Genomic DNA, 72,089 nt, shown 5'->3' on the forward strand with positions numbered 1-72,089 from the left:
GATTATTTACGGCGCCTAAAAACTTGCTATTCAATATTAAAATATTACATATTAGGCTAGTATTAGGGCATATCTCTCACCCATTAGGATTGGTACTCTTAGTTCTTCTAGGAATGGAGTCAGCTGTTTTAGTAAACTTAAAAGGGGGAGTACATCATTGGATTATTTTTATGGCATCCCCTTCCTTTATGCTCTACCATCTTTTCCAATTAAAAATTATGAACGATTAGTTTAGTTGGAAAAACAAAATTGGGTGGTTTTTTTTCCCTTCATTATCTTCTTATTTGTGATTCGAGTTTTAGTCATCTTTTATTTGAAACGACTATTAAATTGTAAAGAGGAAACACACAATTATATCCTCTGAAAAAATATTTACGTGCACTTCTTTTATTGGAAATCATAAAATACATGACATTATAATGTTTTTATTTTCTAACACCTAGAAATCTGATGCCGAGCAAAATCCTATCGAAGAAAAACCAGAGATAGTTGAGCACCCCGATGTGGCTAACGATGATAAGTCGGATGCCAACTTGCCTATCGAATACATTCTGGAAGAAAAATTGATCGAAAATACTCTGATACCGTGTCAGGAGATAGATAATCCTTCCGAGACCGAATTGCTGCAAGAGAGCCTAAAAGATGGCAAAATCGAGCAACATTATTACAAATCTACGCTGCAAGCCGAAATAGGCTTAGATGAAAGTAGCAGTGAAGAGGAGTAAAATATTGAATGGGGGTGAATAGAAGAAAAATAATCATTTATTTCTTATATTCGTTATAATTGATAATATATTATTTATTGTTTATGATTATTAATACCTTTCTTGCTCCCCTGAAATTATTGTATAGTTTTATATTTTTGTATTATAACAACTATTGTTTAAAATATAATGTGTCTTATTTATTCTAGTATTCTATCATAATTTTTTTAATGAGGAAAAAAAAATATTTTCAGTTTAATACCGAATGAAATGATATTAATCGAATGCAAATCGATCAAATATAAACTTGCAGTCGCATCAATGTAGATCAGACATGTGTCACATATCTGATTCATATTTTACAAAATCCTTGTATTCCTAGTTATATAAAAATGGCTCGAAAAATTTATGACTTAATTCTCTTTAAATTATATAGGATAGGATTGGAATATATTTTTCGACAAAATAAGATTTTTTTGGATTTAAGATGATTGTGCTATTTTCCAAATATTAACGCATTTTTAAACTCTAATTTTGCCGCCAAACATATTCCAGCATGTGTTAAGAAAACATAATTTAATATTCAGGAAATTTTAAGTTAAAATTTATTCAGAGATTTCTCGGCAAAAATTGTGTGAAATTAATAAGATAGGTACTAGAGCCCTCAGTCCAACCTGGTTCGAAGAAAATTTTGAGTTTTTTTATCTAGATTCGACGTCACTGTCCGAATTTCTTTTCAGCGGTCGACCATCGAGTCTGGCCCAATAGAAATGCCAAAATTACCTCCCCAAAAGCCCTCGACCGTCCGAATATTTTTTTTAAAATTAAATTATCGTAGAAAGAATTTTTAAAATGCATGAAACTTTAAGATTTTTATATTCAATTTTCATTTTTTAAAATTTACAATATTTATTATGCAAAAATGACCGTTTGGGATATTGGCTTTAACTTTCAAACTTTATTTCTATTTGAATTCCTATTTCAATTTTTCAATATTAAAAAGCAACAAAAATTTAAATTTTTCTGAATAAATCAATATAAATATTTTTTATATTCATATTTAAAAAAAATCCATTATAAAAGATAATATAAATCAATTTCTATTTTTTATTTTATTTTTTTTTCCCAATTTTATGCGTGCCCATTTCTAGCGATCGCAAAATGGCTTCATTTGAGCCGATTTTTAAAACAAGGTTTAACTCAATATTTTAGCCCAAGAAATATTATTCTACGCCTCGAGATTGGTCAAACCTTTGAGGTAGTGTTGTGTAACAAACCTCTAATTCAAGATTTTAGCCAGAAAAATATTGCTTAAGCCTCGAGATTATCCTTCTACAAACAAAATCTTCAGGCTTGCTTAATTATTATTCTAGATGAAATATTTGAGTTAGCCTTTTTCACAAATCGGCTCACGATAGAGCCGTTTAACAACACTACTTCGAGGTATATATGAACAAATTCTTCACAGGGTTTGCCTAATATTTTTCCGGATGAAATTAACCGAGTTGGCCCTTTTTAAAAAATCGGTATCTATTTCACTTCACTATACCCCTTTCCCGTTATTTCTAGAGTAATGGCTAGCTATATTTCCTTAGAATCTTGTCTTTAGTCAGTGTGCAAATAAAATTATTTTTTAAATAAAAACAATAATTATTAACGACTATAAAAAGGATGATTGATGAATTAATTTTGATTTTAGGAAAAAATTGATAAATAGAAAAACATCGAAATTTTTTATTTAGAAGAATAGACGCTACCTTGCGGATAAGATTGTATTTATTTTAAGTTTTTTAAAAAATTAAAATATTTACATTTTTTTTTAGGGCAATCAGATAGTGTAATACAAAATTATTACTAATTTAAAAATTTATAGAAGGTAACTAACCGAAAAAGATCACATAAAAGATGTTATACTTTATTTTTAAATTATCAACATATTTTATTAAAACAAATTATATTTTGAGGAAATATCAAAATCTTAACTTAAAAATCGTCTGATTTATAATATGTTTTATATTACAATTATTTATATATAACAATTATTTTTTTTTACAAAAAAGAAAAAAATTTTAAGGTTTAAACCAATGACATATAAGGTTAAACCAATGACATATGAGACTGAAGATTCATTCATTAAAAGCAAATCAGCTGGAACCGCCATTTTGGTAACACGCATAGTAATTATTCTCGTGTTAAAAACTACTATTAAATTGATAACTTGCTTCCTTATTATCTCCATGATCCGGTAATTCTTTAATAAAGTTTGCGTCAGATATAGGGAATAAATTAGGCTCTCGTTTAAAATTTTAATAATGATTAGTGTAACCAAGATGGCGTCTCCAGCTGATTTGCATTTGATGTTACACTTTTAATGAATGAATCGTCAGTCTAGTTATTATATATGTCATTGGATTTAAACATATTTTTTTTAACAAAATTTATATTCAAATAACCTTTAAAATAACAAACTTTATCATTGTAAATTAAAAGAAAATGACCTTTAATATTAAAAAATATTAATTTAATTTTTTAATATTTTAACTTAATAAAATTTTTCATCTAAGTGTTTTTATATATATAATATCAGAGTTGTTAAAAGATACTTTTTAAATGGATCTAGATACAGATACATCGTCTAAAATAATATCTAGATACCGATATTTTAATCAAAAATCTATCTAGATACAGATACCACATTTTTATATCTAGATACTTGTATCTAGATCCTTTAACAACTCTGTATAATATAAAGGATCATTCTTAAGAATTCCATCTTCATGCTTTATCTAGATTGACGATTCATTTATAATAATGCTTTATAAAGCGACCTTGAATGTAAAAAAGCTGGGGACTACGTGACACGCCATTTTGGTAACCTACATATAGGTTCAAGCATACTTTAAATTATTTTAAATTTGGTCTCAAATACATATTTTCTTGTGCAAATAGCCTTGGAATCATTGTGTGGTAGGTAGATCATTATTTTTTCTTGCTTACATTAACATTTCTGTGAATAAGAAATTCAAATATCAAAAAAAAAAATTAATTTAACAATATCTCTAAAAATTATTTATATATTTTTTTGTAAAAAAAATATCGTTAGTAATTTATACATATAAAATAGTTTTATCAAAATAAAAATGATAATATAAAATAAGTTTTTAAGAATAATCTACGCAATGTAATAAAATAATATAAAACGAGCTCAAATCATTATTCAACATTCTCCCTCTTTTAAATAAGTTTTCCCATAATTTCATGTAAGTGGTCACTGAGAGAGAGTCGTCCGAAATGGATTTTCGTTTTGGCTGTTTCTATATCGCATTTGATTTTATAAGTTGGCTTGTCTAAAACGTTAATCGTACATTGGGTTTGTCCAAATCGTAATTTTGGTTATCGTACTACGTTATTAATATTATTATCAATTTACAAAATTTTACAAAATTGTTACCATCATCAATTTAGTTGGGAATAATTAGGAATGATAATTGATCAAATTGGATATTTAGAATAATTGAATTATCGGAATAATATACTCGAAATTTCTGAATATAATAGAATTGATTGAATAATAGAAATCGGAATGATAAATCAATAAGATTATTATATAATATTTTTAACGTCTAATTTATTTTTCGTGTTTTACTTAGTGTCAATATTTGTTTTATATATCAAGTTACAATAATCCTTTTAAATAAGCAGGTTTGTGTTTAATAAGTGTTGGTCTAGAAATTGGTATTACTTTGTCTTTATTTGTGGTATTTTTATTTATGTCCTCACTTCCCTCTTTAAAAGAAATGTTAGAGTTAGTATCGTAATTTAAAAATGTATTATAACAATCTTTTTTTCCTTAATTGGTCTAAATGTCTGCTTTGTCTCCTTAATATACCTTTATCTGTCTTATGTCACTTTCTTTGTGTGTGACCATGCCTTTCCACCATTTGTCATCACCTTGTATTTTGTACCAAACAAAATCTCCTACATTAAAGGTACTATTACGTGACAATGTTATGTTAACTCTATCCTCTTTTTCTTCCAACGGTTTTAATAAGTCACATTTAATTCTAATGTCGCGATTGAACATTCTTTTAGAAGGTGCAACTCCTGTTATATCATTTTGTGTGCATCTATAATTAAATAAAAATTTATCAAATGCAGTATCTAAGTCAATCCTTATAGTTTTTTTTATATGCGTCTAAAATGTTCTCACCATACGTTCCACCTGGCCATTAGACTGCAAATGGTATTCGGATATAAGTACATGTTTAATACCTTAATCATTGTAAAATTTTTCAAAATCATTACTTGTAAAGTTGGTACCATTATCAGTGATTATAGTTTCATGTATTCCGAATAGCGAAATGGCTTTAAAAATTTCTTTTAATGTGATTTTTAGTTGTAATATTTTTGACAGGAACAATGATTGGAAATTTGCTATAGGCATTTCATTTTTTTGTGAAAGAAAAGGACCCACATAATCTATGTGAATTCTTTCATATGGTTTGGTTACCGAAACCCATGATTTTTGTATCTTTCAAATGATATATATATATATTACAGTCGTCACAACTTTTTACTTCCATCTCTATGTTATTATTCATACTAGGCCAACACATGTGATCTTTGACTGAGGATTTGATTTTTCCTGCTCCCAGATGACCTTCATATAATGCCTGCAGTACGTTCTTTCTCGTAGTAGACGGAATTATAGTCTTAATTATACCTAATTCCAATTCAATGTTTTTATAAATCTTGTTCTTTATAGGCTCATTGTTTTTAAAATATATCGATGATTTGTTTTATTCCATAATCTTTGTAAGTTTCGTCACATATTTTATTAAAGTTAATAGGTATATTCCCAAAGTCATTTGTAATTGTGATATTTTCAAAAACTTCATCGTTATTTTTTGTGATAATCTCGAGAGACTATCAGGAACAACATTGAATTTTCCGGCTTTAACTTTTTGTAGAAATCGTAACACCCTAATGCTATATTCCTTTGATGTTTTGAGGATATGGTACTGTTGTCCTTAGGTCCTTTGGTAAAAATATGGACAAGTGGTTTATGGTCATGGATTATTGTAAATTTAGGTTCATATTAAGTATTACTGGAAACTCTAAATAGCAAACATAATAGCGAGAGCCTCACGCTCGATATCGGTGTAATTCATTTCGGATTTAAATAAGGTTCTCACCGCAAAAGTTATTGGGTTTTCTCTGTCGTCTTTTCCAGTATGAAATATTACAGTTCCTAAGCCACATTTAAATGCATCAGTTCGCAATTCCGATAGGTAATTCAGGACTAAAATAAATAAAAGATGGAGGAATACTAATCGTCATCTTTTGAGCGTTAAAACGTTTTGAGTGTTCTAAGTTCCTTACCCATTTTTTCTTTGTTGACAATTTTGTATAAAGGATTAGCAATTTCTGCAAAGTTGTTTGAAAAATTTTATATAATAATAACCAGACATTCCCAGGAAAATGTTGAAAATTCCGCAGCTAGTTTTGATATTACATATTTTAAAAATCTAATTATAAAGTTCATTAATTTTTTTTAAAAATCAATCGATTTTATAAATTTCTTTTTATTTGTTTTTTTTAAGAGAAGAGAAGAGAAGAGAAGAGAAGAGAAGAGAAGAGAAGAGAAGAGAAGAAGAAGAGAAGAGAAGAGAAGAGAAGAGAAGAGAAGAGAAGAGAGAGAGAAGAGAAGAGAAGAGAAGAGAAGAGAAGAGAAGAGAGAGAGAAGAGAAGAGAGAAGAAGAGAAGAGAAGAGAAGAGAAGAGAAGAGAAGAGAAGAGAAGAGAAGAGAAGAGAAGAGAAGAGAAGAGAAGAGAAGAGAAGAGAAGAGAAGAGAAGAGAAGAGAAGAGATAAAATGAAACGATTTTTCATCGACGATCTATTTCCCATTATTTCTTAGAGTAATGGCTATATTTCGTCCAATATCCATATTTAAATTACCCATAATAATCTCGTCTTTTAGCCAATTCCTAACAGATTCATTGTTATATGGAAACAAATAAATTATGTTTTAACAGTTAATAATAACAAACTAACACATTATTGTATATCTCATATGGTATTTTAATAAAAAAAATGATGATTGATAATATTGTGCAATAAATAAAACGTGTTACTCTCGTTATTAATTAAAAAATTGCTATCGAAAGAGTAAAAGACGCCACCTTGCGGATATATATATATTTTTTAAAATATTTTAAAATATTTACTATTTCTTAGGGTCGGTCAAAGTCTACGATATGCATAATTATATTAACTTAATAAAAAAATTTCATCATTGTGTTTTACTCTTATATATATATATATTTCGTAGTTTGATCTTCGAAATAAACATTTATTCTTTTATTTTAAGAATTTTAAGAATTTTATTTATTTTATTTATTTTTGATACAGTTTTCTTCTTCTTACTGTCGCATTGTGTCCCAGTTTATGTTCATGGCGATGTAACAAAATTTAGAGGCACACTTTAAACGAGGTGACCTCGACTAATTTTTTTGTAGAATATTATATAAGGAGGGAATTTGTAATAATATTTAAAATCCAATTTAAAAATAAAAATTAAATGAGAGAAATTAAATGTCTATGAAAAATTAAGCGCGAAAAAAAAATAAATCTTCTCCTTTCTTCCTACTCGTTATTTGGCATTATTATTTATTGCCCATACTAGGGGTTCAAGGTACTCCATTGGAAATTCTTATATTTTGATATAAAATTGATTAAAAAAATAAATATTCTTAAATACATCTAAAAAAGATAAATATTAATAAAAAAATATGAAAAAATTACCAATTATTGCATTTTAAATGAATTTTGCTTCAAAAATGCTCAATTCAAAAAGAGTACAAATTAAAAAAAGTACATTGGTATAAATTGATCATAAATGCATAAAATATTACTAAATACAACTAAAAAAGATAAATATTACCTTAATTTTGCTTTAAAAATGCTTTATGCAAAGACAATTCAATAAAAGTGTACAAATTAAAAAGTTCGAAAATATCTGTACCGACTTTTTGAATTTATAGATTTTGGTTGAATTTTCATGGCATAGAGTACTTTTGAAACATAATTAGAATTAATATATAATCTTGAGCATATTTGAAGCAAAATTATATAAAATTTATCTTCTAAAATTAATAATTTTGATACTAATTTAAATTGAAAACTTAAGACCCCCAAAACGAAATTCTTTACCATTTTTCTCAAAAACCAATTGATAAAAAATTATAAAAATTAGTTAATTTATAAAGAAATATATAACTCTATCACCAATTTTCAGGGATTTTTATTTGATACTTTTTAAAATATATCCGTATAAAGACCTAAATTTTACCATTTTTGAGATTTCGAAAAGTTGTCTTTATACGGTAATATTTTTAAAACTTGACGTGTAGGAAAAATTTGAAAAACGGATTCGAACTCAGCGTCAAATTCTGCACCGAAACCTGTTTTTATTTTCTTCTCCCATTTTTCTTGTCACACAGTGTTATCTATCAATTATATAAGCAATCGAAATTAGTTTTTACCTTAACATTCCTAATTTAAAGTGGAAAATGATATGTAAAATCTTTATTTTTTGTAATTTTTTATCGTCACTGGTAAAAATTAAATTTATTGCGTGAATAAACATTATTTCTTTGTTTTAGAATTTTTACCAATGATTTATAGAATCTTACATTCCAAATATGGTTTAAAAATGTTGATGAAGGTTTCTGTAATAATAGTGTTAAGAACGGCAAACTCAATATTTTAGCCAAAGAAATATTGCCTAAGGCTCCAGATTTCGCTAAAAGATGTCAAATTTGTGCCATCTATGAGAAAAATCTTCAGGCATGGGTAATATTTTTCTGGATAAAATATTGAGTTAAACAACACTTAGTAAGAGAAGCAGCATTGAAGGATTTATTCTTTGAAGAATATTGTCTTCAGTTACCCTAATCATTAATTCTGTATGCATATTAAATTACTGTTAGTACTAGTGTCAGATTAGAATGGGCGTTATCATAACTTGAAGTTGAATCAATAAAAATAATATCTTGAGAGGTTTCCAATTAGCATTATTGGAGTTGCAATACAAAACACTCCAGGTTGACTCCTGAATTACAAACACTTTCGTGCCTTATGGCTATGTAAATTGTTTAGCATTTGAAAATTAAATACCTTTATCGGCATTAATATCAATTTTTCTCTAGTAATTTTTTTTTATTGGATCTATAATGGTTCAATAAATAGTAATCCTAAGGTTACATTATTTAGCCTAACCTATCAGTTTGATTTATAGATGAATTAATTCCAGCCTCTATTTGTTTTATCCAATCACATGGTTAGATAGTGATATCTTTCGGAATCCCTCAATGACCCGTATCAAAATAATTTTTAGAGGTGGTCTTTGTTTTTATAAAAATTATATTAAATATGATATTTATTATTTACTTTAGTATGAACCTTTAGCATTTTATATGCTTGTTGTATATTATCGATAAGATGTGTATGGACATTAGATTCTTAGATTTTGATTTATTATTAGGAATTTTTATTTAATAAATATATTAATTAAGGCCTTTACACCTTAAATCTTTATTTACCTTTTTTGAAAAAATTCTTTTGGCTGTAGTTGGCGTATTCAAGAAATATGTAAATCAATTCTGAAAAAAAAATATTAATATTTAAGATATGATATTTATTCTGGTAGATTCAATATCATCTTATTCCACAGAATAATATCTTCATAAATTTGTGATTTCAAACACTTGACTTATGATACCTTTTTAGACAATTAAAGAAATTTAAGAGCACAACTCTATACGTTAAAGGTGTAAATTATACCCTTACTAAATATTTCAACCCCGATGTCCAGCAGCTCAAAATCTAAAAAAAAAAATACGCGAAAAATGAAAATAGGAATTCATATTAAATTCTGACAAAGTGATAATAAATAAAAATTGATTAGAACCTGAATAATGACTTAGGAATATAATTCTCTAAGCAAACAAATATCAGAGCGCTTCCTTTTTAAAATCTTCACCCAATTTAACGTGGAATACTTAGCGTAGCTCTGCTTATCTTTCAACGATAGAGAGCTAAAGTGTTATAGATTTTGTTATGAAAACAATCTTGGTTATACTAAAAAAATGATTTAAAATCTATTACTCTCGTTATTAATTAATTTTGATTTTAGAAAAATTGCCAAAAAAAAGGAAGATTCCATCTCGCGGATAAGATTTTATATTCCTTTTTACTCTTTATAATTTAAAATATTTACCTTTTTGAAAGGGCAATGAGAGTCTGTAATGCATAATTATATTAACCTAATAAAATTTTTATCTATATATACATTCTTTTATATATATAAAAAATTGGAATGATGTATTTCCTTATTGTTTATCATTAAGGGTTTAAATTAATATTTAATCAACAGAATTAAAATCGTTTATCAGAATTGAAAACGCTATAATTCCTGGTATTTATAAAATTGAAAATTAATAATTTGTATCATCTTTGTATGGTATATAAAGACTAAAAAAATTTTTTATTGTAGTTTAATTTGATAATTTATACTAATATAATATTTAAGTTATAAAATTTTAATTTTATTTTTAAAAAAAATTAATGGATCTAATTCCTCCTGGAAAAATCATATTTGAAGGTTATTCTTATACCATCCATAAAAAAGATGGAGCAGCTCAAAATATTCATCTTTTAAATGCCGAGCAATACTTTCATCAACACCCGAAAATCAAATCCCGATAGTTGAAACAGCTCATAATCATCCATCAAATTTTGATGGAATAGTAGCAATGAAATCTGTTGCAAACATGAAGAAACGAGGCCGCTTTAGCAAAATCTCTTCAAATTTCTGCAGAAGAAGTTGCAAAAATTAGATCAAAGTGTTCGGTCACTATGGAGGGTACATGAGTTAATCTTTAAGTAATTGATTTGGGGCCTAAAAAAATTTATTATTAAATTATATTTCTATAATATTTTTTTTTTTCTAAGATACTAATGTCTATACCTTATTAAATCCAAATAAAAAAGATACCGATATTATTAGGTCTTAAGTTAATTCAAAAAAAAAATTTCGGGGTTTTTTTCCAGGGGGTTTTTTCCGGGATTCATGAGAATTATATAAATCTTTACAAAATAGTTTATACATTACTTCCCCAAAGTTTCTTTATACGTAGAATTACACAATGATAGTCCAAACCTTTGAGGCATATATGAGTAAAATCTTCAGGCTTGAGTATTGTATTGAGTTGGCCTTTTTTGAAATCCGGCTGAAATGTAACGATTTTGCATCACTATCCCTTTCCCATTATTTCTAGAGTAACGCTATATTTCGTAAATATCCTATTACAGATACCCATGATTTATATTATGATCTTGTCATCGGCCAATTCCAATTCCAATCAAATTAATTTGTTACGAAAAACAATAAATTATATTTTAAACAATTAATAATAACAAACTATATCGCCGGGGTGGGCTAATGGGTAAGATGTAGGCTTGGAAACACGAGTATGAACAAGGACGCTGGTTCAATCCTGGTAAGAACCATAAAAACTTTCAAGTTTTTCTTCGATGGCTGATGTGTAAAGACATATGGTATGATGAATTTCGGAGCTTAGAGATGACACCCCGGTCACCGACAGGCCTGGACAGCCGGGTGCTAAGGATAACTGTCCAATAAACAAAATGAAGGACACAAATGAAAATATGAATATGAAAGCTAGGGCGTTCCCTCCATGCGTCGTGCAGGGTGTAGACCTCCATCCTGTGAAAAATAAAGTAAATGTCAAAGCAAAGAAAACAAGATTAGCAAGTTTGAATATTGGGACGCTTAAAGGTAAGACGAGAGAATTGGCATCAATGTTGAACAAGAGAAAAGTTGATATAGCGTGCATACAAGAGACGAAATGGAAAGGACAGAAAACTTTGATGATTGGAAGATGAGAGTATAAACGGTGTCGGCATCATCCTCAGCCAAGACCTAACCTCTTCAGTAGTAGAAGTCAACAGGATCTCTGATAGACTAATGAAGATAAAACTCTGCATTGGTCAATCAATACTACACATCCTATCAGTAAATGCTCCTCAAACGGGTTGCAAGGAAGAAGAGAAAGATGACTTTAGAGCTATCCTTGATGAAGCTGTAATGGAAATCACTAAGGATGACCTAGTCATAATTGGTGGTGACTTAAATGCGCATGTGGGGAAAGCAAGAGATGCTACAAAAGGCATCATGGTGGTTTTGGATACGGAGAAAGAAATGATGAAGGAGAGCACGTACTGAAATTTGCGCAAGCCTTCGACCTTGCCTTAACCAACACCTACTATATGAAAAAAGACAGTCATTTAATAACATATGAAAGTGGTATTAGGAAAACACAGATAGATTACATGCTAATCTCTCGCAGAAGATTAAAAGATGTAATAGACTGCAAAGTCATCCCAGGAGAAGATATCGCCGCGCAACACAAGCTACTAATCATGGATTTACAAATCTCAAATAAATCCACTCAAAATAAGATAAAACTGGAACCATGCATCAAATGGGGTAGATTAAAAACAATGACAGATGCCTTTGCAATCAATGCAAACATTGAAACAATAGATTCCTCACAAGTCATAGAAAAAATGTGGACAGACTTTTCATCCGGAATAATAGACATTGCCAAATTGACACTAGGCTTGATAAGGGGAGGCAACAAATCATACAAAGAACTATGGTGGTTGAATGAAGATGTACAAACCACTATAAAGGAGAAAAAAGCTATAAAAAATGGTACAAATAAAAAACTCAGATGACAAGACAAATTACAAAAAATCCAAGAGATTAGCTACAAAGGCGGTGGCTAGGGCCAAATCTATGGCATACGATGACATGTACGAAGATCTACATACCAAAGAAGGGCAAAATAAAATATACAGATTAGCCAAACAGCGAGAAAAGAACTCTAGGGATATTGATAATAGAGGAAAAAAGAAATAATGAATAGATGGAAAGAATATTTTCAGGAGCTTCTCAACTTTAATTCCCACATATTGCATCTCGATGAACACTCCCCTTGTCAAAACCTTGTACAACCTATAACAGAACAAGAAATAATCACATGCCTCAAGCATATGAAAAAAAACAAAGCTAGGGGTCCAGACGATATTCCAATAGAAAGCCTTAAAGCACTAGGAGATGATGGAATACATCTCCTCACAAATCTGTACAATAAAATACTTGAAAATGAAGAGGTTCCCCAAAAATGGAGGCAGAGCTATCTAGTTCCTATCTTCAAAAATAAAGGGGATCCACACAATTGTCAAAATTACAGGGGCATAAAACTAATGTCACACTGTCTAAAACTATACGAAAAAATAATAGAAAAAAGATTAAGAGATATAATCGAAATAGGAGAGACACAGTTTGGCTTTATGCCTGGAAGATCAACAACCGATGCTATCCATGCAATTAGGCAAATGAGTGAAAAATAGAGGGAAAAGAACAAAATGCTATACATGGTCTTTCTCGATTTAGAAAAAGCCTTCGATAGAATCCCAAGAAAACTTATCTGGTGGGCGCTACGCCACAAAAATTCCCGAAAAATATATAAGAATAATACAGGATATGTATATGGGCCATGCAACAATGGTCCGTAGCACAACAGGTACTTCAGCAGGCTTCACAATAGCCGAAGGAGTTCATCAAGGGTCGGCTCTCAGTCTACTTCTCTACACAACACTAATAGATGTATTAGCACAGTCTATACAAACAGTCCCATGGAATATGATATTTGCAGATGATATTGTGATACTGGCCGAATCCAAAGAAGAAATGAAAGAAAGATTAGTGAGCTGGATAAATCTCCTAGAAAAACACGGACTAAAGGTAAATAGAGAAAAGACGGAGTATATGGTGATAGGAGGAGATGAAACAGAGAGCATTGATATAAATGAATGGCAGATATCGGCAATTGAAAGCTGCAAATATTTGGGCTCCCCTATACAAACAAACGGCACAATACAGAAAGAGATAGAGAGTAAACTTAATGAAGGGTGGTTAAAGTGGAGATCTTTATCTGGAGTGCTCTTTGACAAAAGGATCCCACACAAATTGAAGGGAAAAATTTACAGTACCATAGTACAACCAACTATTCTATATAGTTCGGAAACATGGCCAACCAAAGAATCAGACGAGAGAAGTCTACAAACTATGGAGATGAGAGCTGAGGATGATTGCTGGGGTAACAAGAAAGGATAAGGTGTGAAGTACAAGAATGCTAGGAAGTTTAAAGGTAGTGCTCATTAAGACTAAGATAATGGTAAACAGACTTAGGTGGTATGGGCATACAATGAGAAGGCCTATGAACTACATAGGAAATAAGGTTGAGAGTTTGAAAGTGATGGGTAAACGTAAAAGTGGAAGGCCAAAACTTCAATGGGCCATAAAGTTAGAGCCAATATGATGAAGTATAAATTAGAATAAAACATAAAGTGGAGAGAGATATTGAAGGAGCTTACCACCAGAAAAGGTAAAAGCTAAAGAGAAAAAAAAATGTAAATAGAAATAGAAATATTCAATGTAAAATTCATAAAATTAAGATATGTTAAAATAAAATTCCCAAGCCTGGCCGACCCGACCCGAATCTGATTTATTTGAAAACGGGTCGAGTACGGGCCGGTTCCATTTTTGCGGATCTCTAAATCTTACTACGTCATTATTTTATAGCCTAAAAAAAAATTTATTAACAAATGTGTATGTTGTAATTGTGTAATTTTACGTTTAAAGATAAAGCGTTAGGGAAGTAAAGTGTTAAATTATTTTCGGAGACATATATAATTCTCATAATAGGATTAATGTTCACGGAAGAAAGTGTTATGTTTATAAATTTTAATATATATATATATATGTAGTATATTTTGTTTTATGAATTTAATGTCAATCAAAATGGTTATTGATTAAAAATATATATTTAATTATATATTGATTTGATAAAAAATCATCGCGGAAGGATAAAAAAAATTGTTAAAATAGAACAAAGGAACGAATTTTGTATTAAAGATTATTATTAAAAAATTATGATATGAAAAATGGAAAATTATTTTTATAATAATAAAATATATTGAAAATGAAATTTAATATAATTGAGAGTAAAAATTTATAAATATAAAAATGGTACCGACAGACCAAGATTCGTGAACACTTATTAGGGAAAAATAAGAAAATTTAAAAAATAGTGAATATTTTGTAATAAAATTTAAGATATTATTGTTTAAATATAAAAGAAAGCATTATGGAATTCTGAAGAACGACCTTTTTTAAAAAAATATATAAAGAGTGTAAGCTTAGATGGAAATTTTTTTTAATTTAGTATGATTATGCTTTGCAGACTCTACTTCCCTAAAAAAAGGTAAATATTTTAATTATAAAAAGTCAAAAAATAAATAAAATCTTATCCGCAAGGTGGTGTCTTTTACCTTTTTTGAAAAAATTTGATTTCTATGTTTTATTTTTTCATAATCAAATTAATATTAATAACGAGAATAATTATGTTTTATTTAATGCATAATTTATCAATAATTTTTTTTGTTCCATATAAGAAATACAGTAATGTATAATTGTTATTATTATCGTTTTCGTGACAAAATCTATAACACTTTTTGGCCTCTATCTTTGAAGGAAAATCTAAGACAAGTTTGCTGAAGGTGGCAAGTGTTGTAGAAATGATTTAAATGAAACAATTGTCATTAGCAATTTCTCTGTATTTTCTAGGTTTGCTAAAGGAAATGCTATGACAAGTCTTTGTCGATGAAAAATGTATTGTCAGTCATACAAATTTCAATTCTATTATTCAATTTAATTTTTCATATAAAATAATCGAAAAATTTAATAATTAAACTCTTATTTAATATACTTTTAAGTTAACATTAATAAAATATTTTCGTATTAAAAAAATATTCCAAAAACTTTCTTGTGTTTTAAAGATATGTGAAAATCAACTAATCAAAATATACAATAATTGATTGACATTTTTTTACATATAAATATTTATTGATTCAATTGCTATCGACAATTCTAACCTACTGAATATATTTAAATAGGAATATTCCAAGTATTTATTACTAATTTCCAAATAAAATATAGGTATATATTTTTTTTTAAATGCTCTCATTGGTTAATTAATTTTAATTATTTTAATACATTAAGTGACAGCATCGATTGTAGAAGCAAAGAAGCAGTGCTTCCCTTGTAATCCTTTATAGAAAATATCTTAGGCTAAAAATAAAAATTAATATACTATTTCTTACTACGTTATTATTTTACCAGCATTAAACAAAAATTGTGTATAAATGTATTAACTAAATAAACTGTGTGTTGTATCGCGTAATTAAGGATAAAGATTAATTTTCGAAAACTTTATATATTTGTCAAATATAGGATCAATATTCACAGATACCTGTTGTAGCTATCGAAAATGTAAAAGGTCAATCAATTTAGATTTTTGCTATTTTATTTTATATATAAATTACCATCGTCTATATTTTTGGATTGTTGAAAATAAAAATTTAAGGAAAATAATTCCTAGTTAAAGAAATTGATGGTGCACATGACCAGAGGATAAGATTCTGGATTAATGTGCGATACACTTAAATAAACAGATAAATAAATAATATATTTATATATTTATTTAAAAATATATCTACAAGAAAAAAACAAAACCTTACTTTAAATCCACTGAAATACTCTAATTACAATTTAAGGGAACTATAACTCAAGACGGTTATTTTGTAACAACACGATATTTTAATTCCAATATTTTATTTAAAAAAAATTACATCAGTTTTTTACCAAAAAAAAATAAATAATCCTGGTAAAAAAAAAATATATTTTTAAAAGCCAATTTGAAATGATTGACATTTCAAATATATAAAAAAAACAATATAAATAATTTACAACATGCCACCCCTTTATGGGCCAATGGCATGCCTATATAAAAACAAAACATAACATGTACAAAAATACATCTATATATTTGTAATATGTGATGTGGTGAGAAGGAAAAAAAAATACGTTAACTTACTATAATGTCATAAAAATATCTCCACAATAATCTCCTTAGGCGGACATGGGGTTTCCCCAGAATTCGTCCGTACCAACAGGCTGAGGGACCTCGGTGGCCAAAACTTCTACAGCTCTTTGTAGCAGATCTCCTTCATTCGGACCTCCGTTCAGGGTCTGGACACGAGCGTCATAATTCCGAATAGTGGGAGGATGCCGATCAATATCCGAATCAGGCCTTAAAGGAACCGAGGTCATTGGTTGTCCCAGCTCTAGATTACGATATGTACATTTAGGTCCATCATTAGTCCTTACTCTCGGGTTTTCTGACAACACCCCCATAGGCACGCGGGCCTCCCGGGATGACCGTGAACACTGATGTCTCAAGTGGCCCACCTCCTGGCAATTGTAGCATCTCCTGCGTCGAACTTCAGGGGTCGGTGGCTGATTCTCATTAGCGGATTCTGTCCCTAATGTCATTCCATTATTTTTCTTGATCAAAGTGACTTGAAGGTAGAAATCTCCTAGATCCACTAGTCTTGACACAATTCCATTCCACAATTCAGAGGATATTGTTTGAAGGAACGTTAAGATTATTACAACAATTAAATTTTTTTTGAATTCTTATAAATATAAACTTGTCTATAAACAAAACTTGAAGAAAAAAAAAATTAATTTATATTAATTAAATTTTATAAAAATAAATTCATTTATAAACAAACTTTAAAAAAAATAAACTCATATTAATTAAATTTTATATAAAAACAAAATTTTAAATTAAAACCTCAACCAGGCATCCACTACCCTCTTTCCCTTTTCATTTTATTTTAACAACAACATTTCACATTCCCTTTTACGGCCTGGCCGAGAATACATGGACCATTATAATATAAACGAGGGGCAAAAAAATTTAAAATAAAAAATCAAACATACCGCATGTGCCAACCACAAGAAAATCATTATTTCTCATTTAATTACACATAAAAAATTACACAAAAATAACTTTTTTATCGGCCTTTTTTTACCGTTCATTCCACTTTTTCCTTTAAGTTTTATTTACGTACCACAAGCCGTAATACTTTTCTTTCCATACTACTACTACCATACATAAAACATAAACCAAAAATAAGCATGTTTTTTTGTAACCCTAATTCTCCATCACATAAATACATACAAGAAACCATTTTGTATGTATATAAAGAATGTACATTTAGATTAAAAAATTTTCAGACTCTGATGACCCTAAGAAAAGGTAAATATTTTAATTTAAAATGTTTAAAAAAATAATATTTTCTCCGCAAGGTGGCGTCCTTTTCTTTTTTTTAAAAAAAAATAAATAATGTTTATTTTTAAAATTATATTTAATCTTTTTTTTTATTAGCAATTTTTCTTGAGCATATTAATTAATGACGAGAGTAATATATTATACACAATTATCAATAATCATTTTTTTTTGATACCATATTAGATATACAATAATGTATAGTTGTTATTAACATTGTTTTCATAACAAAATCTTCAACACTCTTGCCCTCTTTGTTTGAAGGATAAGCGGAGCCTTGCTAGGTAAATGTGGGCGAAATATTTAAAAGGAGGCGTCATAATCATGGTATTCTTTTAGCTTCATATGACTTTATTCAGATTCTAATCAATATTATTTATATATATCTTTACGAGAAATTAATATAAATTCCTATTTGAGTTGCCGGATATCTTGAAATATTTAATGAGGGCACAATCTATACCTATAACGTTTACACTTACTGTCCTTAAATTTCTTTAGTTGTCAAAAAATGTTTCACAAGTCATGGCAGACTTAATATCATATGCATTTCAATAAAAATAGGTACTCGACACTCGTAAAAGTTTAATAAAGTAATTATATACGTTTATTTCTTTCCAAGCTTATAATTAGGTGTGTTGAAATCACATATTTTTAAAAAATATTACTATAATTTTTTTTTAATTTTTAATTACTAAAGATTATACCATATTGTAACTGTTGCAGTTGCAGCTGTTCAAAATTGAAAATTAAATAATTTAAATAACAATATATTATAAGGAATATCAAAATCGATTTAGATTTTTGCGATTTTATGATTTTTATTTTTTATATAAAATGATCATTGTGGATATTATAGGATTTAAGAAATACAAATTTATGTTGTAGGAAAAGAAATGAAATTGGTACTTCGTGACCAGGATCCGAAGATATTGGGTTAATGGGATTCACCTAAAGAAACCGGTAAATAAACAATATTTTTATCAAAGTGTGTACAGCCCGGGCCCGAATTTTGTTTTCAAAAATTTTTATCGGGCCGGGTTTTTGTTAAAATTAAAATACCGCCCGGTCCGGGTACACGGACTGAGCCGGGCCTCCGAGTCTCTGATTTTTATATATTAATTTTTTTTATTTAAAAAAATAAAATAGGAAACAAAGAAATTTTTAATGTTGTAATTTTAAGGATCACGATTGGCCATTGTTTATAAAAATAAGATTTGTAATTTTTAGAATAAGGCTTTTTGTAGGATAATTTTTTGTATAGGAAGATCGTTAATATTTTTAAAGTAATTATTAGGTTGGTAAATAATTTAATGAATGAAATTTTTCAAAAAATAAATGTATAAAAAGTCCGACTTTCCTAGTTAGCGAGTGAACGACTGTAAATATGAATATAATTATATTTATAAAAGATTGAAGACGCCTTATCTCTGTTTTATTTGCCTCCCAGATATCTCCACCATATAATACAATTGGAACTATCAACGAGTTGAATATCCTCAATCTAGTAAATACTGAGATTTCTCTAGCTTTCCATATTTTCCTATATCTATAGAACGCACCTCTAGCTTTTTGTATTCTCATCTTCACAACTTCCTTTATTATCTAAGATTACACCTAAGTATTTTATTTTCTCCACGAATTTTACATTCTCTCCAACTGTAAAATTTTAAATTGAAGGCGCGTTTGGGAAGGGAAGAATAACAGTTTTGTTAAAGTTGATCCTAAGTCCAACTCTATAGCTCAGTCTCAATTAGATAAAGTAGATTCTTGGTTTCTTCAATACTTTTCGAGATTACTACAATATCATCCGCATAGGATATTATCCTATTTACAAAAAAAATCTTCTCATTTGATCCCATATCAACTAGATCAGCAGCTCCCAGTACATCTTTTATTATTTTATTGATTATTATGTTAAAAAGGAGAGGTGAGAGGGTGCAGCCTTGTTCTACACCTTTTTTTATCCTGAAGAAGGGAGAGATTTTATCATTTATTTTGAAACAAGCAAATAAATTTGAATAGTGATTTTTTAAGATTCGAATTATTTGGGTTTCAATACCGCATTCTGCTAGCGTTTCCCAAAGAGCTACACAGTTAACGTTGTCAAATGCTCTACCAAAATCAATGAATGTGTAGAATGAGGGTATCTTGTATTTATGACACTTCTGCATTATTATTTTCAGAGATAATATAGGTTCCAGCATATTTTTATTTGGCCTATAAGCACAAATATGTTTAGGAAAAAGATTAGGCGTCGATTGAGCAATTTTATTTTTTATAAGTACCATAAATATTTTGGACACGCAAGATGTTAGAGCGCAGGCACGATAATCAGTAAATTTTGGGGGATTCGCAGTTTTGAGGAAATTACATAAAAAGGAAGCATTCGCACATGTAAGATTTATGAATGAAAGCGTGATTATTTTGCTCATTTTAAACACTGACCAGAAAATAGTTAATATAAATGCAAATGGATTATAAACAATGAATGATTATATTTGTAAGCGTAATAAATATATATTTATAATGTAACTTTATTAATATTTTTAGAATGCATTTTTATTATACATATAATAATATACTCTAATTTATAATTTGTTAAAAAAAAAATTAGTTAATTTCTTAACGAGCGACGAAAAATGCAAAAATTTTTAATAAATAAAACTTGGAAAAAAATTAATAAAACAAAAATAAATAACAGAAATTTATGGGAAATAATTTCCAAAATTAAATATTGTAATAATAATTAAGAAAATATAAACATGTTTTAAAAGAAAATAATAATAAAAAATATGTTTGAAAACTCGAAAACGTATTTAATGGTTAAAATAAAATCATAAATTTATAAAATAAGAACAATAAGTATGTACACAATTTAAAAGATTCAAAATAATAATTCAGGAATAGGATTATATCTGAAAAGTGGAAATCTTAGACGTTACTATAAAAATTATAAAGAAGTCTAAATAAAATTATAAAAAGTAAAAAGAGATGCCACATATATTTGAAAACATTATTGATACAGTAAAATAGAATCAAATGAGTTTAGCTACAAGAGCAAGATAAAAAAAAAATTTTCTGGAACATTATTCCTTCGTATAATTTTTAATTATAACAGACAAATAACAATTTAGTATTTAATAAAAATAATAGATGTATCTACATTTAGAATGCTATTAATTTTTAGAACCTTACTGTTAAAAAATTATAATTTTTTATACAGGTATATATTGAGGGCTTTATATATTTAATATATCCGTTTATTACTATTATAAGTTGTAACAGACTCATACAATCACATCCATTATCTTTATTCATATTATAAACACAAATACAATGACACTTAATAAAAAATATATATAGTCAACCATTATCAAATCCTCATGAGAATAGATGATCCCCCACTTTCCCCATCGGTGGAACTAACTCACTATGAAAGCCAACATGCAGAAACAAAGCACCTATGATCAAATTCCATTTAGTTAGAAAAAAAATTGATCAGTTATCAACCTGATTTCATTAACGAGGAACCAACCTTTAAAAGTTACATACAAACTTGATCAAGTTGTTTTGGTATATTACTCCAAACTATTAATGGATTAATATTGATGTACATTTATTTTGTGAAAACAGAGTTAAAAAAGCATTCAATATCTATTTTTTTAATCTAAAAAGGAAGATGTATCCTAATGCATTAGGAGTAATGTAATATTACTGTCTTAATAAATGGCAAAATAGTCATACATGTGAGAATAAGCAAAAATAATAAATTAAAAACCCTTTAATTAATTAAATAGAAGTTTGCTAGTGAAAATTGCATTATTTTATAATATCAAAAATAAAGTAGTAGAAAGCACAGTAAAAAAAAATATTTTATTTTATTTTATTAATATCGTATATTTTTTGTATTTTTATCGATTATATCATTTATATTTAGCAATTCCTTCTCTAGATTGCGCATATTTTGTAGTTTGAGCATCTGTGAATCCAAAATTATCCGTCCTCTGTATTATAATAAAATATTTAATTGATAAATATAATCATCCAACAAATTATTTTTTCACACAATCTTATCCACAGCGTCTACATGACAGGATTTTCACTGGCAAAGCCCCTTCTAAAACCTGTGCCTACTCCCCTAAAAATTCCCGCCGTCTCTCTATTATTATTTTCACCTTTTTAATTTTATGATACACTTTTCAGAGAATTAATAAAGGATAACTTAAATTAATCTATCTCTACTACCAACTATCGATATTTTATGAATATAAAGAATTTATTTTTTAGATAATAAATTCAATTAAAACCTACATTATTTACAATGAATTAATTATTATGGCATTATGAGCTTGCTAAAATATCCAAACCTTTTAAATTACATTACAAAGGATAGCATAAAGTTTTATTTGGAAAACAATGTGTATGATTGTTTGCAATATATAGATTTGTTCGATGAATTGTATTATAATAATTCTATAATAAAAGTATTAATTTTTACAGCAATAAATTTTGTCCTATTTCATCTCAAAATTAAATATATAAACCCCCCCCCCAAAAAAAAAAATATTACCCCCATTAAAGCAGCCTACCCCCTCGAAAAAATAGGATGCAAACTGTTCCTACCCCTCCCGCTCATGTAGACGCTGCTTATCCATAACCGCCTTCTATATATTGGTGCCCTATTAATTCCCTGTAATTTATTTTAAAATAGCGATTCAAAATCTGATATTAGGGTGTAGCCTAACCCATCCAAAAAAATATCTTGCAACTAAACTCACACAAAGACTGATTGGACGATCATGGAAGAATTAAATGACCATTTCAATTTATTTTTGCAAATTAAAAATATAAATTAAAATCAGCCATTATTTTATTGTGGTAAATAATGTGGTTTAATTATATGTATTTTTTAATCTATAAAACAACAATACATAATATTATCAAAACAAATCTCATAATAATTGTAAATTTAATTAGTTGAATCGTGTAGTTAGTTAGAATATTGGCGGAAGTCAATATGTAGAATATCTCGGTAGATTTGATATCTCCTTTTTGAGAACCATTTTGGGTCTCATTATTGTAAATGTCTAAAGAAACTATTAATAATTTCTAATTATTTTCATATTTTAGTGATAATTATATGTTAAGAGTTTATAAGTCCTTAAGTTATTTTACATTTACTTTTTTTTGTAGCTATAAACCTTTTTTGGACCTAGGGGTAAAAAGTACAAGATTATAAATACGGCTTACTCTGTATCCATACGTCGAGGCAATTAAAGGTTTCGTTGTATAAATATTTGTTCTCGAAGCGTCTTGGGTTTTAGCGATATGATTTCTGAAAGTTTCTTTGATATATTCGGCAGCCTAAAAGGTGTTAAAAAAGGAGAGATTTGAAAAAGATCGTAATATTTTAATAAATCTAAATTTTTAGAGGGGAAAACATAGGTAGCTTAGCGGAGGAGAAGGGAATTTTCGAGCAAGCCTAAAATATTAATCTACGCGTGTGTTTATATCAAAATCCTAAAACATATGATCAAGCGTGACGGCGCAAGAAAAAATCCCCAGTACTGTTTAATAATTAATATACGCGCAAAACAAATTATGTTAAACTTGATATTTTTCTGACAGGTCCTCGGGTGGTGATTCATATCCATCGTTCCCAAATTTATTGAAGGTGAGCATCAAAAGTCCGTTCAAAAGTCCGTTCAAAAGTCCGTATAAATACCATATTTTGGGGTTGTCAGAAAGCTGTCATTTCAAAATGAGGATTAATAAAGAAAAATCTGCGAGTTTAATTATGATGCACATTTTTAAAGTTTCATATAATTCTTACCCTTTAGAAGTGAAGTGCTAATAATTATTTGATAGCCCTCTAATGACTCAAAGCCCTGTTATGGGCCAAAAAAGAAAATGAACTATGGGGCAGGTTTCAATTACAATTGGCTGGCTGGGCCAAATATATGTATTTTTTTTAGACTGCAAGCTCATGGGCCTGGGCCGCATATGAATATAAAAATTTCGGCCCATGTAGGTCTGTGATATGCATAACTCACTTTTAGTAACCGAATTCACTTTTGTGTTAATTTTATATCATTCACAACTATGACAAACCTTATTGGTTTCCCGTTCGAACAGAGTCTTTAATTTGCGTTTCATAGATTGGAATTGAGCGATACATGCAGGTTTAATTAAGGAGGAACCACCATCATCAGGGGAGTTACGCTCTTTATTGCTATAGGTTGACATAGCTAATTCCTTGACTAGAATATGTAAAGTTCGAGGAAATAATCTCAAGACGGTTAAACTTTGACCTTTGAATCTGTTGTAAGATGTTGGCGAACCATCTTATAATAAAAATAATTGCAAGGTTATTAAGGCCCGAAAATTCTAAATTTTTCAAGAATGGGAAATATTTATACTCCTCTTTAAATGAATTCGGTTGAAATTATCGGCGCATAAAATCTCCCAGGACTAACAGTAAGCATAAATATATAGAATAGATAATCAGATTTTTGTGCCTGAACTATTTTTCAAGATAAGGCCTGATTCCGATTTACTTTTTCAAAAAAAAAGTCAGACAAAATATTATTTTAGTTTAGAATCAGATCGGTGGGGGGGGGGGGGAGAATTTGAGAATATTGGGCCGAAAAAAAAAATAATTTTGAAGTGCCAAGAGAACAATATTTTAAAAATTGGTGTTATTTGTGTGAAGAATTTCTATAGAAGTAAAAAAATTAGAATTTTAACTGAGGACCGTGTCCGATTGAAAATGTTTATCCAGCTCCAACTGACCTAAGTCCGAGTTGGGCGGATCAGACAATTCCGTTAGTTCAATTTAAAGTGGTGCCGATCTAAAGTTTTTAACCGACCCGATAATCGGTTAGATATTTTAGATTAATATTCTTTTATTAACTAACTACCTTTTGAATCGATGTCATGATCATGATTTGTCGTTTAAAATTATGTAAAAAATGTAAATTGATTATAATGATAATTGAGGGATTTTTTTTAGTACGCAAATTTTAATTGGTCAAAATTAACATAAATAGTAATATTAAAAATGTAATTATTTAATTATTAAAGTTTTGTTTTATTTGGTGTTTAAAAAATAAAAATTTATTTAATTTTTTGTAATTCGCTATTCTTTGGGATAATTATATTTAAATTAATTTTAAAAAATTTAAGTGTTATATAAAATTAAAAGTTAATTCAAATTATTAGTATTGTCAAATTACCTACTATCTCTATTGTGCTTTAGTAAAGCTCTTAGACCCTAAAAAAAATAGAATTTAGCTTCTAAGCTGAGTCTCAACTTGAATATTGATTAGAATATTTCTGGATAAAGATATGGGTCACGCTGTTTTATAGTTGACTAAAGATAGATAGTTTAGCGACACTAGCAAATTATTTTATATACAATTCCTTAAAATTCTTATTTGATAACCCGTGTCTTGTCGCTACGGCAAAAAATAAAATTAACATTTTTTTTATTCAAACAAAAAAAAAATCTTCAAAGTTTTTGAGGGGATATTTGAAAATCGAAAAATTGAAATCCTTTTGTTTAAAAAAAAATATTGTGATTTCATTGATAAGATCTAACATTGTAAGCTCTATTATCGCTCATCACTATGCAAAGAATTCAAATACTCTTAATTTAATACTCAGCCCCCCCCCCACTACAACATATTAATTCAATTCAATTTTACCATTGTCAAAAGCCTTGTTGACGTCAAATACGAACTCTTCCACACTACCGTTATTATCAGCTACACCCTCGTGACCCCATAAAATATCTAGCAGGCTATTCAAACACCATATCATTTCTTCGCAATCTAAACGCCTGGTGGCCACGTAGAGTAAGTTCTCCCATATTTGCCAAGAACGGTGATAATTGTATTTCAAGGATTCCTATATATATTAACACACGCACACCAAAAATAAATGTGAGCTTGTTGAAAATATATATTAAAGAAAGGAAGGGTAAAAGCAAATACGAATTCAAGTACATTTGGATTAAAAATTTTACAAAATATGAGGAGAATGTCAAGTCATTATCAATACATCAATCAAGAATATTTAAAATAACGATAAGCTGTCCTTTATCTGTTATTTTCTAACTTTTAGGGTAGCGCATGTGCCGACAAAATTCTCGGATTTTATTTGCAGTGAGGCCAAATTGTTCCATGCTTTAAAATTGTCGGGCTCTAAGATGAGACTCCTTTTAAAACAATTGGCGAAAGCTCGATTATCAGCGTCACCTATCACGTCTTTCGATTCCTTGTCGTTATTCGCCTTGAGCAACTTTATTAGCGAACAAAAGTTTCAAAAAACAGTCAATAATTTGAGAAAATGATTATCATAATTTTTATAAGGAATGATTTTTCTGTACCTAATTTATTAATCTTTCGAATTATAAAAAATTTTCTATTAACTCTTGTCATTCTATTACGCCTTTGATACCGGAGACTCGTAAATTTTCCCGGTGGGTTTCGAGAGTTGGGTCGGGTTTGGCGGACCTGATAAATAAATCGTCATAACCGATCGGGATCTTAATAAGCGATACTTATTTTTAAGTTTCGCTCTATTCAAAAACCTTTTTCCTTTTAATATGCAAACGTAAACAAGAAAAAAAAAATGTTATTTAAAAATAGCACATTTTTTTGGTTATCCCGGTTATAAAATTTTATGTCGCTTTGACAGAAATCGAGTCGGGTTTTCTTCCACAGTTTCTTGTTGGGATCCTTGATATCCTCCATAAGCTTGTAAAAACTGCCATTTTCGATGTTCGACGCATCGGCATTTCTTTTCAGGATCCAATCTAGGATAGTTTTTTCGGCCTACAAAAAAAAATTTAAGTTTGTAAATAAAAATCCTATTTTTTTAACTTTGAAAAATGACCATAAAATCTTAGTCTACCTTCATCAATGACACATAACAATACCTAGAGACCTGATAATGCACTTGAAAGGCGTCGTTGAATGCAAAATCAGCTGGACCCGCCATTTTGGTCACCCATATAGTAATTATTCTCATTTTAAAAACTACCATTAAATCGATAACTCGCTTTCCTTATGATCTCGATGATCAGGCGATTTTTTAACAAAGAATGCGTCAGACGTAGGAACAAAGTGGCCCTTTCGTTTTAAAATTTTTAACAATGATATGGGTAACAAAAATGGCGTTCCCAGCTGTTTTTCGTTGACGTATACTGCTAATGAATGCATCGTCAGTCTAGGTATTATCATATGACTTTGACCTTAAGTTTTTATATGCGGGGGATGGGTTAAAAGAAGAACTTTTACTCTAACCAAAATTTGACGAAAATCTGAGACCCGCATCGCCGCCCCCCCTTCCGCCCCTAAAATAGAAATGATTTTTAAAATACGTTTTCCAGGCTTAAAAATTTCGAATAAATCAAAAAAATCCGAGTTGAACCAAATTTAATTCGAAATTAATTTTACAATTTACATCTATTAATCCGTTGGGAAAATTGTAAAATGGAGCGTGTGATAGGCTTTAAATTAAAATACCCGGCCGGGCCGGGTTTGAAAATTTGTTCAAATCCGGGCCGGATAAACTTTTAGCTTCTAATAAGTCTTTGACCATGCGCTAATGAAAATTGGGGGGAAACTAAATAAAGAATGAAAATTTTTTTGTTTCTTTCCAATTTTACCGTGTCCATTCTCCCCAGAGCCATGTAGCAAGAGATCTTGTCTGCTGTCATATTCAACGATTCGAAGATATCTAGGCCTGAACTAACGCAGCCCAATTTTAGGAGTATACGAGCTAAAAATTTCTTATTGAACAAAAAATAATAATTTTTGATATGGAAATCTTCAAGCTTTATATATGTTAGCGTTAATGTCCTTTTTTCTCGGCAATGTGTTATTTTTTCAACTTTAAGATCATTTTTTGAGAGCCTTTTTTTTAAATTTAAAAATCACCTGATTTTACCGGAAATGAATTCCATCGTTGTTTGGAATCACCTACCCTACGAATTTCAAACAAATTTTTCCACGAACTTTTAAAAAACTTAATTACAATTTATAATTGAAATTTTTCCGTATAAATTTTAATTGACTCAAAAGGTTAACGGCTAAATTGTCTTCAATTCATAAGGTAGGTATTCGAAAGGTGATAAAATATATTTTCGGTTATAAAATCCGATATTTAATTTCAACTAAAATGACATCTCAAGATTTCAAATTCGTAAACACGACGCTGACATATACGAATATATAAAATTTTCAACACCACTGACTGACTAACTCTTTTTTTTCTATATTCATCTATCCAAATTAAAATTCATCAAATTAAAAAAATATATATCAACATTCTATTTAAAATAACCGTCATTTTGGATGAACTAAATATTTAATCGTACTTTTTACTCGCCGAAGTTATTCGAAATAAAAACGGCTAATTCAATATTATAACCAGAACAATATTATGCGAGCCCAGAAGATTTTGGCCACAGATGGCATACAAAGGTTTGGGACATCTGATAGCGAAATCTCGAGGTTCAGGCAATATTTTTTGCCGGCTAAAATATCGGTTTAAACCGTATTTAAAAACCGGTCCAAACCGAGTCGTTTAACAACTCTAATCGAAATGAATAAATTTTTTCTAGGGGTTTGCTCAATCAACTAAGATTACGTAAAAATTTTAAGGGCTCATATTTCAGAGGGTCATGATTCAAACTAAAAACAATTCAACTATATCTCCGCACCCAAGTACCTGCAATTTGTAGTAAGATGGCGGAGGTCCTGAGGCGTAAAACATGTTCATCCTATTTTCGTTCGGTATTATAGGATGTTTATCAATTTTTCCGTCACCTTCTAAGTTGTCGACTAATTCTTCCACTTGAGTCAAGGCACTCTCGATCTTGCGTTTGTTTTCCACTTCGCACAGGCACCGTTGGTAAAGTGTAGAAAATTTGATGCTCCATGTTATACGGGATTTAGACTGAAGAGTTGGGGCAAGTATTAGCTTTTTTTTTAAAAAAATATATATATATATTTAATTTTTTTTATTAAAATATTCTAGTTTGACGAGTAGTTCGTCGAAAAAAATAATAAAATAAAAAAGAGGCGTTTAGAGTGGCCAGCGTTATTGAACAAGTATAGCAATCAGGGAAAGTATCTATAATTGAATTTTGGATTTGATCTTCACAGCAGTATCGCACCTTAAAACGCTCTTGCAGTAAAATACCGATTACGATTTTGAACGACGCTTATTATATTTAACGTGTGGATAGAAAGATCATCCGCCATTAAATTTCGAGTCCTACAAATTCAAATTCTAACCCGCCCACGCCACCCCCCTGAATTTTACTTTTTTTTCAGGCCCAAACCTGATTTAGCACTATGTGAAAAATATAAGTGAAATGTATATCTAATTTTTATCAAGTTAAATAAATTTTAAAATCATTAACAGCTTAGTAATCCTGGAGAAACTCTAATCATTAGTCTTGCTTTTAAAATATTTCTTTCAAGTCAGAGCTCGGACCGGTATTCAAGACCGAACTCCGACATGAATGATTTCTGACCGGGGCCGACTTGGCTCTAGCCTAACTTGTAAAATTTTGACTTTAAATTTTAAAAACTAAATAAAGGAGAAGGAAAGATAAGATGAGTAATCGCAAGGAAGGAAAAAAGATAACAAAGATATATTAGAATTAGAATTTGACCGGACCTAAAGAAGGGTCGGGCTGGGTCATTCCATGTCAAATCAATCACTTTACAACCCGACCATCTCAGATTTTGTTAAAATTTGGTATTTAAGTTAGTAAAGTATTGTAAGTGACGAATCCAAAATATTAGACTCTTAACTCTATTAGAACCGGAGATATAAGGCTTCAAAGTGGCTCAGCTTGGTCATTTTTTGAAAAAAATGAATTTTTAAAATTGGGATAACTTTTATACTAGATGCACTATGTAAATCTATTATGGCTCATTTTATAGCCCTAAGTAAACTCTTGAACGTATGTTAAATAAAATTAATTTTTAGTTTATATATTTTTTTTAAATTGCAGTTAAAAATTTGTGATTAATTTTTTAAAATGTTAGACTAAAATTTTTTTTCCAAATTTCAGATATTTTGTAAAGATTACCAAGAACTGTTCATATAAAAAATTTCAGAGTGGGCCTAAAAAAATTAATTAGAGAAAATCTCATTTTTAAAAAATCCGCTAGATGGCGTAAGTAATTTAAAATATTAATTTTAACAATATAAGTCAAATTTTTTTTATTCCATAATAAACTATATATCGAATAATTAATAATAGTAACCTTAAAATAATTTTAATTAAATTTCTTTAAATTTAATTTATATATTGCCAAGTTAGATTCATCATTAGTTAAAGTGTATGTTCTTCCGGTGGCTGTCAAGGGGTTGACAATTGTGAGAATATCATATATCGGAATAATTAGAATATCTGGTATTGATGGATAATTAAAGGATTGAGAAGGTCCTTTTGGATGTAAAAAAATTACCTTTATTTCAGCATTGCTAATAATATCTTGAATGTATGCTACCCACCATTCATTATCATATAAACATGTAACATACCCTTTAATATCTTTAGTTGATATTTCGCTTATTATATTTTGTATTTTTTCTAATTTCGCTTCAATAGCACTGGAATATTTTTTTGTATTTATTTGTGATAAATTAACAGGATAGACTGCATGAATTTTTTGAGTACCAGGAATTGAAAGAGCTCTTGCAAATCGTTCCGCTAAAAATTCTTGCTCATCTTGGTATTCTTTATGGGTTGTATAGGAAAAATAAATATTTTATATATTTTCCTCAACAAATTTAAAGAATTCATAGGGAGATTTTATTTGATTATCATAAGGACGTTGTAAACTGGCCCGCGCAGCCAAGCGTTTAACGGTTCCCCCTATTCCATCGCAAACATTTTTCCCATGGGCAGTAGAAAAAAATGCCATTCTGCTGGGATGGCGAAGTCTACTTGATGATAACACAAATTTATAAAATTTTTTCTATTTTTATATTGAGCCGCGGACCCATCGGAATAATAAAAAATGTATTTTGGATCGGATAAAAAGTAATTTTTTAGTAAATTTATCAATTTTTTTTGGAATAAATAAAATAAACAAGTGTTATGTTCCAGCGATTCAGATATGGCCACATAACTTATATGATTTAATACATTATTTACTTTATAATATATACCAAATGGATGTAGAGTAACCTGGGAAGTGGCCCAGTGATAACTTTGGACTTCATCTTGAAGTATAAATGAGTAATTTTCAGAAAAATCACAGATAATCAAATAATGATTATGCTCTAAATTATTTTTAAGATTCTGATGGAATCTGTTTTGTTGTTCAGTAATAAAAGCATGGCGAATCAAAATAAATATTTTTTCAAATAAGTAATTAAGAAATTCGTCAGCTGTTTGCGTTAGGGTTTCTAGACTGGTTCTATCTACAGATATCCATTGCTTGAACGTTATCCTGTATATATCATGTGCAATTAATAAATTTTCTAATTTAGCCCTTAATTCTTGGTCCCCCGGACATTCATGACATTCGCCAAAATAACAGGCTGGTAGGGGAGATTTTTGGAATTATGTCTTTGTAAGTCTTTATCTCAAAATCCCTATTTTTTGTTAAAGTTGCTAAATTGCTACCTATTATTAGCAACTTAACATTCTGATGGATTAGGCAGACACAAACCGAGTGAGTGCCACTTGAACCTGGCATTATGCAATTTTTAGGGCGCAATGAGGCGAATTTTGAAAATCCGATTTTAAGAGAAGGGTAGATAGTTTTGAAATTTATATAGATTTCTTTTAAATTATTAAGAATTAACCTTTTTTGAACGTTAATCCTTTCATCATTTTCAATTATAGAAACGCAATCTTTTTTTCCGGGTAATAATCTACTATATTCGTCATTTAAATAGAAACTTTTTACAGTGTCAACTGTGCCCTGATTTATGGTTTTACCTGCTTTCGGATTGGGGGTTGAAAGAATACCCTTTTGACCAAGAATAAATTTTGAATTACGGATCAACAATAATGGATAATTATTTTTCATATGAGTTATTAAATCTTCGCTACCATTTGTATTCGTTTTGGGTTGAAGAATTTTGGCAATCGCGGTTGAAATTCTGCCAAGTTTTTTCTTGGGATATCCTTTCTCTCTTAGTCTCTTTTTTTTTATTGGTGAATGCCACATTTGATCTAAAGTAGAATTTAAAGATTCTAAAAAAATTGTAGGGATTTGCGCATTATCATTATTATTTGGATAATTATTTTCTATATGGATGGAGTTTAGGAAATTATTTGAGGTTGTAGCTATGTTACTATCCTCTAAAATTGAAACATCTTTCTTCTTTTTATATAAAGATTTGCGACATTTAGGACAAATATAATCTCCTTTGTTAATTTTATAATACATTGTCATCCAAATACTGACTTTACGAAGTCCTTTTTTGGAATAATGATTTGGCAGATTTAATGGATTTGTACAAAACATTTTAATAAAATATTAATAAATTAATTAATTTTAAAAATTATAAATTTTAGGAAAAATAACAGACGATAAATTATTGAAAAATTTTTTCGAAAAATCGATAATTTAATTAAAATTATTTTAAGCTTACTATTATTAATTATTCGATATATATTTTATTATGGAATAAAAAAAATTTGACTTATATTGTTAAAATTAATATTTTAAATTACTTACGCCATCTAGCGGATTTTTCAAAAATGAGATTTTTTCTAATTAATATTTTTGGGCCCACTCTGAAATTTTTTATATGAACAGTTCTTGGTAATCTTTACAAATTGTCTGAAATTTGGAAAAAAATTTTTAGTCTAACATTTTAAAAAATTAATCACAAATTTTTAACCGCAATTTAAGAAAAATATATAAACTAAAAATTAATTTTATTTAACATACGTTCAAGAGTTTACTTAGGGTTATAAAATGAGCCATAATAGATATACATAGTGCATCTAGTATAAAAGTTATCCCAATTTTAAAAATTCATTTTTTTCAAAAAATGACCAAGCTGAGCCACTTTGAAGCCCTATATCTCCGGTTCTAATAGAGTTAAGAGTCTAATATTTTGGATTCGTCACTTACAATACTTTAGTAACTTAAATAACCAAATTTTAACAAAATCTGAGATGGTCGGGTTGTAAAGTGATTGATTTGACATGGAATGACCCGGCTATAGTTTCTAGACCGGGGTAAGAGTGTCACAAATCCTGGGGCTAAATGTGATAACTTATTTCGGCTGAAGGTCATCTTTGTAATAATTGTTGTAATATGTAAGTTACTTTGAAATAAAATAGAGGAAAAAGAAGTTATATTCAAATCGATTGTTACAGAAAAACGTAACGAATTATTAGATTTTTTGAATAAAAACGATGTAAATGAATAGGCAAAGAAAGTATATAAAATCGGGAATATTTTACTTAAAAAGAAGGATCATGATTTTACGAACTTAAATTTTTAATCTTTTAATTTCAATTTTTTTTTATTATTTTAATTTCTTATTTTAGTTATGATTATGTAATTAGTATTTATATTAATTAATAAAGTATTAGTAGTTAATTTATTTACACTATTTATTTTATTCTCTAAATTCTCTCAACCACTACATTTGTTGGCCGAAACATTATGTTCTATGGACACATTCAGTCTAATTAACCTTTCTTTATTTGACAACGGTTCTAAGTTCCCGAATAAATTCAACCTAACTTTGACAATAATAATATTTTTTTACATCCAAATAGGGTTGAATTTGTTCAAACAGTAAAGGGTCGTTGGGGTAAAGCAAATTTATGTGCCTGACGGTGGCGAGTAAAATTAATCTTTCCATATTAGTTATGACTAGGATACTCGAATCGATCAAATCGTTCCCCGCATTCTCGGGACTCTGATCCAGGTTAGGGTTGGGTTCCGGATGAGCGCCGGTTGCTGAATAGGCTATCTTATCTAGTAACGTATCATCGTCGAGAAAAATATCCTGGAGAAAAAAAAAATCGAAATATCATTATTTATATAAATCATTCAAATTTTCGAATGCTTCGTGTACGCGCATCACATTCTATTTCAATTCTCGAGGGAAAATAAAATGAAAACTTGCTCACGTGACCTACAAGCGGAGCTTCATTTTTTCCGCCAATGACTCGATATAACTTACAATCAGGGTTACCACCATCCTATTTACGTACTTTAGGTAACATTTTGTTATTGGAATCTTCCGTATCGGAGTCGAAATATTTGTGCGAGTCAAGGGTACCCTTTCTTTTGACGCGCAATAACAATTGGGCAATGTCGTGCTTTTGAAACTTTGTCCTTTTACCCAACGCGCCTAAAGCGAATAAAAAAAAGCATTTCTATTGGGCAATAGCATAATAACTTATGATTGACGTTTTGTTTTTACTTTACCCCCCACCCCTCAACACTCTTTTCTTTATTATTATACATTTTTGACATACTCACCCATCAAGATAGGGTCAAATAAATGCTTGGTCAACGATCTTAGCCTATTAATGATGTTTTGGGAAAGATTGATATCTCCGATCAAGCAACTCATACAATGAGCTTCTATCAAGAAGAGCGCTAAACAATCAATGTTACGGTCACCATTTCAGTGATCGGCATTCAAATCGCTTTCGCTTTCAAAATTATCCCCACCGAGCGGCGACATAATTGCGTTATCGGCGGTGAGCGAATCCCAGCCATTTTGAAGACTAATATCTTCCAAGATGCCTTCGAATACAGGTTTGAGATCTTGGCTTCTTTCATCTACGAGAGAACTCTGGTACAGTAACAAAAATCTTAGCTACCAAAATCGAAAGCCCTGTTATAAATATCATCAGTAAACTAATTGTTCATGAGAAACCAAAAAAAAGTAATTATTTATTTTTTTAAAACATTATAATTTATATTTACCATTTTCAGATGAAATACTTCTATTACACTCCGATAATTTAAGCAAAAAAAATATGAACTCAAGTTATCAGTATTCTAGTGATATCTATAAAATCCTTAGGTGTGTTAAAGTTTATACTATTTATACTAATTGGAACTGTTTTTTCTTCTTCTTCTATTATTATCTCAGATCTTAAGCAAGTTTTCATAAAATTTATGTTAGAATATTCAAAAATTTCGTTAATTTTAGGTTCGGCTTTTATTTTATTAGCTATGCATTTAAAAGAACGTAACAATTTGAAAGTGGAGTCTGCCAGATCCCACCCGTGTGTTTAAGCCATTTTCGTTTTCTCACGTATACTCAAGAGTTGTACAAGATGAGATCGTTGTTCTCGAATAACGTCTCCCAGCTTAGCCGGTGGGTGATTGGGGAGATTCCACTACGAGTTTTGATCTGGGTTCGATCCCAAGTGGAACTGATTTCCAGAAACTAATCAAAGAGGTTGTGCGCCACTGTGTACGATATATTGACCGGGGCATGATTCCGTCAATCTTATTAATTAGAAGAAAAAAGGCCCACCATTGCATTTTAATAAAAAAAATTCGTTGTTTGCAAAGATCTAGGCGTCCATTTTTTCTGGCTAGTTCCTTTTAAAAAAAAACCGCCCCACGAGTCGCTTAACAACACTAAATCTTACTTAGAATACTGAGGATGGTAACGAATCTGTCGTCCCTCTAATTCTAGTATTCTTTAGTTTTTAGAAGACCTTTAATTCGGGCTTTTTTTTTTATATGAAGATATAAAAATGGGTAAATTAATTAAACTTTCAATTTTGCAAATTATTTGGGCCCATAATAACTATTTGGAATCAATGTGTTACTAAATGGTTTCGAAGATATATAACTTCAAAGGTTATTAAGTTTCCATTACAGCTCTAAATTGACCTGCCATCTGGTTCAAAGTCGTACTTAGATGGGGCTGGACCTATTTTTTAAAATGTTAAATTCTAAACTAGATTGGGGAGCGCCTAATTTTAAAATTTCGATTCTTGGCCAGGTCAGGCTCAGAGACCTGCAGAAGTACCATTTGGCCGGCCCGTGTAATCTGGGCAGGCATGCAGGTCTCATGTCAGGCTAAACAAAGAAATTTAATATTAATATGAGCAATATTTGTAAATTTCTTGCAAATTGCTTACTATTTTTATTTTTCTTTGTAAATTTTCAAATTTTAAATATCGTTTATATATGTAGTAATTCTCAAGTTCCAATTTTCAGGATCAAGCTGATTCCAGACAGATTTCTTTATACATTTATAATGGTTATACTGATAAAATGATTAGAAGATTCTATTTAGCTATAAGAAATGTCACTGATCTTCATCTAATGAATTGCTTTTAAATTTTCTAACTATCAACAATATGCATTTTTGTTATTTTAAGATAAAAAAAGAGGTTTTGTAGCATCTTTGGCTAATTAAAATTTCTCGCATATTTTTTACATTTGTGTTATGAAAAATTTGGAGACCTAATTTTAAAATTCTTATATTTAGGCTATATTAGATAGGTCTCAATGAAAAAAATTTGGCACACTTATCAGACTTATAGCTGAAGATTCAATTTCCTTTGAAAAGACTTACAAAAAGAGGTCCAATGACTCTCTCTTGTCTTTAAAGATGGTTAATCGTGATAAAATTACAAATATATAATTTCTCTTATAAAACCTATTTAAAAAAATGTCAGTTAAAAGATCTTGCCTATGATAAGTATTCAAATAATTTTTGCATTCTTGTTTCATTCAGGCTAAAAAAAAATATTATCCATTCCATTCCACATTTTGGAAAACTTTCCTGATGGAAATATTTAATTTTATTCCTATATGAAATATATAAATTTTATTATCGATCAATTATCATCAAAATATTTATTAGGCATTCTCTAAAGATCATCATTTATATGTATATGCCATATATACATATACAAATTATAATTACCCCATAAAAACTCATAACTTTGATTATTTAATATTAATATAACTTTAAAATATTTTAAATTTGATTTTTAAAAAAAATTTATTTAATACTAAAAAAATGTTAATAAAATTATGTGAAGTTAACTAGAACTAAAGAAAGAAAGCACATTTTCTGAATAAGCCATTTAAAAAAATTATATGTGTAAAATTAATGTAGCAAATCAAAAATTTTCATTAATTTTTAGAACATTCTTCAACTGTAGTGGAAATATAGTAATCCTATTCCAAACTTGTTCCATAACTTTCCCTAAGTTCCAATCCCAAAATGTTTTATTTATTGACCCTGATTTAAACTTATAAACATTTTTATATATAATTAAGCTTAATCATTAATTTTCAAATAAAAGTATATGAAATATTAGTTATTAATCCTATAATGAAAAAAAAATGTGTTAATTAAATATGGATATCATTACTGGGATAGACAAAAATTTATTCTGAAAGTCTGTAAATACTAATTTTGAGATGTATAGTAGCACTAAATTTTTATATAATGTGTCTATGACATTGGTTCCATCATTTTTCAGAAAAATATTTATCAATCTATGAAATGCCATTAGAAAATATGTGATTTAAAATATAAAACATTAGTAGATATAATATAGCCATCTAAATCATCCCCTAAATTTATTTTCCACCAATTAATTTGAATGTATATATTCATCAAAGATACTGCAAGATATATTATATTTTTCTTTTTACTAATAAATTCATATCAAATGTGATAATAAAAATGATATATACACCTTTGTAAGTCATCATCTAAGAATATATATTCTTTTACACCATTAATAATCATTAGGGATAAATCCTGGTGTTTTTCAGAAAACCTAAGGAATTCAAACATACTGAGATGTTTAATAACTTTATTTATTTCATATAAATATAAGAGAGAATCATCGCTATAGGAAGTATCTTAAGTGCATATAAATTAATTACATATTATTTTATTTATACTGTACCATGTTTACAATTTAATGATCTTTCATATAAAGTTAACAATTCAAGCATTTAAAAAAAATAAATTTAGTGACTTTATAACCGAACTGCTGTAATGTTAACGTCTCGCTACACGGCTTACCTTTTTAAGGAAATAGAAGGTCATTCGTAACTTGTTTCAGAAGGTAACGAGCAACTAGTTTCTGTTTTTTTGAGTAACGATAACATAAAACGTTACTCGTTACTATTACAAATAGCGAGGAAATATATATAACCACTTTAAAAAAAATAATATAAAATCAATTATTTAATAGTTAAAATGAAGATAAATTAATTTTGATTGTGTGTTTAAAAAAATGTTGTATGAAAATAAAAAAGTGTATAATAACAAAGAAATTTGTAATCAATTCGTCCCTTGTTTTTTTGTAAATTTTCAAATTTTGGGCCCCCCCCCCCCTTTCTCCAGTGAAGCTATTGTAATTGTGTTGAATCGATCAAGGTATGTTAATTCATATTCTTTAAAATAAAAGAAAGAAAGGATATATTATTTTTTAAATAATATATGTCAATAGTTTTCTTCAGGTGAAAAAGAAGTAAATTTCTTCGGGTGATAATATTTAACTCTGCTCTGTCCCCTGTATGAAACATTTTTACTCAAATAAGGAAGTGGTTATTTTTGTAATTTGCAATTTGTTTTATTTTTAGTTGAAATTTCAACCATTTTAACTGATTTTTTTTTAGTTATCATTTTTTTTTATCGTTTTTTTTAATGATTTTTAATGATCATTAATTTTTTTATACTAATATATATAAAATCATTTTTTGATTATTAATTTTATGCGTAAATTTATTAAATACCATTCTTTGATGATCAATTTTTGTTATTAAATTTTGAAAATTTATTAATTTTATGATAAGAAAAATATATATGTAATTTGTACGATTACTGCTGTTCTGATAATTTTGTGTTTAAGAAAGTTATATATTGATCATTGTAAGTCTTATATTGTTTGTAGGATCTTATTTTTTGGTAAATTCCCTCATTTTCGGGTTCTTTCGATTTATTGATTTTCAGTAAGTTTTTTTTTTTTATTTTATATCTTGACCAGTTTTTTTAAGCTTTATTTTGATAGTTATCAGCTAAGCCTACAAATTGTAAAATTTGATTTTTCCCGAATTCAAATATTTTAACCTCGATGTCCTGCAGCTCAAATCTAAATTAGCATATAAAAGTAAATAATAAGAATCAGATTTTAAATTCTGATAAAGATATTTTAAAAAAATGTTAATGAAGATCTGATTCTGTGATTATTATTGCTAAATGGCTATAGTTAGCCAATTTTAAATTCCTCGAGATTTTGATAATATTCCTAAAGCTAAACTCCTCTACTATCCATAAGAAAACCATTTAGGTTTGAGTAAATTTTTATGGCTAAAAATCGGGTTAGTCGTTTTTTAAAAGTTTAACAGTTTAACAGGAACTTGTAAAGAAAAAAAAATTTATTTTGTTATAAATTCGTATACGATTTTTTTGAAAATGAAGATATCCTTCTTTCTATATTTTTAATAGATTTTCCAAAAATTTAAAAATTTTATTTATTTAAATATAAATACCCACCTCACTCCCACATCCTCTGTGCCAGTTGTTTGTTTGGAGAGAAAGCTGTATTGGGTACTATGTGCTTATTTTTTTCACCTGATCAAAGTTATGATAATCAATTGTTATGAAAAATTATTTAAAAAAAGATCTATTCCTATAAAATATTATTTTTTTGCATATTTTTATTTTAATTATCTATGTGGAAATGAATAAACAAAATGAAAATTTATATACAACATTTAATATTTTTCAAGTAACGAGCAGTGCATTACATTTTTTAGAATATCGAGTAAAACGTTCCTTATTTCATAATGTAACTATAATGAGTTCCTTTTTTTCAAAAGTAACGAAAACGTATATTTTAAGTAAGGTTTTGGTAATAACTCATTTTTTTCCTATTAATAGATATTTACTTTATACATAAAAGCGGATATGGCACGGAAATGGGAACTATCAAATATTTTAGGATATTATAACGTATAATTGTGTTTATAAAAGGTTTTTAAATATGTATTACGTTAAGACGAAGCATATATTTACCAGGACTGGTCAAACCATACAAAAATTTGAGATTTTATTAATTCAAGTAAAATTTCAATTGATATTTTGAGCAATCGTAATTCATCATATTTCTAATTTAATTTTCGTCAAATATTTTTAATTGAATCATCTATATCAAATGAGCTGTTGATTCTGAATTGGTGATGAAAAAATTTATTTTTTAATCAGTACTATTTATAGGAGTTTCATATGGGTAATAATGTATAGTGTTGAACGTTTTTATCTGTTTTATTAAAATATTAGATAGCGTCACAATTATATCCTTAATACAAGAAAATTTGTTGTCTGCGCTGCGAGTAGCGTCAGTGACTACATGTATCACTAAACCAATATTTCTGGGTTTGAATTCAGCAGGTACCAAAATTTATCCTAAAATTAAAGTTCAGTGTGACGGGGAATGATAAACCGAACGGAGGCGATTGGAATTAGAAAATTACATTCATGGGGTAACTCATATTAATCGATTGAAAAATTGAATGCAAAGTATTGATTTCTCATATCTTATTTCATGTTTTTACTGGTTTTTGATATCCGTTTTCGCTAATCAAAATCTTCACTTCATAACTTATTGTTATATTTTTGATAAATTTCTAACAACACAATTGGAATTATCAGAGATTTTAAATTTAATTATTGTATTTAAAAAAAAAATGAAAAAAAATTTCCCATTATTTATTTAAAAATAAGCATTTTTTATTATTTCCCAAATGTTTATTTTTCTAAACGTTTAAATTACACAATAGAACATAATTGCAATTATTAGACATTTTAAATTTAATTTTTATATTATATTATATTAACATTTTTTTTTATTTACATCTCCAACGCCTGACACTTATTTTTTTAGACATAAAATTACACTACAACTCGATTGTAATTATTAGATATTTAAAATAAATTGTTTTTACGTGATTAAGTGATTTATAATACTTTTGCCCTCTATCCTCGAAGGTTAAGCAGGGCTACGCTACGTATTCCTCATTTCCAACTAACGAGAATAAAATTAAGTTAGGTGAAAAATTAAAAAGTAGGATCACTTCTACAAGTTTGGTGGGTAAGTCGCAGGTACTTGTACCCATAACAGTGAGAAGATTGCCTATTAGCTGAATATAATTATTTCTAAGACTTCTTGTGTTACAGGAAGAAGAAAGAAACTGCAAAAAGCATGGCCGACAAGATAAATCTTTCGGCATCAAGCTGTTTACATAATTATTTTTAGATCTAGAAGATCCAATTGAGCGCCCTTCGAGAAATATAAATGGCCTGAAACAGATATTTCACCTGAAGCTTGATATATTATTAGGATAAAACTTTCGATATTTTTTTATACATAGAATGTATTCAATAAATTATTTATCGAAAGATGGCTTTATATTTGCACTACCTCGACCGAAAGGATTAAACGTCCATGATAGATAAAAATAGTTGGGGCTACAGCATATACTAATAGAGAATTTGGCATATACTTAACTACTTTTTTTTGGGGGGGGGGGGGTGGCTGATTACAATTTTTTAAACTGTTAAATAAGAAAATTCTGTCGGTGTTTGATATTAGTAATTGAAGGTCTTTGTCGTCGTGTTGACCATCTAAAACATATATATATATTTTTTTGAAAAAAATTGATAACTGTTTAATCTTGCTATTTCATTGAAATTCCGAATTCATCGTCGATAACAATGCGTATTTTTTTTCCCTTTTTGGAGTTTTAAAAATCAATTTTAAAAAGATAAATAGTTTTTTAAATATTTTATCTGCATACTCAAAAATCATTTTTTTAAACGTAAAATTACCCTTTGCAATGGCATGTTTTTTGCTTCCTACATGTGATGTATATATATTTTTTTAACATATTTAAAAATAATATACTAAATAATTTAAAAGTAGTAAAATAATGAGTAAAATTTATCAATCTCGTTATTAATTAATTTGATATTATGAAAAAAAATTGCTAATAGAAAACCAACTGAAAATTAAATTATTTAGAAAAGACGCCACCCTGCGGACGGATAATATAATTTTTTTCGAGTTTTGAAGATGATATATTTACCCTTTTTTTTAAAAAGGGGAATCAAGTCAGTAATGCATAATTATAATAACTTAATAAAAATTTTTATCTGAGTTGTTCAATACTTTTATATGTAAAATAAAAGTCATTCCCTTCCATATTTCAATGCTTATTTTTCTGTTTAGTAGAAGACAAATTAACTTAAGATAACTAGTGTAGATCTCCGTTTTGACCACTAGAATTTCTCAGTTTTGACCACTAGATTCTATCAATAATAAATTTCCCCAGAGATTTATCTTATCACTGGTTCTTAAATTTTTTTCATTCTTTCTTTTTTTATTGAAAAATTTTACGTTTCGTACGTTTTTGTTAGAATAAAATTCATCCAAGTTGTTCACATTTTTTATATAAATAAAAGAACCATTCCTAAGAATTTCCTACTCAATGCTTGATTTTGAGAGAGTAGTTCTTTTAAATTGGTACATTTTATAATCCAAGTCTTTAGAGGCGTTTTATTTAAAAGAATCTCTTGATATTTCAAATGTTTTTAAAGATGAGCTTATAAATAAGGTAACGAGTTTTTTATAATAAATATTTGTATTTTCAATATGACCCCTGCAACATATTCATCCCATTGGTTGAAACTATTTGTTCTTTCAAAAAAATGTGGCTAAATCTCTCTTTAAATTTTTCTTAATCTAAGGAGCTATAAATCCAGAATCTAAAAGGCATTTTTATTTAAACAAAATAATAAAAATAAAATATTTAGTAATCCATTATAATTCAGATTCCTGATCTTTGATATCGTGCATTTCTACCATGGTGGGGGGGGGGGGAGCAAGATTGTCATTGATACCTAAAATGGGGTGCAGAAGATAAGTTGTTTTTGTAGTGTTGTATCGTAGTTAGTAGCGCCGTTACTCTTTTCGAAAGGTCCATCATAACGAAATTATTTAATTTATATTTTATAAAGAATATATGAATAGTACCTATTTTTACAAACGTGGATGATTTAACCATTTGACTTATGGAACATTTTTAGCTATAAAGAAAATAGGTGTAGATTGTTCCCAAATTAAATATTTCAGCCCCGATGTCCAGCAGCTCAAATTATAAAAAAAAATGCGAAAATATAAATAGGAATTCATATTTAACTCTGATAAAGATATATAATAAAAAATTGATTAGAATCTGTTTAAAGAGCTATGAGGATGATTCTATAAGAAAATAAATATCAGAACTCCTTCTTCTTAAAGTTTAACCCAACTTAATGAGGAATACCTAGCATAGCTCTGTTTATAATTCAAAGATAGAGGGCAAGTGTTATAGATTTTGTTATGAATACAATAATAATAATAACAACTATACATTATTGTATATCTTATTTTGTATCAAAAAAATGATGATTGATAATTGTGCATTGAATAAAATCACTCATTTATTAATTTAATTTGTTTTTAGAAAAATTGCTAATAGAAAAACATAGAAATTAAATTTAAAAAAAATAATTTATTTTATAAAAAAGGAAAAAGACTTCACATTTATTCTATTTGACTTTTTAAAATTAAAATATTTACCTTTTTTTAGGGCATCTGTAATGCATAATTATACTAATTTAATAAAATTTTCGTGCCATTTTTAAGAATTCCATTTTCAATGCTTATTTTATATGAACTTTGATCCTAAACATGAGAATTGTATATATCTTCGAAAAATAGTTTTTTACATTACTTCCTCAACATTTAAATTTAAACATAAAATTACACAAAACTTGTGGTATTAGATATTTCTGATAGTTGATGTAAATTTTTTTTTATGTATTAAATTTATATTTTTTCGAATAAAATAAAATATTTCAAATCACTTATAATATCACAAATAATAAGCGACTTATGAAAGATAATATCGGTAAATTATCACAATTGTAATGTAAATGTAAGCATAATTTAACTATTGAAATTAAATATATCATTTTTTTTTTCTTTTTAGCTTTCACCTTTTTCTGGTTAAAGTTCCTTCAATATCTCTCTCTCCACATTATTACTCATGCTTCTAATTTATATTTCTGATATCCCCCACCGGAGTTTCTTATTGATTCCATTTGTATCGAGGCCATTGTATCTTGATCTGACACCGAAGTATCAATATCGACAGATATCCCACCGAGTATCGTTATCAAGTCCATTGTAGATTGGTAGACATTGTGCTTGAACGGCCCCCGTGGTCACAGTTATCCTAGAGTTGGCCAGAAATCGCTAGCATACTTGAATGGCCAACGAGGTCAGCTGGCCATCTTTCATTTTTGGGTTATTGGACAAGTATCCTAGCACCCGGTTGTCCAAGCCTGTCGGTGACCGGGGTGGTATTACTCAGTTCAGGAATTCATCCCATCATATATCTTTACACACCAGTATCGAAAAAACCTGAAAATTTTTGCGTTCCTTACCAGTATTTGAATCTGGGACCTTCTCTTTACAAATATACATCATAAACCCACTAGACCACCCCTGCGACTGAAATTAAATATATATGTATATAAAAAATAAAAAACTTTTAAAAAACCATGACATATTAGCGCCATCTTTCAATTTTTTTTGAATTTTTTCTTCCATAAAATTTTCCCCAAAACAAAATCTCATATTTGTACATTCATTACTTTTGAACATGAAATGCAAATATGGTTCAATTTATAAATATCCTTAAATTCATTGATAACATATAATAATTATAAAGAATTAATATCTTAAGGCGGGGAATCCAAATATTATTAAAGAATAAATTCCTTCATACAATTTTATTAAATGATAATAAGAATTTGGATAAACTTTCAAATATTTCTTTCGAATTAGCAATAGTCAATGTTGCGTTATTCTAATTTCTTAATCTTATTATATATTTTTATAATCTAATTTTTATTTGTTATAATCTAATTTTATTTTATAAACGGCGTAACCTTACTTTTTTAATATTATTTTACTTTTTTGTATTTCGTTTTATATTCTAATTTATATTTTTGAAAAGGTATTTATACCTTAAGAAAAGAAAAAAGAAGTTAGTTAATAAAATATATTTTTACTGACTCGAACCTCGCGCAATATCGTTAGTCTCCATATTCTTTGCATGGTGCCCTTTGGGTGGTGGACTAGAAAAAGATGACTACCTAATCTGCTGAGATGACCATCTAATCTATGAACCATTGTTTAATCCATTGAGATGACTCTATTTATATGACTACCTATTGACTACCTATTGTGTTGAATGCTTAACCTATGGAGATGACTACCTATTATGACTCTACCTTGTGCTTAACCTATGGAGATGACTACCTATTATGACTACCTTATCTATTGTGACTACCTAATCTACTGAGATGACTATCTAACCTATGGAGACTGCTTAACCTATGGAGATGACTACCTATTATGACTACCTTATCTATTGTGACTACCTAATCTACTGAGATGACCAAGAATCAAACCTTAGTACGTTCTTTCATGCAAAAAGCTTCTTTCTTTATGGTGTCCCGGCTCTGGATGTTGGACTGGAATATAATAGCCAGCACCTAACCTAATGTGACAACCTAGGAAGAACTGATATGGAAGTTGAACGATAGGTTATGAATTCTATTTTGTGAGACCAATGATGGTTACTTATTATTCTAATCCACGTAAGAAGTATTATAAATTAAAATTTTATGCCAGGATAAAGGCATGTTATAAATTTTTAAAATTACTAAAATGTAAAATCATAATGGATAATATTGATATTTTTTGATTTCTTGAATGATGACCAATTGTTGTAAATTAACAAAACCTAAAGATGAATTCTTAAATATAATTAAAATTAAACCATTAAAAATCCTAAACAAGAAGATAAAACTTAATTTTAAATATGTTAAAATGTAATTTTTAAATCACATGATTGATTCAAATAACCCTTATAAGTAATACTTAATATGATAAAAAGTTTTTGAAATTAAAAGCTTTGAAGACAAAGTTATGTAAAAACTTAATATTTAAATTATGTGGTCATGATCATTTTCTAAACTATCTTATGAAGAATTTTTTTGAATTAAAATTAGGGTGTTAAATTTAAATTTTTTATTTAAAGAGAGGGAAATGTGAATAATATTTTATTTGCATATTTTAACCTCGGAGATTGAAAATAAACAAAAATAAATTAAATACTAAAACGCAAAAATTAATTAAACGCTAAAACGCGAAAAAATAAAATTTATTAAAATGCGAAAAATTAAAACGCTAAAAATATAACAATCTTATTGATTTATCATTCTTCACTTATTTTAATATTTTGATGAACTATTAATTCTTATTATTCGCGACTTACTGATGATTATGACGATTTTAAAAAAATTGCGATTTAAACGAACTAACGTGCAAAATCGAATTGATCAAACCAACGATTGGGCAAGCCAACGTTATGATGATTTATGATACAACTTGATTACCAAAATGGTTAACCACTTGGACAACAAACTCTCTGTGTCTTCTCCGATGAAATTATCAGAAGAGGGAGAATGTTGCGTTATTCTAATTTCTTAATCTTATTATATATTTTTATAATCTAATTTTTTGTTATTTGTTATAATCTAATTTTATTTTATAAACGGCGTAACCTTACTTTTTTAATATTATTTTACTTTTTTGTATTTCGTTTTATATTCTAATTTATATTTTTGAAAAGGTATTTATACCTTAAGAAAAGAAAAAAGAAGTTAGTTAATAAAATATATTTTTACTGACTCGAACCTCGCGCAATATCGTCACCAACCTTATTCTTTGCAGTCAAAATATGATCATATTCAAAAGTGTCTAAATTTATATAATGATAAAAAAGTAGTGTAAAACTTATATGATTTGGAACAATAATAACACTTGTCTAATATGTCGAATCGAGTGCCAAGTGCTTTATTAAAACATAAAAATTTGTTTCTAAAACCCTATGTATCAAATTCAACCATCTGATACCATTCACACAATCATAAAGAAGATCAACAACAAAATCTACAAATTCAAATTGGCAATGCTAAAAAAAAATGAATATATTTACCCCCCAACCTTACAGAAATTATCCACTAACATCATTAATAAACTGAAAGATGAAAGTTAATTAACTCATGTTCTATTCATTCAACAAAATATCCGATTATAATATCATAATACAAACGAATTTTTTCAACATAATTTTATTATAATATTTTTTAAACAAGAAAGTTCTAGACAATTCTTGCATCAATATATGAAATTATATCTAATTATATCAACAATATGAATCATTATATTATAATTATTATGTTAATATGTGTAAAATCTAATCATTAACTCTAGATGTATTTATTCAAATTCAAGAAATTAGTTTTGGATCATTCTTCACATATATAAATTGTTATTTATAAATCAAGTTGAATTTATTCAACAAAATATTCTGATATAACATCATTAATAAATAAAGTTTTTTTTTCATGTCTTCTTTACAAATCTGTCCTTCATGTCAGAAATTAGTACATATTAGAAAGGATTTATTCATGTACCTCCTTCAGTCAGATGTCCACATTCTGGCCTTGCTCCTATGTTTCTTATCAAGCAATCGACCATTTCTCCAGAAAAATTTGCTCTCTTCACATTTCAAATTCCTGTTTTTCAGGTTTTTTTTATTGACTTGACCATCCTAAGCCTAATATCATTTCAAGGATCCCCTGCAAGATTGCTTGTCGCTAGATCTTTCGCTGATTGTCTATTCCTAATGCTAAACCTTAGCAATGAGAACGAATGACAAAAATCCTTTTCTATGGTTATAATAATACCTTCAGGGCGCCTGATAAAACTTCACTTAAATCCCTTACCTAGAAAAATTGAGGATGGTGCATTGATTGATGCCCCTCATCTCCATGAATTACGAATTTTCATTGCCTGTCAAAAATAAAAGAAAACCCTGACTCATTGAGATGAAGGCCAATTTGATCTTACAAGTTGATTTGTTTTTAAATATCAATCGATTTTATAAATTTATATTCTTTATTTATTTAGTTATGCAAAATCACTTCATTTAGGCCTATTTTTAAAAAACGGCGAACTCAATATTTTCGCTAAAAAGAAATATTATCTAAGCTTCGAGATTGTCCAAACCTTTGAAGCATATGTGAACAAAATTTTCAGGCTTGCCCAATATATTTCTGGATAAAATACTGAGTTGACCGTTTTTACAAATGGCCTCATTGGAACGATTTTTGTATCATTCTCCCTTTCCCATTATTTCTTAGACATATGGCTAAATTTCGCCAATATATCCACTTAAAAAAAAATACCCATAATATATATATTACAATCTTGTCTTTGGCCAGTGCCGAAATATCACTCTATACTACTTATACGGTATAAAATAAAAAGTGCATTAAATAAAACCTTTTATTCTTGTTATTAATTAATTTTATTTTTTTAAAAAAAAATTGACTAATAAAAAAAAACGTAGAAAAAAAAAATTATTTTTTTTCTTTATTAAAAAGTAAAAGACGCCACCTTGCGGATAAGATATTATTATTTTTTAAGTTTTTAAATTTAAAATATTTACTTATTATATTACTGGCAAACAAAATCCGTAACGCGTAATTAAAGCTTACCTTTCTTTAAAATTTTAACCAATGAATGATTAATTACAAATTTGTTCTTAGTTAAAAAAATAAATAGTGAGATCATAACAATTCTCAGTGCAAGAACTCCCCTCTTGCATTGTATCTTATATGTTTAGGCGAGATTTTATTTTTAGTTTATATTAACGTTTTATTTTATCGTTGCAATTGATATTTAAATTTCAAATTCAAATTTTTTTATAATTTATTTCGACTTCTTTGTTAAAAATGAGTGATAATGAATTCTTGATTTATATAAAAATAACTTATATCGATTGGTGATTCATTAATCAATTTGACGACAAATTGATTACTCTATTTACATGAATATAGAAGAACACTGCTGAATCTCACTTTTACTTCAATCTATTAAAATTTGTTTAGTTAATTACAGAGCTCTTATTTAAGAAAGAATTTGTTTTTTTTTAAAAAATATTCTAGTGATAAATTCTGTTTATAACAAATGGGCCATGTAACACATTTATTTTCCTTATTTACAATATAATAAAATTATTGACTTAAATATTTAAAAAAAATATATTTATGCAAAAAATAAAGTAATCTAAATAAGGGTTAGAACTATGATGCATATAACACAATATAAACACTTTTTGTCAATTTACAAATAACAAATGTGTGATGTATACTCATTTTCTTTAGGTCAATTATTAATAAAATTATCGTTATAAATATAAAAATATATATAATAAACAAATTAATTTAAATTTAAAAAGAAAAAACTTTCTACATAGTATAAAAAATAAACAAATTCCAACTACCGAATTTTTAAAAAATACAATTCTCCCTATCTCTTTAATTGACATATGTTGTAATGTCTAATATGATACACATTGTTGACTGTCAAGAAAACGAGATTTGACATTGGAAATCAAAACCTAAATATAAAAAGAAATATATACTAAAATTATAGTTGAATCCTTTATTAAATAATAATAAATATAATTAAATACAAAGTGAAAAACATAATCAAAATAAAAGAAAAATTAAAATTAATATAAAAATAAAAAATTAAAAAATTAAAACGTAAATTTAAGTTAAAAATAATAATCTCATTATCCTTTTTCGCATCATAATTTCTCCATTATATATCCTTTTTCTTTAATTAACATTTGCATAGTCTCAATTTGTACCAAGATTTAATTCTTTTTTCTTGATTAGATTTGAATATCTTTCGGCTTCGTAATTTTGTTTAAAAGTAATTTGCCTGTCTGGCGTTTTTCTTAATCTAGTAAATTTGAATATTACCACAATTACAACATTGACCATATGAACAAAATCCATAACAATACTGACCTTTAGAAATATTTAATGAATCTTGCCTTTTCATTAAGTGTTTAATGAATATCATATAATATATAGGATAATGGAACCCTTTTACGGTATTATAGGTAAGTCCAAACATAAAATATAATGTATATATTTTAAAAAATTTTGCTTAATCTCCCCAAAATTATAATTATATTTTTCCAAACCATTCATTAAATTTTATTTCAAAACATTCTTCTTTACAATACCTAAATTACTAATTGCAATATTTTATGAATCCAAATCTCCTTTTAAATTTTAATTAATTTATTTTATTTTTAGTTCATCTTTATGATTACTAAAATTTACTTGCTTACATTAAAATAAGGTTAAAGTTTATTTTACAATAAATAATAATTGTCTTTTAATTAATTCAATCATAAATACATATATCCATATCCTTAATTTCTTTATGTCAGCTCATAACTATTAACAAACATTTGTATTTCCAAATTTCAGCCAAAATTATTAATTTTAATGTTAAAACAACATTTTAGTGATTTTAATATTAAATACGGTACAACATTTTTACAATATTTTTTAATATAATTATCTGATGCCACAACGTCTTTCTCTACATTTCAACAACGAATATTATAATGCATATCACCATATATACATATATCTTTTATATATTTATTGACATCATTAATACGGCCAAATTAATTATATTCGTATTTACAGTCGTTTACTCGTTCACTAGGAAAGCCGGACTTTTTATACATTTATTTTTTGAAAAATTTCATTCATTAAATTATTTATTAACCTAATAATTACTATAAAAATATTAACGATCTTCCTATAAAAAAAAATTATCCTACAAAAATCCTTATTCTAAAAATTTCAAATCTTATTTTTTATAAAAAATGGCCAATCGTGATCCTTAAAATTACAACATTGAAAATTTAGTTGTCTCCTTTTTTTCTTTAAATAAAAAAAATTAATATATAAAAATCAGAGACTCGCAGGCCCAGCAGTCCGTGTACTCGGACCGGGCGGTATTTTAATTTATTTTAAAAAACCCGGGCCGGGCCCGAAATTCTTTTTTAAACAAAAACCCGGCCCGATAAAAATTTTTGAAAACAAAATTTGGGCCCGGGCTGTACACACTTTGATAAAAATATTGTTTATTTACCGGTTTCTTTAGGTGAATCCCATTAACCCAATATCTTCGGATCTTGGTCACGAAGTACCAATTTCATTTCTTTTCCTACAACATAAATTTGTATTTCTTAAATCCTATAATATCCACAATGATCATTTTATATAAAAAAAATAAAAATCATAAAATCGCAAAAATTTAAAATTGATTTTGATATTCCTTATAATATATTGTTATTTAAATTATTTAATTTTCAATTTTGAACAGCTGCAACAGTTACAATATATGTATAATCTTTAGTAATTAAAAATTAAAAAAAAATTATACAAGATATGATATTTTATTCTGGTAGATTTAATCAACTCTTATTCCACAAAGTAATATTTTTTAAAAATATGTGATTACAACACACCTAATTATAAGCTTGGAAAGAAATAAACGTATATAATTACTTTTTTAAACTTTTACGAGTGTTGAGTACCTTTAAAATGTTGATGATATTAAGTCTGCCATGACTTGTGAAACATTTTTAAACAACTAAAGAAATTTAAGGACAGTAAGTGTAAACGTTATAGGTATAGATTGTGCCCTCATTAAATATTTCAAGATATCCGGCAACTCAAATAGGAATTCATATTAATTTCTCATAAAGATATATATAAATAATATTGATTAGAATCTGAATAAAGTCATATGAAGCTACAAGAATACCATGATTATGACGCCTCCTTTTAAATATTTCGCCCACATTTACCTAGCAAGGCTCCGCTTATCCTTCAAATAAAGAGGGCAAGAGTGTTGAAGATTTTGTTATGAAAACAATGTTAATAACAACTATACATTATTGTATATCTAATATGGTATCAAAAAATGATTATTGATAATTGTGTATAATATATTACTCTCGTCATTAATTAATATGCTCAAGAAAAATTGCTAATAAAAAAAAATATTAAATATAATTTTAAAAATAAACATTATTTATTTTTTAAAAAAAAAAGAAAAAGACGCTACCTTGCGGAGAAAATAATATTTTTTTAAACTTTTTTAAATTAAAATATTTACCTTTTCTTAGGGTCATCAGAGTCTGAAAATTTTTTAATCTAAATGTACATTCTTTATATACATACAAAATGGTTTCTTGTATGTATTTATGTGATGGAGAATTAGGGTTATAAAAAAAACATGCTTATTTTTGGTTTATGTTTTATATATGGTAGTATGGAAAGAAAAGTATCACGGCTGTGGTACATAAATAAAACTTAAAGGAAAAAGTGGAATGAACGGTTAAAAGGCCGCTAAAATAATTATTTTTGTGAAATTTTTTATGTAATAAAATGAGAAATAATGATTTTTTTGTGGTTGGCACGTGCGGTATGTTTGATTTTTTATTTTAAATTTTTTTGCCCCTCGTTTATATTATAATGGTCCATGTATTCTCGGCCCAGGCCGTAAAAGGGAATGTGAAATGTTGTTGTTAAAATAAAATGAAAAGGGAAAGAGGGTAGTGGATGACTGGTTGAGGTTTTAATTTAAAATTTTGTTTTATATAAAATTTAATTGATAAAAGTTTATTTTTTTTTAAGTTTGTTTATAAATAAATTTATTTTTATAAAATTTAATTAATAAAAATTAACTTTTTTTTCTTCAAGTTTTGTTTATAGACAATTATAAGAATTCAAAAAAAAATTTAATTGTTGTAATAATCTTAACGTTCCTTCAAACAATATCCTCTGAATTGTGGAATGGAAACCGTGTCAAGACTAGTGGATCTAGGAGATTTCTACCTTCAAGTCACTTTGATCAAGAAAAATAATGGAATGACATTAGGGACAGAATCCGCTAATGAGAATCAGCCACCGACACCTGAAGTTCGACGCAGGAGATGCTACAATTGCCAGGAGGTGGGCCACTTGAAACATCAGTGTTCACGGCCATCCCGGGAGGCCCGCGTGCCTATGGGGGTGTTGTCAGAAAACCCGAGAGTGGGGACTAATGATGGACCTAAATGTACATATCGTAATCTAGAGCTGGGACAACCAATGACCTCGGTTCATTTAAGGCCTGATACCGATATTGATCGGCATCCTCCCACTATTCGGAATTATGACGCTCGTGTCCAGACCCTGAACGGAGGTCCGAATGAAGGAGATCTGCTACAAAGAGCTGTGGCAGTTTTGGCCACCGAGGTCCCTCAGCCTGTTGGTACGGACGAATTCTGGGGAAACCCCATGTCCGCCTAAGGAGATTATTGTGGAGATATTTTTATGACATTATAGTAAGTTAACGTATTTTTTTTTCCTTCTCACCACATCACATATTACAAATATATAGATGTATTTTTGTACGTGTTTTGTTTTGTTTTTATATAGGCATGCCATTGGCCCATAAAGGGGTGTCATGTCGTAAATTATGTATATTGTATTTTTTATATATTTGAAATGTCAATCATTTCAAATTGGCTTTTAAAAATATATATTTTTTTTTACCAGGATTAATATTATTTTTTTTGGTAAAAAACTGATGTAATTTTTTTTAAATAAAATATTGGAATTAAAATATCGTGTTGTTACAAAATAACCGTATTGAGTTATAGTTCCCTTAAATTGTAATTTGAGTATTTCAGTGGATTTTAAGTAAGGTTTTGTTTTTTTCTTGTAGATATATTTTTCTTGTAGATATATTTTTCAATAAATATATGAAAATATTATTTATTTATCTGTTTATTTAAGTGTATCGCACATTAATCCAGAATCTTATCCTCTGGCACGTGCACCATGAATTTCTTTAACTAGGAATTATTTTCCTTAAATTTTTATTTTCAACAATTCAAAAATATAGACGATGGTAATATATATATAAAATAAAATAGCAAAAATCTAAGCTGATTGGACCTTTTACATTTTCGACAGCTAGAACAGTTACCTGTGAATATTGATCCTGTATTTGACAAATACATAAAGTTTTTGAAAATTAATCTTTATCCTTAATTACGCGATGCAACACACAGTTTATTTAGTTAATACATTTATACACAATTTTTGTTTAATGCTGGTAAAATAATAACGTAGTAAAAAATAGTATATTAATTTTTATTTTTAGCCTAAGATATTTTCTATAAAAGATTACAAGGGAAGCACTGTAACTTTGCTTCTACAATCGATGCTGTCACTTAATGTATTAAAATAATTAAAATTAATTAACCAGCATTCAAAAAAAAATATACCTATATTTTATTTGGAAATTAGTAATAAATACTTGGGATATTCCTATTTAAATATATTCAGTAGGGTAGAATTGTCGATAGCAATTGAATCAATAAATATTTATATTTAAAAAATGTCAATCAATTATTGTATATTTTGATTAGTTGATTTTTACATATCTTTAAAACACAAGAATGTTTTTGGAATATTTTTTTAATACGAAAATATTTTATTAATTTTAACTTAAAAGTATATTAAATAAGAGTTTAATTATTAAATTTTTCGGTTATTTTATATGAAAAATTAAATTGAATAACAGAATTGAAATTTGTATGACTGACAATACATTTTTCATCGACAAAGACTTGTCATAGCAATTCCATTAGCAAACCTAGAAAATACAGAGAAATTGCTAATGACAATTGTTTCATTCAAATCATTTCTACAACACTTGCCACCTTCGGCAAACTTGTCTTAGATTTTCCTTCAAAGATAGAGGCCAAAAAGTGTTATAGATTTTGTCACGAAAACGATAATAATAACAATTATACATTACTGTATTTCTTATATGGAACAAAAAAAATTATTGATAAATTATGCATTAAATAAAACATAATTATTCTCGTTATTAATATTAATTTGATTATGAAAAAATAAAACAGAAATCAAATTTTTTCAAAAAAGGTAAAAGACACCACCTTGCGGATAAGATTTTATTTATTTTTTGACTTTTTATAATTAAAATATTTACCTTTTTTTAGGGAAGTAGAGTCTGCAAAGCATAATCATACTAAATTAAAAAAAATTTCCATCTAAGCTTACACTCTTTATATATTTTTTAAAAAAAGGTCGTTCTTCAGAATTCCATAATGCTTTCTTTTATATTTAAACAATAATATCTTAAATTTTATTACAAAATATTCACCATTTTTTAAATTTTCTTATTTTTCCCTAATAAGTGTTCACGAATCTTGGTCAGTCGGTACCATTTTTATATTTATAAATTTTTACTCTCAATTATATTAAATTTCATTTTCAATATATTTTATTATTATAAAAATAATTTTCCATTTTTCATATCACAATTTTTTAATAATAATTTTCAATACAAAATTCGTTCCTTTGTTCTATTTTAACAATTTTTTTTATCCATCCGCGATGATTTTTTATCAAATCAATATATAATTAAATATATATTTTTAATCAATAACCATTTTGATGGACATTAAATTCATAAAACAAAATATACTACATATATATATATATATTAAAATTTATAAACATAACACTTTCTTCCGTGAACATTAATCCTATTATGAGAATTATATATGTCTCCGAAAATAATTTAACACTTTACTTCCCTAACGCTTAATCTTTAAACGTAAAATTACACAATTACAACATACACATTTGTTAATAAATTTTTTTTTAGGCTATAAAATAATGACGTAGTAAGATTTAGAGATCCGCAAAAATGGAACCGGCCCGTACTCGACCCGTTTTCAAATAAATCAGATTCGGGTCGGGTCGGCCAGGCTTGGGAATTTTATTTTAACATATCTTAATTTTATGAATTTTACATTGAATATTTCTATTTCTATTTACATTTTTTTTTCTCTTTAGCTTTTACCTTTTCTGGTGGTAAGCTCCTTCAATATCTCTCTCCACTTTATGTTTTATTCTAATTTATACTTCTTCATATTGGCTCTAACTTTATGGCCCATTGAAGTTTTGGCCTTCCACTTTTACGTTTACCCATCACTTTCAAACTCTCAACCTTATTTCCTATGTAGTTCATAGGCCTTCTCATTGTATGCCCATACCACCTAAGTCTGTTTACCATTATCTTAGTCTTAATGAGCACTACCTTTAAACTTCCTAGCATTCTTGTACTTCGCACCTTATCCTTTCTTGTTACCCCAGCAATCATCCTCAGCTCTCATCTCCATAGTTTGTAGACTTCTCTCGTCTGATTCTTTGGTTGGCCATATTTCCGAACTATATAGAATAGTTCGTTGTACTATGGAACTGTAAATTTTTCCCTTCAATTTGTGCGGGATCTTTGAAGAAAGGAACTAGATAGCTCTGCCTTCATTTTTGAGATCTCTTCATTTCCCAGTATCTTATTGTACAGATTTGTGAGGAGATGTATTCCATTATCTCCTAGTGCTTTAAGTCTTTCTATTGGAATATCATCTGGACCCCTAGCTTTGTTGTTTTTCATATGCTTGAGGCGTGTGATTATTTCTTGTTCTGTTATTGGTTGTACAAGGTTTTGACATGGGGAGTGTTCATCTAATAGTATGTGGGGATTAAAGTTGAGAAGCTCCTGAAAATATTCTTTCCATCGATTCATTATTTCTTTTTCCTTTAATATCAATTTCCCATCTTTATTTTTGATTACTTTCGAAGCTCCGTTTATATCACTAGAATTCTTTTCTCGCTGTTTGGCTAATCTGTAATATTTTATTTTGACCTTCTTTGGTATGTAGCTCTTCATACATGTCATCGTATGCCATAGCTTTGGTCCTAGCCACTGCCTTTGTAGCTAATCTCTTGGATTTTTTGTAATTTGTCTTGTCATCTGAGTTTTTTATTTGTACCATTTTTTATAGCTTTTTTCTCCTTTATAGTGGTTTGTACATCTTCATTCAACCACCATAGTTCTTTGTATGATTTGTTGCCTCCCCTTATCAAGCCTAGTGTCAATTTGGCAATGTCTATTATTCTGGATGAAAAGTCTGTCCACATTTTTTCTATGACTTGTGAGGAATCTATTGTTTCAATGTTTGCATTGATTGCAAAGGCATCTGTCATTGTTTTTAATCTACCCCATTTGATGCATTGTTCAAGTTTTATCTTATTTTGAGTGGATTTATTTGTGATGTGTAAATCCATGACTAGTAGTTTGTGTTGAGCGACACTATCTTCTCCTGGGATGACTTTGCAGTCTATTACATCTTTTAATCTTCCGCTAAAGATAAGCATGTAATCTATCTGGGTTTTCCTTGTACTACTATATGTTATTAAATGACTCCTTTCTTATATTAGATGTTGGTTAAGGTAAGGTGCTTGCGCAAATTTAAGTACATGTTCTCCTTCATCATTTCTTTCTCCATATCCAAAACCACTATGATGCCTTTTGTAGCTATCTCTTGCTTTCCCCACATGCGCATTTAAGTCACCACCAATTATGACTAGGTCATCCTTAGGGATTTCCATTACAGCTTCATCAAGGATAGCTCTAAAGTCACCCATCTCTTCTTCCTTGCAACCCGTGTGAGGAGCATATACTGAAATGTGTTGTATACTGATTGATATAACATATGTCTTTTATTTTGAGTAATAATAAAAATTAATTTCTAATTTAAATAAATTAGGGCCGGGCCGGCAAAATATTTTTAGAATTTCGGATCGGACCGGGCTTGAAAAATTAGGCTCGATGCAGATCACTAGTAAGAATGGTATTATTTTTTTAGACATAAGGATTATATTAATTTTATCTAAAAAATTTTATGAAAAGGTTGCAAGGGAAGCATTGCTTCTTACATCATCTATGGATGCCGTCACTGATGTATTAAATATTAAAATTAATAACCAATAAGGTCATTTTTTAAATATATATATATATATATTTTAATAAAATCCATTTTAAAAATATATAGGGGAAATAGGGGAAATGTGCCATGAATGGCCATGTTTTTGCTTTTTTGAAAAAAAGGTATTAAAATTTATGTTTAACCAAACAGATTTTATATTAATTTGTAGCCTAAATTTTAATCTTTTAAAATAAATTGAATCAAAGCTCTATGTATAATGCTTTATGAGCTAAATGAGATTATGTAAAAGTTGTTTTTCTAGTCAATACATTACTATGTGTTAACTGGCCATAATATATTATTTAAGAATTTTATTATAAATATGAAATAATACAATATGAAATACTTGTAACATTTTTTAGTTATATAAAAAATTAATTGTACACTAATTTAATTAGTATTAAAATCTCAATTTGTTACTACATCTTTTTAATGATAATATAATAAATTAATATCTTAATTATCATTTTACTAAACATTCTTAAGCTAATTCATCATTTTATTTCTCCAAATGTTGTTTTGCAAGAGCTTTTCATTTTAATAATATGAATATGCGAATGTGCGAATTGTGGCCAATCAATACATGGCAATCAATCCTCACCTCTCTATTATTATTAAGCGCCTTTATACGTCTATTAAATAAAGCTTTTAAAGTCTAATTTTTTGTGTGAATAATGCCTAATGCCTAAGGATAATATTTATATAAAATATCAGTAATCTAAATTAGTAATTTTTTCACCAAACAAAAAAATGTGTAACGTGATTTTTCCAGAAAGAGGATGTACTAAAAACAGTTTATTTGAAATACTTTTTTATTTAATTGTTCTATTCAATAAATAAACATATCATAAATATACACATTTTGACCAATTTTGAGAGAAATTGGTCAAATATAAAAAAAGTTAAAAGGTGGTGGCCAGTCTTTACACATGGCCATTTATGGCACATTTCCCCATAAATTATATTTGTAAATTAATAATAAATAATTTGAATATTTCTAAATCAAATATGTTCCATAAGTAATATGTTCAAAGCAATTTGAATCATAAAATATAAATAAATATATGGTTAATGTTTAAGAAAATATTTCAACCCCGATGTCCAGCAGCTGAAAGCTAAAAAAGATATTTAAAAATAAAGATAGGTATTCATATTAAATTCTAATCAAGTTAAAAAAAAATAAAAAAAATTGATTAGAATCTGAATAAAGACTTATGGAGATGATCCTACCCAACTCAATGAGGAATGCTGTAGCTCTGCTAATTCTTCAAAGATAGAGAGCTAAGGTATTATGGATCATATAATAAATGCTTTCGAGATTCTGGATTTAGGTAGGGCACCTTTTGAATGAAAAGATTCAAAGAGAGATTTAGCCACTTACTCGAAAGAACAAATAGTTTCAAGTAATGTGGCAAATATGTCGTGGTGTTAGTATTGAAAATACGTAATATTTATTGTAATAACTTTATTTTTGAATTTATAAGCGTACCCTTAATCCACAGCATGTCATCTTTTTAATAAAGAGTTGAAAATATCAAGAGATTAAGTGAAAAAAACTTCTCGAATAACCTAAATAATAGAATGCGCGTAGTAAGTCTTACATAAATTTCAATTCTGCTGCTTTGTAATCGGTTTAATTTTTCATTTTATTAAATTATGGCAAAAATAAAATAATTAAACTCTTGTTTAATTTACTCATAATTAATTATCTTAATAAAATATTTTCGTATTAAAAAAAAAATATTACAAAATCGAGATATGTAACAAATAAATTGATTGACATTTCTTAAATTTAAACATTTATTGATTTAATTGCCATCGACAATTCTATCTAATGGAAGATATATTTAAATAAGAATATTCCTATTAATTTTCCAAATTTAATATATGTATATTTTTTTTTTAAATTCTCGCATTGGTTAATTTTTAATATTTTAATACATCATGTGACAACCGTCCATTGTAGAAGTAAGAAGCATGGCTTCTTCTTGTAATCTTTCATAGAAAATTAATCCTTATGGTAGGTTAAAAATAAAAATTAATATACGATTTCTTACTACGTTATTAATCTACAGCATTAAACAAAAATTGTGTAATAAAAGTATTACTAAATAAACTGTGTGTGTTGTATTGCGAAAATTTACGTTTAAAAGAATAAGCATTGGGAAAGCAAGGATAAAATGAATTTTAAAAGACTTTATATATTTGTCAAAATAGATCAATAGAAAACTGTTGTAGCTTGTCGAAAATGAAAAATGATAAGAATATATTATACGGAATGTCAATCAATTTAGATTTTGCTATTTTATTTTGATATAAATCATCATTGTTAATATATATTGGATCCTATAAGTATGAAAATGGCTCACGTGACCAGATTCGAACCTGAGCGGAATTTCACCTATGTAAACAAATATATATATTTATTTATTTTGTAAATGAGCATTAATAATGTAAATTCTTAAGAATGACAATTTTTTTTTATATGTTGATGTGTCACGTTTTTAATAATAATAATAATAAACAAAAATAAATAAATAATAATATTTTAAAAAAATATTATCTTATACCTTATCCTGATTTTATTATTGTTTGACTTATTAGTTTTGATATATTTTATTTATTAACACTTGCGAGTGACTGAAAGATGAAAAATTTGTAATATGATTGTTTTTTTTTAAATATTTTTATATTACATTAGATATATATAATATATGTAAAGGACGACGAATATAGAGATGTGAAAAAATTCGTAAAATGTAATTCAAAAATAAAATAAATGTGATAAGTAGGGATTAAAGAGTAATATTGATTCTGTCATATATTATTAGCGTGTGTTAAAAAAAATAATAACGAATTTTTTTTCCCATATGTTAACCTTTGTAGAAAAATTGTAATATTAGGAATAGGATTACTATTATTGTGATATATAATAGATATAGTTTTTGTAAAAAAAGTTATTATTAAAATTGTTGATTTGGAAAAAAAGAAGAAGAAATTTTGGTGTCAAGTAAAAAAAAAATCATTCATTCATTCATTATCACGCCTAGAAATTTCACGAAGTACAATTTAATCATCCACCAGGAGTTGGGCGTGCACCAAGTATATTCACTAGTAAATATATCCTATACATGGTGTATATCCGTTTTATTATAGTGGACGGTACCACTATGTAGCCAGCTAGCAAAGTGAAGAAGAAAGAAGTACGAAAGTGGTGATGTATTAGTTCCGTTAGCGGCGGAATAGTGTTAAGAAATATAATGTCATGTAATAATGTACCTGAATCCTGATAAGGTTATTTAGTGAGGCAGGAAAAAAAAATAATAACTCTTATATCTTGGTGAGCATTGAGAGTTTAAGGTAAGTTTGCATGATGAGTCCCTTCTTTGTTTGTTGTTCGGTGTGTCGATATCGCGTGTCCTGTAGACCTTGTACGCGCTGTGCAATAGATATTGGGGTTCGTCGGTAGTTCGGAAACATGGCCAACGAAAGAATCAGACGAGAGAAGTCTACAAACTATGGAGATGAGAATGCCTAGGATGATTGCTGGGGTATCAAGAAAGGATAATGTGCGAAGTAAAAGAATGCTAGGATGTTTAAAGGTAGCGCCCATTAAGACTAAGATAATGGTAAACAGACTTAGGTGGTATGGGCATACAATGAGAAGGCCTATGAACTACATAGGAAATAAGGTTGAGAGTTTGAATGTGATGGGTAAACGTAAAAGTGGAAGGCCAAAACTTCAATGGGCCATAAAGTTAGAGCCAATATGAAGAAGTATAAATTAGAATAAAACATAAAGTGGAGAGAGATATTGAAGGAGCTTACCACCAGAAAAGGTAAAAGCTAAAGAAAAAAAAAATGGTGTCTAATTTCAATAAATAAAATCAAATATTTTTATTTTATATAAAAATATTCAATGTAAAATTGATAAAATTAGATATATTAAAAAAAATTCCCAGGTCCGACCCGACCCGTATTTGATTTATTTGGGCACCGATCGGGTACGGGCCGGTTCCACTTTTGCGGATCTCTAATTCTTACTACGTTATTATTTTAGAAACTTTAAAAAAAATTTATTAACAAATGTGTATGTTGTAATTGTGTAATTTTACGTTTAAAGATTAAGCGTTAGGGAAGTAATATTTTAATTCTTGAACACCTTCCAGACAGATAAGTATCTGTGTTATTGTTGAGGTATAATAACCTAGATCCATATAATTTTCGCCTTCGTATATATCAATAGCCTTAGCTATTTGTTGCTTAATCTAATTTTATTTAATTGTAAATTATTTATAAGAAAATTAATTTAAATTTACACTGCAATATTCTTAAAAAATATCACGATGTTGTGGTGTAAATCTACAATTCTAATTTATCACCTAATAAATCGAAATCCGAAGGCATTTCATTTATAAGTGATAATATTTTAGATAAAGGTATATAAAAAGAACCCCATTTTGTTACCCATCTTGTTACCATGGGATATGGCAGATAAGAATGCTATCTTAATTAACTCAGCTGATGTTCCAGATTTGTTTTGTGTATTCTACAAACGATGACATTTAGATATAGCCACCTTATACACTCTCCTGTAATCCTCATTGTTATTTTATTGGCATCTTGTGTTGCCACTAAGTTTAATGTGTGACAGGAAAATTTTCGATGCCTGGTAAGGTAGTAGAAGTTATATTATAATTGGTTAGCTCAGAGGAAGACATTATATCTTCTTCTGAAATATATTCAATATCTGAATCATTATCTTCCTCCATTAAAGATGATGGGCGGCTAAATATTCTAAGAAAAATAAAATATAAATTAAATAAGTTAGGTATACCGAAACGCTTTTGAAAATTGGTAGCATAATGTGTTATTGTACAGATATTTTTATTTTGAATGTGGTATTCCTTAAAAATAGCAGTTAATGATTTGTTGATGACGTCATATGTATGCCTACCTTGTAGACTTTGGCAGGCTTACAATATTTTTTTAATTTTCTTTAAATTTCCACCTCAAATATTATATACAATATATATATTTTATATATTTCTTGACCACAGTCAAATTAATTATATTCATACAGTCGCTTACTCCATCACTAAGAAAATCCTATTAAAAATTTAATTTTTGAAAAATTCATTCTCAAATTATTTACCAACCTTACAATTACCTTAAAAATATTAATGATTCCTATATAGAATCATCCTTAAAAAGATCCTTATTCTAAAAATTATTATTTATTAAACAATGGCCAATCATGATCCTTTAAATTACAACATTGAAGTTAAAAAATTAATATAAAAAATATAGTTTATTTACCTATTGAATAAGAAAAAAATTTTTATAATATAAAATAAACATAAAAATTATAATTTGGAAAAAAAGACGCTACCTTGCAGAGAAAATTATATTTATTAAATTGTTTAAATTCCTCTTTTTTTAGGGAGAAAATATATTAAAAAAAAGGTAACTTAAATTAAATAATTATTTATAAATTTATAATACAATGATATAAGTTTCATGATCTTTATGATAATGATAACATAATTGCTGCTATTCTTCATCCACTTTTGAAAACTTGGCCTGGGATAAGGCAAAGATCAAAAGGATGGAAATTTTAAATTTAATAAATACTTTATTACCTCTCAGTGAATCTTACACAAATGGTTCATGTTCGCAACAAACATCGTTAGATGTAGTTGAATTTTTTGATTTAAAGCGTCAAAATATTATTGATAATGATGAATTTATTGAAAATTTTATAAAATCCAATAACAGCACATTTATTATCTTTATGAGACGATTTTTCAAATTTAAAAATCTTTATTAAATAAAATGTTGTTATTACATCAAGTTCTCCTGTAAGAGCTTTTATTTCAGTCTAGGGAAGCTCATCTTTGTAGAGAAACGAGCCCGTCTCTTAGATAAAAATTTTGAAATCCAATTGTTGTTAAAGCAAATAAACATTTATTAAACACAAATTTTTATGAAAAATAACGTTTTTTTCAATGCAAATATAAAGGATATTTTTATTCGATGTAAATATAAATATTATATTTTCCTATATTTTTTTCTGTTTGCTTATTTTTTTTATATAAATAAATTATATATTTTTATTAAACAAATGATTATAATTTGTATATCATAAATTTTTTTTATATAAATTAAATTCATTCAGTAAATAAATGAGTTATATGAATGATTCATAAAGTAACTTATAATGTAACCAGTTACTTTTGAAAAATAACGGTGACTAATAACTAAACACTAATTAAAATTAAATTAAAAAAGATAATTATTATTAGTGTAAAATAAATTTTAACCATATTTAGAAAGGAATGTTGTACGCAAGTGAGTTTGGAAGGTTGTGTAAAGGAAGAATGTTTTGAAATAAAGTTTAATGAATGGTTTGGATAAATATATTTATAATTTTGGGGAGATTAATCAAAAAATTTTAAATTTATATATATATTATATTTTATGTTTGGACTGACCCATACCGTAAAAGTACAATTAATATACATATCAGGATCGCGATCGCGATAAATACAAAATACGGTAAATATCATAACGCATGACGCGACTTGGGTCGTAAATCGCTCTTTTAAAAATCACAAATCATTTTTTATTTGTCGCGTAATTTTATAAATATTGATTCGTTTAAATATCTGCCTTTGAAGAATATAGCACAAAATATTTTACGTTTTATTATATAAAAAATAATCACAATTTGTGACTTATTTTTTTGAAGAATATCCAACCCATGAATCAAGATAAAAATGATCGTTTAAATTTACAAAAGTCCTCATGAGATAAGTAAGGGAATTTATATCACCCAAATATAACAGAGGTGGAGAGATAAACGAATGTAAAATATAGCATTTGATATGGTAATATATATATTTTAAAGCTGATCTCATTGATATCATTATTTATCTGATCTCATGAATGTTGACGATACATTGAATGATATAATTTTTCCAAAAGTCTTTCATTAATTACGTTTGTTACTTAGTCTTGTTCTAAAAAATTATATATCATTTATATTGAAGAATCCATGCCTTTTGTTGAATTTCGTAGTTGATATTTATATATGTCCCTAAGAGAAAGTTTAATTACATTTGGCAAATTTTTTATTTATTATTTGCTTTAAAAAAATTATAAATATTTAAAATGGATGAATTTAAAAATACTTATAAAATTAGAAGGATCATAAGCAATTATAATCTATAATATTTATGTATAAATTAAAAATAATATATATTTTATTATATAAAATAGCTGCATGAAAGATCGTTTTTTTTCTAAGAACAAAATAGTAATTATAAAATCATTCATTGCTTAAATTTTAATATAGGTAAGTGAATATAATTATGCATTGCAGACTCTTATTGCCCCTAAAAAATACAAGTTAATATGGTAATTTTAAAAACTAAAAAAAAAATAATATCTTATCCGCAAGGTGGCTTCTATTACGTTTTATGCTTTTCTATCAGCCAATTTTTTTCTAAAATCAAATTAATTAATATTTAATGTCACAATTATTATCTCTCATATGATTTCCATTATTTTTCCATTATAACTAATACAATAATGTATAGTTTGTTATTGTTAAAATATGATTTATTTCATAATTTTATTCGACACTGGCCAAAGATAAGATTGTAATATGTATAATATGGGTATTTTTTTAATATGTTTATATTGAGGAAACATAGCATTTACTCTATAAATAATGGGAAAGGGATAGTGATTAAAAAATCGTTTCAATTAAGCCCTTTTTATAAAAGGCCAACTCAGTATTTTTACCAGAAAATAAATTACGCAAGCCCGAGAATTTTGATTCGCTGAAACCGACAAGACAGGGAAAGAGCTGTCTGAGACCGGGAATAAAGCGGAATTTAAGATAGGGCAGGCAGTATGGGCGAGGATATTTGGAAGTAATAAAAAATGGGAACCCGGGATGATCGTGGAGAACTTGGGACACAAATTAAATCGAGTGAAATTCACCGACGGAACAGAGGGAGTAAGACAATCGAGATCAATTGAAAAGGGACCTGGAACCTGGGAGGTTACCATCGGGAGTATGAATAGGAGGATATACTTGATAGAAAATTCACGGTGGAAAAATGTTTATCTTAGTGCGGTGCTCAATATATCCGGGAAAAATTGAAGGGGCCAGAGGTATGGTAACTTAATACCGGGGTCATTGATAACAATGATAAAAAGAGCGAGGTGATTGATAATAATAATAATATACAGGGAATCAACCATGTATAAGGGTTAATAGGGCAAAATGGGTGATGGTTGAAATGATATATAGCCAGGTCGAAATAAAACATCATTTCTACAAGGAATCGATAATAGAGTCATACTAAGGGAGGAGACTCAAGAAACTAACCACCGTATAAATTCGTGAAAACCCCACAAAGGGACGATATCCCGGGCGCGAGATGAAGTGCGAAGTTTGGGTGTTCAATCAGTGGAGGCGTGTTATGTAATATCGGTTTATGATGAATTGCAAATATCATTTTTTGTTTGTGAAGAATATTTTTTTTTTTTGATTTTATTTTTACGTAGTCATTTTTTTTTAATATATTAGTAAAGGAAAAAGATTTATGTATAAAAAAAATTAGTTATATTATTGATCAATTTATATTTAATTTATAGTAGATAAGATAATATATACATAGATAAAGAGAAAGAAATAAAGTAATTGCATATTTTCAAATTTAATTTCTCTTCTTTGGAAAAAATGTTTTGGGGCGAAAAATAAGAAGTTGAAAGGAATAGTAGAAAGAATTTATTTTTCTGTTAATCCTTTATTAAGGGTAAAAACAATATTGGATTAAAATTTAACAATTAAATATATATTATTAATACATTTTGGAAATTAATAAATTCAAAAATAAAAATAAAGACACTTGATATAAAAACAAGAATTAATTTTTCTGTAAATCCTTCATTAAGGTAAAAACAATTTAATTAAAATTTAACAATACAAAATATATTATTAATTATTTAAGAATAAACATTATACATGTTACCAATATGTAACATTTATATATATATGGATATGTTAGTATAATTATGCCTTACAGTATGATTGCCATAAAAAAAAGTTAAAAACTTTTTAAACTACAAAAAAAATGAAATTACGAGAGACAATTGCCAATAATCATTTTTCTTATACCATATAAGAAATACACTAATGAATAGTTGTTGTTATTACATACAAATACAAAGCATATATAATGCTATAAAGGTTACTAAGTTAAATATAAATATAATTTATAATATAATTTTTATAAACAAAGACCTAAAAATTATTAATTTTAATGTTAAATACCGAACACATTTTTGCAATATTTTTTAAATATAATTACAGTGTCTTAAATTTCCACCACAAATATTATAAACCATATATATATATCCTTTATATATTTCTTGACCACCATTAATTGACTACAGCCAAATTAATTATATTAATATTAGAGTCGTTCCTCACTAGGAAAGTCCGACTTTTTATATATTTATTACCAACCTTATAATTACTCTATAAATATTAATGATTCCTATAAAAAAATCATCCTACAAAAATCCTTATTCTAAAAATTCGAAATCTTATTTTATAAACAATGGCCAATCGTGATCCTATAAATTACAACTTTTAAAAATTTCGTTGTTTCCTATTTTATTTTTTAAATTAAAAAATTAATATATAAAAATCAGAACCTGCAGGCCCGGCCCGGATAGTGTACCCGGCCCGGATCGTGTACCCGGCCCGGGTATATGGACCGGGCGGTATTTTTATATTTTTAGATTTACCCTGGCCGGGGGGTATATTATATTTTAAAACCATATATTTATAATCGCCAATATTAGAAAAATATATATTTTAAAAAAACCCGGCCGGGTTGAAAATTCTTTTTTAATAAAAGCCGGGGCCAAAAAAAATTTTTGAAAAAAAATTCGGGCCTTGGCTGTACAAATGGTACCTTTGCACTCTGATAATTGTTTATTTACCCGTTTCTTTAGGTTAATCCCATAAACCCATTATCTTCGGATCCTGGTCACGAAGTACCAATTTCTCTTTTTTTGTTTTCTTTTATTTTATTTTCTTTTCTTATCTTATCTATTCTATTCTTTTCTTTTTATTTTCTTTTCTTTTCTTTTCTATTCTTTTCTTTCTTTCCTATAATATCCACAAGGATCATTTTATATAAAAAATAAAGATCATAAAATCACAAAAATCTAAATTTTATTTGAAATTCCTTATAATATATTGTTATTTAAATTATTTAATTTTCAGTTTGAACAGCTGCGACAGATACAATATGTATAACCTTTAGTAATTAAAAATTAAAAAAAAAATTGTATAAGATATGATATTTATTCTGGTAGATTTAATCAGCTCTTATTTCACAAAATTATATTTTTAAAATATGTGATTTCAAAACCCAATTATAAGGCTTGGAAAGGAATAAACGTATATTATTACTTTTTTTAAAACTTTTACGAGTGTTGAGTATCTATTTTTTTCAAATGAAGATGATATTAAGCCTGCCGGACAACTAAAGAAATTTAAGGACACTAAGGCAACTCAAATCTAAAAAAATGCGAACCTATTAAATTCTGAATAATACATAGTAAATAAAAATGGTTTAGAATCTGAATAAAGACATATGAAGATGTTTCTATAAGAAAACAACGATAAAGACTCCTCCTTTTAAATTTTTCACCCAACTTTACCTAACAAGGCTCCGATTATCCTTCAAACATAGAGGGCAATATTGTTATAGATTTTTTTACGAAAACAATAATAGTAACTATAGATTATTGAATATCTTATATGGTAACTAAAAAAATGATGATGTGCATAACATATTTCTCTCGTTAATAATTAATTTGATTAAGAAAAATAGATAATAGAACAAAATAGAAATTATATAAAAAAACGCCAACTTGCGGAGAAAATATTATTTTTTTAAAAACTTTTTTAAAATTAATATATTAACCTTTTAGAGCAATCAGAACTGTAAATGCATAATTATAATAACTTAATAAAGTATTCATCTAATTGTACACACTTTTTGTATATATAAAAAAAAAGGCCATTCTTAAGAATCCCATTTTCAATTACTATTTAAGAAATAAATATATTAAAATTTTATTTATATATCTGTTTTATTAGGTGTATTCCACAATAACCCAGGTTCTTATCCTGTAGTTCACGGTCAACACTTTTACAAACAAGGAATTTTTTTCCTTAAATTTTTATTTTCAATTAATATTATAAAATAGCATTAATCTAAAATGATTGACTTTTTCATTTTCGACAGCTACAATAAGTTATCCGTTAATATTGGGTCCTTCCTATATTTGACAAATATATAAGTTTTCGAAAATGATCTTTATCCTTGCTTTCCCAATACTTATTCTTTTAAACATAATATTTTGCAATACAACACAGTTTATTTGGTAATATATTTATACACAAATTTTTATTTAATGCTGTAAAATAATAACGTTGGTTGTAAGGAATAGTATATAAATTATTTTTAGCCTATCATAAGGATTATATTATTTAATAATTTTCTATGAAAGATTACAAGGAAAGCATTGTTTCTTTGCTTCTACAATGGACATTGTCACTTGATGTATTAAAATATAAAAATTAATTAACCAATTAGAGCATTTAAAAAAATATATACCTATATTATATTTGGATAATAAATATATGGAATATTTCTATTTAACTATATCCCATAGGGTAGAATTGTCGATAGCAATTTAATCAATAAATGTTTATATTTAAAATGGGTCAATCAATTATTGTATATTTTGATTAGTTGATTTTTACATATCTTTAAAACACAAGAATAAATTTTTTAATACGAAAATATTTTAATAAGGTTAACTTAAAAGTATATTAAATAAGAGTTTAATTATTAAATTTTTCGATAATTTTACATGAAAAATTGAATTGATTAAAGCAGAATTGATATTTGTTTGGCTCACTATACATTTTTCATCGACAAAGACTTGCCATAGCAATCCCTAAAGCAAACCTCAAAATACAGCGATTTTACTAATTAAATGGCCATTGTTTCATTCCAATCATTTCTACACTTGCCACCTTCGGCAAACTTATCTTAGCTTTTCTTTCCTTCAAAGATAAAGGCCAAAAAGTGTTATAGATTTTATCATGAAAATAATAATAACAATTATACATTACTGCATTTCTTATATGGAACAAAAAAAGTTATTGAGGATTGTGTATCGTTATTAATATTAATTTGATTTAAAAAAAATGGCTAATAAAATATAATTTTAATTTTTTTTATTTATTAAAAGACGCCACCTCACGAATAAGATATTATTTCTATTTTAAAAATATAAAATATTTACCTTTTTTTAATATGGCAATGAGAGTTGTAATGAATAATAATAATAATAATTTAATAAAATTTTCACTTTTTTTTTAATATGGCAATCTTGCATTTTTGCACTTATGAAAATTACTAAGCTATGGTTAGACACAATACACCACGAAATTTGAGTCAACCCTCGTGTCAGTCAACCACCTATCATTCCTCATGACGAGCTAACTGCTAACAATTGTTAAAGAAGGACCTGTAAGTGACCCTGCCATCGGTGCCATCATCACGGCCATGCAAGCCATTTCCACACATATAGCCCAACTTTCAACGCGAGTAGAGCGGAACGAAATTAGGACAGATCTCTGCCCCCCCCCATACCTCAACACCCAGGCACCGCGAACAGCGAGTACAACCCCTCCACCAGCTATTACCACTCCAGCCATGGCTCCCCCGCATACGCCATCTGTAAAGTAAAACTAAAGAAGATATGGGCTGGATTGGGGCTAAATCTCTTCAACCCTAGTGCAAAAGCCAGTGTAAGAGATAGACATGAAATCAAACACATCGCCAATGTCCTGGAAATTATTAACGAAACATCAGATACAAGACTAATGGTAGAAATGACCAAAAAGATCTGAGTACAAGCGCTAGCGCTCCACTGGAATTGGCAGACGGCCATCAATAATGATGCCTCATATCAAGAAAAATTCTTAGGTGGTGAGGAGATAAAAATATACTGCGACACACGGCCCTTTCGGGATAGGGGCTATGGCTACTCAACGAAAGGAAGGAACAGACCGCCACAAGGGGCAAGAAGAGAAAGTAGCCCGTCCAACACAATACAAACCCCGTCACTTCCGCTACTTCTCCTCCTACCCTTTCCTAACTTAATATTTCTCCTTCTCCTACTTCTTCTCATACCGTAGCCCCTCCGGGGGAGGCTGCGATGGGCAACGGACCTCCGGCTCAAATAGGAAGACCAGCTCAGCTCTCACCCTGGCTAGCACGAGTAAACAAATTTCTTAGAGAGCTGAGGCACAAGCTGTTCTCCCCTGTCAATGATAATTCGGACTCGGGTACCAGTGTATTAACAATGCCTGAAAGCGATAATCCTCCCCCAGATAATCGTCCGACTGCTAGCGCTGCTGATGAATCAGACATCCAGTCCTTTTTGTCCGAAGATTCATTCCGGAATGGTGGACTCCTATCCCGCTATAAGCATCCCTGGCTTCAAGCAGTTCGGGAAGTGAAGACTCGAGTATATCCATCATCTCTGAGCTGGAAGATTCTATCTCCTCTGATGATCCTGGTGTGCCCCAGGTGGGATCCACAACTGCCCCGGATTTGAGAGGTATCCTCACAGGTATCGACAAACCCGGAACCCTAGGAGTCTTCAAGGAAAACCAACTCGAAGCCCTCCCCATATTCAACATCAGCGATGCCCGTGTGGCCCACTCATGTCCCCTTTTACTAGAAGGGTTGCTACAAGAGGATTCCAACCTAGATTGGACCACTTAAAAACAATAATAATGATAATACATTCAGACGCCAGGGTCCAGTCAGGGTCTACAAAAAATACATCAAAATTATCCGTCAAATCCTCGCGGAACATTATCGAGCATTCCAAAGCACCCAACCAGATTTTCCCGAAATCGGATGGATCGCTTCGGGTAATCAGCGATTTTTGCTAAGTATCGAAAAACTTTTAACAT

General features: G+C 28.1%; 3 protein-coding genes across 4 annotated transcripts in view; 2 read left to right on the forward strand and 1 right to left on the reverse strand.

The window, feature by feature from the left end:
* The window catches only part of LOC135930395 (uncharacterized), a 1,403-nt gene extending 538 nt beyond the window's left edge, over window positions 1-865 (forward strand). The window contains exon 2 of the mRNA XM_065467190.1: window positions 444-865. Coding sequence (XP_065323262.1) covers window positions 444-725 — 282 coding nt within the window. The 3' untranslated portion in view covers window positions 726-865. The remainder of the gene's footprint in view (window positions 1-443) is intronic.
* A 12,495-nt stretch (window positions 866-13,360) lies between these two features.
* Window positions 13,361-16,210, forward strand: LOC135930355 (uncharacterized). Its single transcript, XM_065467138.1, has 2 exons — window positions 13,361-13,852; window positions 16,151-16,210. Exons 1-2 carry the CDS (start codon window positions 13,361-13,363, stop codon window positions 16,208-16,210), a joined length of 552 nt encoding a protein of 183 aa, XP_065323210.1.
* Window positions 16,211-21,918: 5,708 nt separating this feature from the next.
* On the reverse strand, window positions 21,919-38,034 carry LOC135929622 (tetratricopeptide repeat protein 27-like). Of its 2 annotated transcripts, none has more exons than XM_065466290.1 (13): window positions 37,972-38,034; window positions 37,756-37,924; window positions 34,279-34,418; window positions 33,828-34,070; window positions 28,794-29,045; window positions 27,730-27,852; window positions 26,711-26,893; window positions 26,175-26,357; window positions 25,763-25,964; window positions 24,168-24,400; window positions 23,667-23,804; window positions 23,307-23,420; window positions 21,919-22,060 (listed from the first exon to the last, which is right to left on the reverse strand). In XM_065466290.1, exons 2-13 carry the CDS (start codon window positions 37,769-37,771, stop codon window positions 21,980-21,982), a joined length of 1,908 nt encoding a protein of 635 aa, XP_065322362.1. In that variant the 5' UTR covers window positions 37,772-37,924; window positions 37,972-38,034; the 3' UTR covers window positions 21,919-21,979. The 2 variants fall into 2 exon arrangements, with proteins under 2 accessions (XP_065322362.1, XP_065322361.1); XM_065466289.1 differs by lacking the exons at window positions 37,756-37,924; window positions 37,972-38,034 and adding exons at window positions 34,550-34,910; window positions 37,426-37,452.
* Window positions 38,035-72,089: the final 34,055 nt, after the last annotated feature.

The sequence above is a fragment of the Gordionus sp. m RMFG-2023 genome, chromosome 5 (genome assembly GCF_954871325.1).
Source record: "Gordionus sp. m RMFG-2023 chromosome 5, tfGorSpeb1-WG-v2, whole genome shotgun sequence".
Lineage (NCBI taxonomy): Eukaryota > Metazoa > Nematomorpha > Gordioida > Chordodea > Parachordodidae > Gordionus > Gordionus sp. m RMFG-2023.

Bases quoted from the DNA above. Each gene is read 5' to 3' on its own strand.
- LOC135930355 (XM_065467138.1), top strand. From the start codon at position 13,361: ATGGTCCGTAGCACAACAGGTACTTCAGCAGGCTTCACAATAGCCGAA. The intron at 13,853-16,150 runs GTACAACCAACT...TGTCAAATATAG, and splicing joins GAAAAATTTACAGTACCATA to GATCAATATTCACAGATACC.
- LOC135929622 (XM_065466289.1), bottom strand. From the start codon at position 34,643: ATGAGTTGCTTGATCGGAGATATCAATCTTTCCCAAAACATCATTAAT. The intron at 23,421-23,666 runs GTTTAACATAAT...AACACCTTTTAG, and splicing joins ACCTGTCAGAAAAATATCAA to GCTGCCGAATATATCAAAGA. The intron at 22,061-23,306 runs GTAAGCCGTATT...ATTATAATACAG, and splicing joins CCTCGACGTATGGATACAGA to AGGACGGATAATTTTGGATT.